Source organism: Pyrus communis, chromosome 3 (assembly GCF_963583255.1).
Source record: "Pyrus communis chromosome 3, drPyrComm1.1, whole genome shotgun sequence".
Classification (NCBI taxonomy): domain Eukaryota; kingdom Viridiplantae; phylum Streptophyta; class Magnoliopsida; order Rosales; family Rosaceae; genus Pyrus; species Pyrus communis.
This window is the reverse complement of record NC_084805.1, coordinates 25,189,230-25,250,177: the sequence shown is the minus strand read 5'-3', so window position 1 is coordinate 25,250,177 and position 60,948 is coordinate 25,189,230. Positions and strand designations below refer to the sequence as shown.

The 60,948-nt window shown below is 37.4% G+C and overlaps 4 protein-coding genes and 4 pseudogenes across 4 annotated transcripts; 5 read left to right on the top strand and 3 right to left on the bottom strand.

Moving 5' to 3' along the window:
* Positions 1-609: 609 nt before the first annotated feature.
* Positions 610-2,866, bottom strand: LOC137727368 (tyrosine decarboxylase-like; annotated as a pseudogene).
* Positions 2,867-6,410: 3,544 nt separating this feature from the next.
* Positions 6,411-9,886, bottom strand: LOC137729748 (probable mediator of RNA polymerase II transcription subunit 19b). The gene is made up of 6 exons (XM_068468767.1): positions 9,787-9,886; positions 9,301-9,331; positions 7,307-7,596; positions 6,980-7,180; positions 6,679-6,743; positions 6,411-6,561 (listed from the first exon to the last, which is right to left on the bottom strand). Exons 2-6 carry the CDS (start codon positions 9,329-9,331, stop codon positions 6,549-6,551), a joined length of 600 nt encoding a protein of 199 aa, XP_068324868.1. The 5' UTR covers positions 9,787-9,886; the 3' UTR covers positions 6,411-6,548.
* An 862-nt stretch (positions 9,887-10,748) lies between these two features.
* Positions 10,749-13,437, top strand: LOC137727702 (BAG family molecular chaperone regulator 3-like; annotated as a pseudogene).
* A 531-nt stretch (positions 13,438-13,968) lies between these two features.
* On the top strand, positions 13,969-16,157 carry LOC137730337 (pentatricopeptide repeat-containing protein At4g21065-like; annotated as a pseudogene).
* A 468-nt stretch (positions 16,158-16,625) lies between these two features.
* LOC137730354 (protein BREAST CANCER SUSCEPTIBILITY 1 homolog) lies at positions 16,626-22,117 on the top strand. Its single transcript, XM_068469417.1, is given in 14 exon segments — positions 16,626-16,887; positions 17,214-17,267; positions 17,378-17,448; positions 17,546-17,661; positions 18,210-18,692; positions 18,814-18,927; positions 19,032-20,072; positions 20,203-20,303; positions 20,467-20,653; positions 20,738-20,835; positions 20,963-21,089; positions 21,204-21,369; positions 21,510-21,628; positions 21,761-22,117. Coding segments are annotated over 14 exon segments (3,093 nt in total). The 5' UTR covers positions 16,626-16,828.
* A 264-nt stretch (positions 22,118-22,381) lies between these two features.
* LOC137730331 (uncharacterized) lies at positions 22,382-24,253 on the bottom strand. The gene is made up of 2 exons (XM_068469398.1): positions 23,848-24,253; positions 22,382-23,568 (listed from the first exon to the last, which is right to left on the bottom strand). The coding sequence occupies exons 1-2, from the start codon at positions 23,936-23,938 to the stop codon at positions 22,730-22,732; spliced, it is 930 nt and encodes a 309-aa protein (XP_068325499.1). The 5' UTR covers positions 23,939-24,253; the 3' UTR covers positions 22,382-22,729.
* Positions 23,994-27,444, top strand: LOC137728495 (F-box protein SKIP19-like). Its single transcript, XM_068467268.1, has 3 exons — positions 23,994-24,017; positions 26,222-26,523; positions 27,000-27,444. The coding sequence occupies exons 1-3, from the start codon at positions 23,994-23,996 to the stop codon at positions 27,442-27,444; spliced, it is 771 nt and encodes a 256-aa protein (XP_068323369.1).
* Positions 27,445-50,487: 23,043 nt separating this feature from the next.
* On the top strand, positions 50,488-51,628 carry LOC137728494 (ankyrin repeat-containing protein BDA1-like; annotated as a pseudogene).
* Positions 51,629-60,948: the final 9,320 nt, after the last annotated feature.

Sequence of the window (60,948 nt, the reverse complement as noted above, 5' to 3'; positions counted from 1 at the left end):
AAATGTGATTTTTCGTGAAAGTGAACAGTACCGGAAACTTTTCGTTAAAGTTCTTTTTTTTTTTAATTATAAGAAACGATATAATGGTATTTCATTGATTTTTACAAATAATTACAGAGGTTGTCAATTAGGTACAATAACTTCAATAACCAAGAAATTGATTTGAAATGAATTTGCATAGTAAAACAACCAACAGTTGGAGAGGATCTTAATCCCTCCATTGACTTCCCAATTAAAGAGTAGATGCGCAATGGTTGAAATGGTCACCCCAGGTCATCACTAATTGGCAAACATTTTTAGTGGTCACTGCAACTGGTCTTGACAAGTAATGTTTAATTCTCATAAATTGGATAATTTTATTTTTATTAATTAATATAAAACCCTAAAATTCCAGGCATGCATGGAGAATGAAACATAGACAAGTTACAACCCATTCGAACTGATCATAGTTCTCGCATATTACACATTCCAAGCCAAATATATTAGTATATGATATACTGAACATATTTTCATACCACATTATTAATTGATGCAACTTTTATACAAATAAAATGATATACTAGAGTAGTACAAAAATATGATCTCTCTAATTAATTTCCACCAATCGACTCAATACTTGGTCAAGATTTGATCTGCATGCTCTTGCACCACCTTCCAGGTCAAGGCAATGTGGTGTTCCTCAGTCAAAGTTGCACCAACTGCAAAACGTAACATGTACAAACCTCCAACCACACCATGAGTCATGTACACATGGCCGGACACATTGATGGACTCTAGCAACTTGCGATTGACCTCGTTGATAATTACACTATATTCATCACCATTAGCATCACAGCAATAATCCGGCTTGCCATTATGATCACCTTGAAGCCTTGTTGTTAATCGCGGATGGCGAAACCCTAAAACAAACCAAGGAGAAATTCCTAGGAGCCACAATCTCAAACCTTTTGTCCATCGCCACAAGCCCTTCAAAAATCTTGGCCATTTTTACGTGGCTTCTAAGAAAGTTTCTAAGGTTAGCCACCCCATAGCTTCTAAGCACAAGCCATAGCTTCATGGACCGAAACCTCCGGCTCAAGGCTATTTGCCAGTCTTTGTAGTCCACCATCTGCTTCGATTCTGTGGCCTTGTTCCTTAAATACTCAGGATACGTTGAGAGTGAACTTACCAACGTGTTGGGATTCTTAACCCAAAGGCAACAACAGTCGAGAGTGGTGAAGAACCATTTGTGCGCGTTGAGACTGAATGAATCTGCTGTTGAGAGTTGTCCCACATCGGTGAAGGACAAGGTTTGCTATATACTTATATGATATTGGGCTACTCCCTATATTGCTAATTGGTTTTATGGTGGAATCTCAATTTCATCATGGTAGTTGAGAGTTGTCCCACATCGATGAGGGACAAGGTTTGCTATGTGTTTATATGGTCTTGGGCTACTCCCTATATTGCCAATTGGTTTTATGATGGAACCTCAATTTCATCACGGTATCAAAGCAAGGTTGTCCATGTGCCAACGGCCACATGCCCTCCACGTCACCCAGTTGTTGTTCACGTGCAAGCTTGAAAATCTGCCACACGTGCGATGGCGTGTTGAGAGTTGTCCTACATCGGTGAGAGACAAGGTTTGCTATGTGCTTATATGGTCTTGGGCTACTCCCTATATTGCCAATTGGTTTTATGATAGAACCTTGGTTTTATGATAGAACCTTGGTTTAATGGTAGAACTTCAATTTCATCATGGTATCATAGCAAGGTTGTCCACGTGCCAACGGCCACACGCCCTCCACGTCACCCAGTTGTTGTCCACGTGTAGGCTTCAAAATCCACCACACGTGCGGGGGGTGTTGAGAGTTGTCCTACATCGGTGAGGGACAAGATTTGCTATGTGCTTATATGGTATTGGGCTACTTCCTATATTGCCTATTGGTGGTTTTATGGTAGAACCTCAATTTTATCATCCGCACCCTCGATGCCATCAAGGAAATGTCGAAACTTGGGACAAATGCAAGCACTACCAGCATATGCTGCGTCCACATGAACCCACATGCCATAATCTCCCGCTACGCCGCAGAGTGGCCCCAATGCATCAACAGTAGCAATCGCGGTTGTTACCACTGTGGCACATAGAGACAAGACCAGCTTCTATGTCTGAATAAGTAGTCACTTTTAGTGACTCGGGTGAGAGTGCAAATGATGTAGATCTTGTTGTCTCTATGGAACGAAATTTCTCGGGGTGAATTCCAACAATTTGGGAAGCTTTTTGAAGTGCGCTATGTGTTTGATCGGATCCATACACAACTAGCTTCCCAATGTTGTCTCTACCAATTTTGCTTAGCTTTTGATCCCTGGCAGCTACCATTGCACAAACAAGGGCCTCACAAGTAGTCCCTTGTATCACACTACCACCATTGCCGGAGAAAAGGAAAGACTTAGGAAGTTTGAGCATATGTCCAAACCAATCCATGACTATGCTTTCAAGCTCAGTTGCAGCTGGCGACGATATCCAGTTGAACCCCACAACATTGAATCCGGAGCTAAGCATTTCTCCAAGGAACCCCGCGACGCTACCACTGGAAGGGAAGTAGGCAAAGTAGTTAGGGCTTTGCCAATGTGTTATGCCAGGGACAATATGGTCCTGAACATCTTGGAGGATGGTTTCAATGGGTTAAGGGTTGTATGTATCCGGCAAGCGTTTTTTGAGGTAGCCTGGTTGGACTTGGCTTAGAACTGGGTATTTCTGTATGGATTTGTAATAATCTGCAATGAAGTCTATGACCAAGTGGCCTTGCCTCCTGAACTCCTCAGGATCTAGAGGGTTTGTGGATACGTTGGGAGAATTGTGTTCTTGTGAATTGAGGCTACCCATTTTGGAAATTGGAAGAGTTGGAGTGGATGTTGATGGGTTGAGTTGCACTTGAGAAGAGTGCGTAAGGGAAGCTTATATAGGAGTTTGGTGTGGAATTCCCATACGTGCATGCGCTCAAATGCACACGTTTGGATCTCTCTCCACTATTCGAATAGAATCCAAGTAATGACATATCACCTCTTGCAAGGTTAGAGCTCAATATGTTGATTGACAATTGATTCACTTATTTAGTAACGCTACAGACATCAAATTTGAACAATAAATATTATTTGGTTACATGTTTGTTTATAAAATTTAGGCCAAATAACACAAATAATCCTTGTAGCGTACGAGTCATTGTAGTTTCATTGGACTTTTTATTTCTAACCCCCTACTAATCCTCTTAAAATAAAATGGAGGCTTCTCCAAATTTTTTCTTAATTAAAAACCACCTAATAATTTTATTTAATAAAAAAAAAAACTTGAATTTTAATGAGAAAAAAAAAACTTAAATTGTAATGAAAACGACAAAAAGTACACAAACAAAGCTAAGTCTTAAAACTCACAGGACAATAATTCACACGCGTCATTTCCTCTTTTCTCTCTCCTGCTTCTCTTGGGATAGGATTTTCTTTGTGAGAATTCAAATGATCAATCAATTATGTTCATTTATTATATATTATGCAATTAGAAAATATAAAATTGAATATAAATAGTACTTAACGAAAACTAATTGAATGAGGTACGATGAATGAACACGATTGCTTAATCTTTGAATCCCACATAGAAAATCCCGAAAAATCCTTGTTCTTTCCTCTCCTCTCTCGCGCCTGTTCACACCGTCATTTCCACTTGACAAGTAATTTTGTTCCCAGGCACAAATTCTCATAGGGCCATAGTATAATTAAATAGATTAATAGTATTCTTACCATAATTTTATATTATATTTCTTTATCATCTTAGATGAAAGATGAGTTGGACAAACTACATTATTTAATTTCAATTTTTTTATTAATTAAAACACTTAAATAATTTTAGGTGGCAGAATAAGACTTCTTATATACCAAAATCATCATTTAATTAACAATCTTTTTATTAATTATTGATTAACATTTTGAAATTAAATGCTAATTAATTTAGATGATGTGGCTTTCCACATCAGATACCAACTAAGATGATATACAATTGTGGTACAAAAATATGGTAAGAATAACATTATTGAATTAAATAAGAAAAAAAGCAAAAAATAATGCTTATCATTTTCGTTACTCAGTACTACGGTCTAGTGATATTCAATTTCACTTGGAAGTGAGAGGTCTTAGGTTCGAATCTCATAGATGGCGAATTTGATACCAAATTAGGTTGTCCATTATATGACTTAGTCGAATTCCCCCTCCTCTTAGTGTAAAATATCGATGTATTAAAAGATAAAAAAATAAAATAAAAAATTTAAAAAAAAAAACCCTTACCATTTCCACTCACCTTTTTATTATTAGTTTTTTATTCTACGTAGTATTTAATTTGGTGTGTTATCACATTTTTTCGACGACATAATAACATGATTTATTAATCACATACTAAAAAATAACAAAATTGTTGTCAACAGACATTTAAAAACTAATAATTAAATAATACAATTATTCATCATTTAGAACAAACCTTAATTTGAAAACAGTAATTTTATAAACAGAGCTCACTTTAATTTGGAAACAACACTGTAGTTTGGGCAAACTTTTTTGTGTTTATGCCTGTCATCTGAGTTATAATACAACTTTACATCATTTAGGACAAGCTAAGTAATAATATTACAATAAAAAATGAAGAAAAACTTTTATTTTTGACTTTTAAAAACAGTGCTTGTTTACTGGGGTTGAGTTAAACTAAGAATTGATAGGATTTTAATATACTTTGAAATTCGGTTGTAGTCAATTAGGATTTTAAATAAAGATTTAAATTTTTTTTGAAATCATAGTGTAGTTAAATTAGGATTTTAAAGAATACATTCAAATCAAGAGGTAGTTGATTATGATTTTAAAAAAGTTCACACAAGTCTAGGTGTAATGAAAATTCTAAAGATTTGCTAGGATTTTATGGAAAAGGGATTTTAATGAATTTGAGAGCAACAAATATATATGACCAAGACAAAAAAAAAAAAAAAAATTCGCACCTCACCCCGAGGATTTCAAATCCAACAATTACCTTCAGTTTTATGGCTTTGCATGTTTCACTTGTGAATGCTTTGACGCCAACACCGAAGAAAGGGCTTCCAGTTCGTCTTCATCACCACTATGCATCACATTGTCTGAAATCTTTGTTTTGGAATGTTTTTTGTTAATATTTTTCTTTTCCCTTTGTATGTTTTATCTTCTGGGAAACTAAAAGTGATAAATTATACGTGCGAGGTTTGGAACTCAACAAGCGAGAATACATTTGTGTTGATTGAATTGGAGACCTTGGCCTTCAATTTTTGAAAACTTTCTGCAGAACTTGATAAACGAAATTCATCCAGTAGATATGGTCTCCAAATCGAGACTATGCCTCGAGCCCTCATGTTTTTGGTTTTTTACTGATTAAGCATATTCAAATTTCTTCCTAAACCTAATTAGTTGATGGCAAATTGAAACTTTATTATTCAATCATCAAAAATAAAAATTTCATAGGGAAATCGAATCTCTGCTACAGCATTTTGTAGGTTGAAATTTTTTCTTTAAGTTTGTGGAATCATGCGTTGGGGTACAAAGGCCCCAGGGGAGGGGAAGAGGAAAAAAATTTCATTTATGTTTTGTTATTAAAAAAAATTATCGATATAAATGAAAAGAAAGGCTATCCAGAACCATCAAAATATAACTACTTAGTATTACAGTCTAATGGTATTCACCTTCACTTGTAAGTGAGAGATCTCAGGTTCGATTCTCGTCAAAGGTAAGTTTGAACCACATTATTGCTAACTCATTGTAAAGCTAAACCCATTCATTCCTCTTAGTGTAGATAATAATATTGTTTATTCAAAAAAAAAATCCATCAAAATATATAGATATAAAGTCAAATTATTTATAAGCACATGCAATGTCCCTCCTCTTATGGGATTCATTCTCAAAACTATTTCTAGAAACAGTGTCACTATTTCTAGCAACAATGATCACCATTTCTAGACAGTGTCACTGAATGGTCTCTATTTCTAGAAACGGTGGTCAACATTAGCCATTGGATCAAAATCCGACGGCCTATGTTGTCCGGTCAACAGGATCCCGAGACATTGCCTCGGAGAGAATCCAATTCCGTAAGGACACGAGTGTTATTCATTATTTTTATTTTTTTAACAAACGATGTTATTTAAACTAAAGAGGAAGAGATGAACTTAATCTCACAATGGACTAACAATAATTTAGTTCAAATTCGTCTTGACAAAAATTGAACCTAAGACCTCTCATTTACTAGTGAAGAAAAATATCACTATACTGTAGTACTAAGTGACAGATACGTATGTTATTAGAGACTTTTGGTTCAAATTTAACGTTTGAAGTCTTTTTAATTACGAACATGAAATTAAACAAAGCAAGATCGGAAAAAATAAATTAAACAATAATGTTTTGGGTGTTGCATTTTCTGTCATTTTGTCATTTGACAATGTAAGTCTGTAACATGCGATTCATGATAAACACGCTCCACAATACTTTTGCTAGTTTAAAATCCGCAACGTGTTTCAGCGTTTGATTCTGAGGATGACAAAGTTGGAAGACAAGCCAGTCAGAATTAAGTAAATGGAAAGGGAAAAAAAAAAGTAAGCCGAAAACACGGACTCGCGAAAGGAAGGGTACAGAAGCAACTGTTACCTGGCTTTTTTATGTCCGGAGACGGGAGGATCTTCAAAACCAGCAAGCCTCCTCTTCTGGATGACCTGTAGATAGATCAAAAGAATAGGGATCAGAAATGTAGATCCAAAGGAGATGTGGATTTCAATAGATTTCCTTTTCTTTACTTTTCGTGTTAAAAAATGAATCCGGTATATCCATCAAATTCGAAATGCCAAATTAACACAGTTCGTACAAGGTTAGATGAACAACTATCTCCGGTGCTGTCATATTAGCTAAGGGTAAAAAATAGGATCATGGAATTCGGCTATCAAGTTCTTACCCTATCTTTTTGTTCCTTCAACTGCTCAGTTTTCAAGTCATGAGCGGTATTCTTGTTCATACCAGCATTGCCATTGTTGTCCTTGTGACGGTTTCTGTGTTTCTTGTGATCTCTATCCTTGTCTCTGTGCTTTTTATGCTTCCTCTCCTTTTTATCAGCCTCACTTTTTGACTTCCCCGAGGTACGGATCCCCTTCTCTGCCTGTTAAAACCATACAAAAATGGCTATAAATATCAGAATTTACACGACCAAGCAAACCCTCTACCCACCTTGAAAAGGAAAATGACCGACCAAACTACGCAAACACGTATGTAGGAAATGACTTACAGAAGGCAATTTAACAGGAGTTGTTTCCCTTAATGGAAAAGCTTCATGAAGTATATCCAAATCAAAGGGATGTATATGTCCACTTTTTTCTCTCGTACAAAGGTTGTTCTGAACGAGCTGATCTAATTCCATCCCTTCCCCTTTCCTGATTGATGTGTCTCCCACCACATTATGCAGATAATGGGTCTCTGATATTGACAAAGGCAGTGATCTCTTGCAAAAGAATTCATGATGACGACAAAGCTTATACTGATTTATGAGATCAGCAGCACCGCCAAGTTCCCGAGGCCCTGATAATCATTTGACATTTAAGAAAGCACCTAGATTGCTATGATAATTTACTTTGCAAATCGAAATCATATAATTCAGAGAACAAGAACACACCAAAAACCATATCAGTCAGAGAAAGCATATCATTTGCAGAACAAGAAAACACTAAAACCCAAAGTTTGCTATTTAAAAGTTGCCAACAAGCACACCAATCAAACTCTAGAACTGCACAGAGCTTAAACTACTACATATCAAAACATAGATGAAGAAACTAATTGCGGTTGAAGCATTTGCTCTTCTTTACAAAGTACCCAAAAATCATTCATAATGGTAAGAAAGAGAAATTCTAATGCCAGCTATTTACCAGTGATATCTGTATAAACAAGAAGGGATTTGTTATTGGCACTCCAAAATTCTCATTTTGCACTCCAAAATTTCTATATTTAGAAAGAAAAATACACTTGCGAGGACTGCAAAATGAAATTTGTGGAGTGCAAATAATAGTTCCCAAACGAGAATTCACAAATACAAAAAATTCCATCACAAAAAGATTAGTCTATGACACAGACTCAAGTACCATGGATCTGCACAGAGATGGTTTCCCACAGAACAATTAGAAAAAAATTATCTAGAAAAAAGAAAGAAAACAAGCGAAATCTTAGTGGGTATGTGTGTGCATGTTTTACACTGAAATATTAATTGTGCATGTGCGTGCGTGCACGGATGCGGGTGTGTGTGCGTGCGCGCGCATGCATGTGCAAAGGAACTAGGAAACACGAAAATTGTTAAATGCAAGTGAACAGCATTCTAAATCTCGAATATCTTTTGTAAGAGAATTATTTCTCAAATTGGGAGTCAAAATTAGAGAGACACCTATTTTATATTTGTGTCTACAAATGTATGCATCATTATATACAAATTATTGAACAGAAATTGCTGTAAGAGAATTAGCACGTAGTTTTTATATGTTTGAGCGGTGACCATCTCAGTACTCTCCCAAGTGACCATTTCAGGATCAAATGGATTGAAGAAAGCTCTGATTGCTATATCACTGCGTTTAAACTTCACGTTCTACTCTTCAGACGCGAAGCTCTGAATAGTGAATTCATATACACTGAGTGCAAACAAGTGTTCCACATAAATTAAAAAAAATACATATAATAGACAGTCTAAGGACTCTAAACCCTTCAGCATGCAGAAAATGCACCGCATAGGAGACCAATACAAGCTCTACCACAACAAGAATAAATATCACATTCATACACAAGTATATATATATATATATATATATATATATATATATATATATCGTGCACACACACAGAGAAAAGTCTTTGAACATTACGCATAAGTTTTAAATGCATATTTTGGAAACTTCAAAATTCCATAACTAAACCTTAACTCACGACGTTTCAAAGGGAGGAAATAATTGTGAAGTGAGAAATTATTATCCAAGACATCATTTTGAGAAAACATGGTTTAAAATATATCTGCGCCGATGGGTATGCCAAAGCTATAACATTTGTGCATCCAAAAGACAACATAAACACCACACGAACACAAACATAGTTTAAAAGTTAAAACTTGGAAGAAAACTTAACATCTCTGTGTGAAAAATCAGATATCATGCCTCAATAATATAACCTCTTTACAGCAATCAAACGCATAAGTAGCGGAAACAATCGATAAACTTAAAACCTCTCATCGTCTAAGCTTCTTCTTACCACTTCCAAACCTCTTGGCTTCAAGATCCATCTGTTTAGTGACACAGACACATTAAAGTTCCAGTCAACTTCCTCTATCAAGTTCCAAAATTTAACCAAAAAGAATGTAAATTCAGCAGCTATCAAGCTTTTATCCGAGGCCTATCGATCACATACACCGAACGAAACACGAAACCAATGCGTAAAACGCAAAACCCAAAAATCAAATTCTTCAAAAATCAAGCAAAACAAGGTCAATGTTTCATCCTGAAGCTAATAAATTATATCTGAAGAAATCAAGCAAAACCCAATACATATGTTACTGAGAAAAAAATAAATTAAAAAACTAATCAATCTAAAGGAACCAAAACGAAAAACCACGTCGCATGCTTATTGTGAAACAAAAAATAAATTAACAATCACAAATTACTGCTTGATTGGAGTTCAATATGTTCTTGGGTAACATTATGGCAGTCGTAAATCGAAGTTTCCAGCAGAGAGAGAGACCTGAAAACGACGCGTCGTGGAGAAACAGCAAACGGTGGAGAAATGACCGTTGGAGATTGGCGGTGCGGGGGCGCGGATCGCCGGCAATCGTTGATTAGGGACGGAGAGGGAAAGTTATATTAGGTTTGATGTTTTGACCGATGAAAACCTGTTGAGATATTGGGCCGCTGCGGTACATGGGCTTATTATTTACTTCTTGGGCTAAAAGCCCATAAGATTATATTCTTTTTGGATACAAACTTCAAGTCCGATAAATTTCAATATCCAGAAGGATTAGTTTTTGCCTACAAACTTCAAATCCGATAAATTTCAATTTTTGCTCCTAAACTCTAACATGTCTTTACGTTGGTGATATTTTCTTGTGTAACCATTTCATTATATGACAATTGTTTATTGACCAAGTAGTATATTTTATGAACACGTTTGTGTACTATATATGATGTTGAACTTTTATGTTGTAATCTTTATCTTTATTTCTATATTTTCAAATTATTTTTATTAATTTTTCTAAAAATTTAACGGTTTTCAGCCAATTGCTACATGATGGACGGACCACCCTCAAAAGTCACGAAGAAAGATTACGATTGGTCAAAGGCCTAATCTCCTTTGCTTTTATCTCACTAATTAAGTATACCAATGAAAAACGAAACCGTAGACCCCACATATTAAGAATTCCAATTACCATTGCCCACGTGTCAACGTAAACGAGAAAAGTGGACCTTGTTTTCACTTCTCTTCCTTCGACTGTCGGTCATCAAGACACGTGTCACGTTCCCATTCGTAAAAAAATCTCCCATGTATTTTCCCCTCATGGATCACGTGTCACGTATCACGACATCCTGTAAGCGTCGACAAAAAACAGCGCATTAATTCATGCCGTTGAGAGATATTTTCCAGAAAAAATCCCGCGTCGACTGAGACATTTTCCCGAATAATTTCAGTCGAATTTCCTAAACGGAAAAATGATGAAGTGGAGGTCCAATGCGAAAGGCAGAGCGGGGGATAGCAGTGATAATATGACGCAGTCCTTGACGTCGAGGGACAAGGAAGTTGCGTGGGAAATGAGGCCCGAAGGAATGCTGGTCCAGAAAAGAGGAGAGAAATCCGACGCTCCGGCTCCGAATTTGTGTCTCCGGATTTCATTCGGTGCTCTCCATTACGAGATGTCGGCCAGCGCTCAGTCCACATTAAGTAAAAATGACATTTATCTAACGTTTCGTATTTTGTGTTTTGTTTTTTGCTTTCTGTCTACGTCCCAAGAAAATGGAGGAAAATTATGAATTATTGTCGCATTCTCTCGCAACAAAACACATTACATAATTTTATTGTCGTCGAATTCCAAGTCAATCACGCAGTGTTATGCTTTGAATTTGTCAACATAGTTGTGAGTGATTGACATGTAATAACGACACCATGACACCACATTACACATAATATGGAGGGAAAGTTGATTTGATGCAATGTCGGTGGTGGAGCATTATTGTGATGGTACTTTGCCCTAATTGTCATGCTTTGAACTAGCATAACAATCGATAATTGACTTTAAAATGCCGCCACAATAGCATCCTGCTTCACAGATTATTCTGATTAGAATACGCTACTTGCAATGTTCGTGGTGGAGGGTGGTGGCGAACCGTGAGGGTATAATGGTAAATAGACGAGGGAGTTGACCGAAACCAAACTCTACAGGGGAGTTGAAGGCTCTTACGGCGAAGACAGGGCTACAGCCTGGCAAGCAGAGAGGCTGCTATTCAGAGGAAAAGAGCGCGAAAACGGCGAGTACTTGGACATGTGCGGAGTCAAAGGCCGTTCAAAAGTCGTACTGATGGAGGACCCAGCGAGCATCGAGAGGAGGGCCGTTGAGATGCGTAGGAATGCCAAGATCCAGACCGCACATCGCGCCATACTGGACGTAATCCATGGAGGTTGACAAGCTCGCGGAGCAGGTGAGCAAAACGCAAACTTCCACTTCGTCACTTGATCCCTGTTCATTTTGTTTTTGTAATGTGTGTGTTTTATGTTGGATTGTTCTTTGGTAGGACAAAAATAGTATGGAGTAAGGTCAGCCGTTGGAGGGGAGTGTGATGATTCGGTCAAAAGTGGGTGAGACAGTTGGGTTTGGAGTGTAGAATCTTGACCATCAAGTTTGGGTTTGATGGAGTCCTTAGACTCGATGATTCAGATATATGACGTACCGACTTGTGTTTTGGGCTAATTGAAAAATATTTTTATCTAAACATAATTGCTTTGTAAAGGTTTCAGAGTAGAAAACTTACATGCAACTAATGCGTTAATATAGTAGTAGTTTAACCTATTGACAGAATAACGTGATAAAATTAAAAGCCTAGAAATATTCACGATAGACTTGAAATACCATCTTATTAGTGTGTTGGTCTCACAATTTCATATAAGTTTCTCACCATTAAGTGGTGGTTTGAAAACATGATAGAGTCATTAAGTGGTGATTTGGTGAATGCCCAGTTGAAACTGTGAGTGAACCTTTGGTTGGTGCGGTTGTTGAATCATGTAATTGACTTGGTAAATATGGTTTGGAAGTTTGGATCACATTACAAGCTTTAGATCATAATTAGGGATTGTAAGCCAATTGTTTTGGTATTTAAGCTTCTTACAAGTATAAAGTTTTGATTTTGATGTGCATTTCCTAGTGATATATAATTATAAATCAGTTGAACTACTGTCCATTGTATTAGGGTATGTTTGCTTGAACCTTATAAGTTACTCATTTGTTGGAAATACCATGGTTTACATTCGTAGGATTCCATTCGTGGGATGTGAGAAAACTGATCGATTGGTTTCCCACATCCCTTAATTCGGAATCTAGAAGTTTTTCTTATATTGCATATCTCTAAGGATTCATATGCTGGATTGTCTATAGTGTTTTGGATTATCAGATACTCTGAACTTTTTAACCGTTAGATCTTTGATCAAAACATAAAAATTAAGATCTAATGACTGAAAATTCCAAATATATTATAGAGCACCATAGATGTGTTTTTCTCATGCATGCATACGTTTAACCATGAAAAATTGTTAGATAATCAACCATATGAATATTAATTAATTAATTTTCGCTTTCACAGGTCTCGGCAATTGAAAAATCCATATTAAATAATGGTGTCAAAGTACCAGAACTTCAGATAGCCACACTAATTGAGATGCTCATGAGACAAGCAATCAAACTGGACAACATTTCTGCAGAAGGAGATGCTTCTGCTCAAAAGAATTTGCACGTGATAATATATCTTCAGCGATCATGTATTCAAGGCTTTAACCGCATATGTTGGTTAGGTCAGTTGGTCAGGCAGTGTGCCACCTCGTTGTAGTAGTTTATAAAGGCTTTAATCCAAAACGGAACTCTAATTCGAAGTTGCTTTTTCCAGGGCAAGGGGGTGCAGAAATGTGTTGAAAGTCTGGATATGCTGAAGATATCAAATGCAGAGGTAAAGCCTGTTGTTGTGACAACCTAGTGGGCGACTTTCGACCCTCCTCCAACCACAGCTAAATGGGAGTTTTTCGATTAAACTTTCACGATCACCGTCACTCTTTTTCTTCATCTTCTTCGCTCATTCGTTTTATGCAATTAGCTCGAGATCGGAGCGCAGTCACGAGTGAGCTGTCTGTACTTAAATCTTCTTCTTCCATATGAACATTGCCAATAGGCGTTGGTAATGATCAGTCACATAGTTTTGATAAATGCAGTTTTGTCGCAGCACTTTGATATTCTACTTTGCCCGAGTATTGTGGACATGCAGTTCTCCATGAAGCCATGGTTTTAATTCAAGGCAATTTTTAATGAGCACGACCGAGGGAATATAATGTTTCACTTATATGACGTGATTACAAGTATAGTAATGGTCTCTTTGGACGTGAAGCTTGTTTCAAGTGACATGAATAATGAATCGGGCATGGGTACTGATTGTGAGAATGTGAATAAATGTCTTACATAAAAAGATTCTATTAAGTATAAATATGGTACCTCAAGTATTTTTGTATCAACCACGAAACTACTCTCACCCAATACGAGAATTGTCCTAATCAAGCATCCCACTTAAAGTTCTCTGAAGAATCTCTCCACGTACTGATTAGAATAAGGATGAGTTGGGTTCTACTTATCATTTGAAGCCATAGGAACCCCATTTTTTCTTACACAAACATGATCTAATGCTCCCTAAGCATTCCACACTCATCCACCCAACTTTTGCACATAAGTTCTCAACAACCTTAACCAACAACCCCAAATCTCACATCTTTTCCTTTCCGCCCTTCTCACAAACTTCCCCACAAACCCCAATTACCCACCTTCTCCAAAAATGCATTGCTCTCCTGCAATGCTGTGCATCCTCCAAGTCCAAACTGCAGCAAATCCATGCCTTCTCCATAAGGCATGGACTCCCACTCAGCAACCCAGACATGGGCAAGCACCTCATCTTCTCCATAGTCTCTCTCTCTGCCCCAATTTCCTATGCCCACCAAATAAAAAATCACAATGTGTTCACATGGAACACCATGATCAGAGGCTATGCTGAGAGTCAGAACCGAGCTCCTATCATCCAACTTTACCACCAAATGAATCAAAGTTCTGTGCACCCTGACACACACACTTACCCTTTTCTGTTGAAGGCTGTGGCTAAGTTGATGGATGTTAGAGAGGGTGAGAGGATACATTATGTTGTTATTAGAAATGGGTTTGAGTCATTGTTTGTTAAGAATGCATTGCCTCATGTGTATGCTTGTTGTGAGGACGTCTAGAGTGCACACAAGGTGTTTGAATTAATGTCTGAGAGAGACCGAACGAGGCTTGGAATTATGTGATTAGCGGGTTTGCTTTCAACGGGAGGCCGAACGAGGCTTTGACTGTTTTCAGGGATATGGGTTTGGAGGGTGTTGAGCCGGATGGGTTCGCCATGGTTAGCTTGTTGTCTGCTTGTGCAGAGATCGGGACTTTGGCTTTGGGTAGGAGGATCCATGTGTATATGTTGAAGGTGGGATTGACGGAGAATTCGCATGCTATGAATGCGCTGCTGGATCTTTATGCAAAGTGTGGAAGCATTGGAGAGGCGCAGAAGGTGTTTGAAGCGATGGACGAAAGGTGTGTGGTTTCTTGGCCTGCTTTAGTTGTTGGGTTGGCTGTTAATGGGTTTGGTGTTGAAGCACTTGAGCTTTTCAAAGAGCTGAAAGGAGAGGGATTGGTGCCTACTGAGATCACTTTTGTCGGCGTATTGTATGCCTGCAGCCATTGCGGGATGGTCGATGAAGGGTTTAATTACTTTCGAATGATGAAAGAGGAGTATGGAATTTCACCGAGAATAGAACATTATGGTTGCCTGGTTGATTTATTAGGTAGAGCAGGCTTAGTAAAAGAAGCATACGAATACATTATGAATATGCCTGTGCAGCCAAATGCTGTTATTTGGAGGACCTTATTAGGAGCGTGCACGATACACGGGCAGCTCACCCTTGGAGAGACTGCAAGAGCGCACATTCGAGAGTTAGAGCCCGTACATAGTGGGGATTATGTGCTCCTATCCAATCTCTACGCATCTGAACGCCGTTGGTTAGATGGTCAGAAGGTGAGGAGGACAATGTTTAGTGAAGGGGTGAGGAAAACTCCCGGATACAGTATTGTTGAGCTGAGGAATTGTATTTTTGAGTTCACTATGGGTGACAGATCTCATCCACAAAGTGAAGAGATATACGCAACGCTAGCAGATATCACACGATTGTTGAAACGGGAAGGGTATGTGCCTCATACAACAAATGTTCTTGCAGACATAGAGGAGGAGGAAGAAGTAAATGCTTTGTCCTATCATAGTGAAAAGATCGCAATTGCATTTATGCTCCTTAATACTGCACCAGGGATGCCGATTAGGATTTGGAAGAATTTGAGAGTTTGCGCAGATTGTCATCTTGCAATTAAACTCATATCGAAGGTTTATGACCGAGAGATTGTTGTGAGGGATCATAGTTGGTTTCACCATTTTAGAGATGGTAATTGTTCTTGAAGAGACTACTGGTAACATCTGCAGCAAGTTGTTTCATATTTCTCAACCTCGAACGATAAAGAGGTGTGGCACGAGCCGCACGGCAAGGGATGGATGAAGCTGCCACTGAAGATTTGCATTTGACATGCAAAGTTTGGCCGCTTTTTGCCTGGACTTTGCAGACATTTGCTGCCAATCTGTGGTGCGTGGGAAAACTATCAATCCTGGAAAACAAGGGATGCTTTCTAGTGTGCTTTTTGGTAGCAGTCTTTTTATGACATTAGTTTTGTACGTGTTCCAATATTTTAGTAGATAGAGTGTTGTGTTTCTACCCTGCAACTCAAGTTCGAAACTCCCCTTCCCCTTAATTAATAAGAGTAATCGCCTTTGATGATGAAGTTTATGCTAAATTGTTAATATTCTTCCTATATGGTTTTTCTTTTGCATATATAACTATTTAAAACTGATGAAATTTCTTTTGGCAATGCCTATAAAAAGAAAGTTTATGCAAGTGTTGGTTAGAGCCTTTTTCTTCAACACATTACGTTTGAAGTTTAAATTCTACTCTCTCTTTCTAGTTTAGATAAATTTCGTTTATAATAAAAAAAATTATATTAAATAATGATACAACAATTTATATAAGAAAATGGTATAGGCTCTTATGAGTAGTGTTTTTCGCACACCTTTTTCATCTCAAACACACATTTCTAGTTTCATGACCGTCAGATTGAACAATAAAAGTAAAATTGATGGTCAAGATAAAAAAGAAGAGAGGAAATAGTGCATTCCAATCCGTTAATCCAAACAAGCCCCAAAGTCGAAAATTTTGAAAAAACCGCCAAAGTGCGAAGACGAAGCGCGTAAGCTCGGGAGATTTTGGCGGCTTAATTTCAAACGCCGAAGCTTCAAAACGAAGCTTCATCTTCCCCAACATATTCGAAGAAAAACAAACATTCGCCAAAACTCTCCGTCATCGTCTTCTTCTAGATCTGCTGCTGCGTTCGACCAATCTCTCTGATCAAAGGAAACAGCAAAGGAAAATGGAGACTCCTCCGCCCCACCTCGAGAAGATGGGCAGAGAACTCAAGTGCCCCATTTGGTATCTCTCTCGCTCTATACCCAAATACTCCGATTATATGTGTTAAGATTTGTTTATTTGATGGAAAATTATGGAAAATAACCTAGATAAAGAAAACCAGTTTTGTGCCCTTCGCTTTCTTTTTGTTCTTGTTATACGTGAAATGCAAAAGACCCATCTGAATAATCCCAAATTATGGTATTAGAAATGCGGTAATTTCTAAACTATGGTAATTTTCTCGGCAGCCAAACTGACCCTTTACATGATATTGTCTAGAATTTGTATAAAGATTTGATATTTCTCTTCACTCCGCTAATGGGTTCGATTTTTCCCCATCTGTTTTGCAGTTTGAGTCTACTGAGTTCTGCGGTTTCACTCAATTGCAATCATCTCTTCTGCAAGTAACCTCCTCCTTCATTGCTACCTGAACGTAAATATTAGGTTTTATTCGGCTGCATTAATAGTTGCAATGTGCTTGAACTTATTGCCAATGTTTGCTTATTGTTTACAGCTCTTGTATTGTGAAGTCGATGAAATCGGGTTCCAATTGTCCTGTTTGTAAAATCCCCTATCGGCGTAGAGGTATGAATCATGATGCTTTTATTTTTGTGCCGAAGAGTTTGAAGGTACCATTGTTTTATGTGAAACCCATTATTCTTACCTTTAATTTTTGTTTTAGAGGTTCGCCCGGCTCCTCACATGGATAATTTGGTTAGTATTTACAAGAGCATGGAAGATGATTTGGGAATTAATATATTTGTCACTCAGAATGCACCCCGAACTAAATCATCAGGTATTATTTATGTACATGCATTTGAGAATGTTACGTTGCAGTATAAAATTTATGAGTACTATTTAAAACAACAGATATGCAATAGTTTCATTTGCAATTTGCATACAGGTTTAGTGTAATCAAAGTATCAATACCAGCATTTTAGTTACTGGGACTTCAGTTTTGTTCCTGCTGTTCATAGTGCAACTGTTAATTCCTAAAATGTAATGTGTTCAAATGTTCTAACTTTTATTTTCGTAAAATAATGGAGGAGATAGGATGCAACACAACGTTACTGTTGTGTTGAGTTGAGCCAATACATTGTGGATGCATCAGTCTGGAAATATTTTACTTTTGTCAGTAGAGTGCAAGATATTGACATCATTTGCACAATTTGATTATATCCTATCATACCTGAAGTTTCTCAATCTTCAGCATATAGCACATCAATCATATTAAGATACACTTCTAGCCTTCTAGGTGGTTTTTAGCTTTTTGGTTTTATATACACTATAGTTTGACATGTGCACTTTTTTTGTTTCCATTTGATTTGCTTTTATTTATTACTGACGGAAAACATCATGCTGAAGATGACTTTAGCCACGGCGAGCAAGATCTTCCTGAGTTTCAGGACAGAGCTCAGAAACAGAAAACCTTAAGAGGAAAAAGATCCAGGAAAGCTAAGGCCAACCTGGAAACTTCTGGTTCTATTTCAATTAAACCTTCATTTCCAAACAAGAAAAGGGTCCAGGTTCCACAGTCTCCTCTTTCAGAAACCCCAACCTGCCATGAAAAGTTAGAAGGTGATTTAATGGCTGATCGAGCGAAGCAGAGTTCAAAAACACTGAAGGAGAAGCCTGTTCTAAATGAGAAGGGAGAACTGGTTCTTTCACCTTTCTTTTGGTTGAATGACAAAGATGTAGAAAATTTGAGTCAGCATTCTTCCGGTGATCAACTTAGTGATCTTCCATCTCCAAATGTTCCCACATTCAGTGATATCAAAGACTCTGATGATGAAAATTCTGTTAGGTCCCCACCGGTAAGTGTATAACCTGTTTTATACATTTGAAATGAATGCAAGTTTATCATTTCACTCATCAGGCAATTCAAAAAATGCATATAATTTATTTAGATGATGCCATAAAGTTATCTTAATTGTTGATAATCTCATGTAGGGAGAAGTGCACGACACATCTTCTAATGCTGCAGATCTATATGATAGTGAAATGTTTGAATGGACACAAAGAGCTTGCTCTCCTGAACTCTTCCCAAGTCCTTCTGAGATGCAGGTATCAGCTCGTTTTTACTTCATATGTAATTCTCCCTTCTACAAATTCTATTATTGTCTAGTCCTCCAAATTTGCACGAAAAATCTAAAGAAATTGAAACGCAGCTTGCAGATGATGAACTCGATAGAGTTCAAGAGAAGGAACCAAAAGAAGTCTCACAAAACAAGAAATCAGATGAACTTTCTGCTAAAAGTGCAAGGTCTAAAAGAAACAAAAAAAGTAGTGGAAATATGGATTTTATGCCAGAGCTTCCCACTGCTGGAACTAAAGATGTTAGTCACGAAGTTGTTAGTAATAAATCCGACAAGCGAGGTAGGAAGGCAAGGAATCTCACGAAAAGAAAATGTGCTACAAGCCATACAGATCCAGGAACAGATATTAATGTCACTTCAAAGGGATCTAAGGTATTTTATGAAGAACAAGCATGTGAGAATAATGGTGGTTCTTTAGCTAAGACTCACAAAAGGAGTAAGAAGGAACATTCATCTGTTGTAACCAAGCCCACATCTGAAAATGTTCATGTCCTCTCTACCAGAGCTGATAGTCGAATTAATGGTGATGAAAATAGGGTAACTGAATCACCTACTTCAATAGGAAAAAATGCTGGCAGTGATGAACCATCCAGTAAGAAGGCTGGAAATATCTATGAGGAGGTCAGTGACAAGAACAAGATTGACCGGCCAGTAAGGTCAAAAATACAAAAGATGGTCTCCATGAAAAAGACAATGCTTGAGGATGTATCAGAAATACACAAGCAAGCAAATAAGGTTACTCCTACTGAGTTGTCTCCTACAAATCTTCCCACAGATGATAACCAGAAAGCCTCTGAATCCAGAAATAAATCCAGAAAACTTGCTAGAAAAGCCAAGTCAGGTGATCAAGAACTGAAAAGTAAGAAAAAGCTGAAAGCTTCTTCTGATGGCAACTCAAAGGATGATACTTCTGTTGAGATTGGAGAAGGTCATGGGGATGTTAACGAAAATGGAAATGAAACCACTGAGAAGAGCAAGGACAATCGTGATGTTTTAACTGATCAATCACCAGTGCAGAAGCTTCTTTCATTTACCAATGTGGTTTTGAAGAGATGTGAGGCTGTTCCTAGTAAAATCCAGTGTGCTTTCTGTCTTTCATCAGAAGAATCAGAGGTCTTCCTCACTCCCTTCCCTTTATATCCTTTTGGATGACTCATAATTTAGAAACCCTACTCATCTGCACATAAAATTTACCTTTACAATTCAAAGCTGACATTTGTTACCATCGAAATTCTAATTACAGGCTTCTGGAGAGATAGTCCACTATTGTAATGGCAAGCCTGTTGCTGCGGATCACGATGGAGGACTCAAGGTTATACATGTACACAGGACCTGCGCCGAATGGTACAAAGAAAAAAAAGATATTCTACAAAATTAGCCAAAAACATGATTATGTTTATAATTAATCTTGTGTTTAACTGAATAAATTTCAGGACTGAAACAAATTTTTTTACACAAGCTTTTCTGTAGATACTCACATCTTATAAATGCTCAAAAATATGTGCAGGGCTCCTAATATCTATTTTGAAGATGATATGGCTATTAATCTTGAAGCTGAATTAACTAGGAGTCGTAAAATTAAATGTTCTTGCTGCGCAATCAAAGGAGCTGCTCTTGGGTGCTGCAAGAAGAGTTGTCGTAGGAGCTTTCATGTTACCTGTGCAAAGCTGATGCCTCAATGTCGCTGGGATACTGTATGTATAACAAAAAGAAGTGCTATTTCCATGTAATGTTTTCATTTTCCATGCTGTATTCTAATTCCCATTGTGTTGATTCAGGATAACTTTGTTATGTTATGCCCCATTCATGCCTCCTCCAAGTTGCCAAATGAAAGCCCTGGATCTCAAGCAAGGAGGAAAAAGAGCAATCCTAGAAAGTATGTACAACTTTTCCTCGAATATCTAAAGTTTACCACATGCAAACTCAGATTTTCTAAGATTCTCATTTGTGCCTCTTTCTTTCTCTATTATAGACAACCTAATATTTTCTTTTTGTCAATATAGACAACCTAATATTGAATGTCCTAAAGTTGTTGCTAAACAAGACAGCAATATCCCCCCAGATCAGAAGTTTTGTGGATCATCCAAGAAATTGATTCTTTGTTGTTCATCTCTCACAAATGCAGAGAGGGTAAAAGAGCTGCTTAGAATGCTTTTCTTTGTTCTTTTTTTTTCATTTTTTTTCCCTTTTCAAAATCGAAATGTTCTAAATTATTTCACTAATCCTTGCTGGTTTGAACTGCAGGAGTCTGTCTCTGGATTTGAAAGTTTATCTGGACTTACGGTTTTGAAGAATTGGGATTCTAGTGTTACACATATTATTGCATCGACAGATGAAAATGGAGCATGCAGAAGAACCCTCAAGGTTTTGATGGGTATCTTGGAGGGGAAGTGGGTTCTGAGTGTGGAGTGTGAGTATTACTGTTTCTGTTTTAAATGTTCTCCCTCAAGTACTTGGACTTTAAAATTGTAATGGAGTACAGAAGCCGAAATGAGATATTGATATACATGTTCACATTACTGATAATTCGTTGTCCGTCTGTTTGTGCAGGGATTAATGCTTGCACAGAAGCAATGAAACTAGTTGATGAGGAGCCTTATGAAATCAACGTTGACATTTATGGAATCAGGGATGGTCCTCGACTTGGTAGACTAAGGCTGAAGGACAAGGTTAGCTTATCCTCGACTTTAACTATCATCACGAAAACTTTAAATTTTCATGGATTCACCATATGCATTGTTAATCTTGTTCAGTACATAAATAGGTTACACTTAATTTTAACAAACTGTTTTTGGATGCAGCAACCAAAGCTTTTTGAGGGGTTCAAGTTTTACTTCATGGGAAACTTCAGACCTTCATACAAGGGGTATTTACAAGACCTTGTAATAGCTGCTGGAGGAACGATTTTGCAAAGAAAACCTGTTCCAGAGGGCCCAAGAGCCTTGTCAGTCGGTTCCCCCAAATGTCAAACCTTCATAATTTACAGCCTCGAGCTACCTGACCAATATCATTGCAGCAAGAAGAGTACAATTTTCAACACTAGGCAGGCTGATGCAAAGGCTTTGGCCACCTCCGCTGGAGCCAAGGTAGCAAGCAACACATGGGTATTGAACTCCATTGCTGCCTGCAAGTTACAAAATCTCTCTGATTCCAAATAGTATACATACTGCAGAAGTCGTGTACATGTTTATAACTTCTCCAGATCCAGTTTCTTATTTCAAAACCGTAAACATAAATGATTACGTAATTCTTCGTTGCTTCCAATCAATTGTGGTTTTTAATCCTTTCAATGTACAACTCCAAGTTTTGGGAATTTCTTGTATCAAATCTGTGCTGAGCAGTTATTGTGTGATGCAGCTGCTGACTAGTTACCGAAGCTCTGCTTCACAAAAGAATGCGAGAATTAAAATTAATAAGCGATTCCACACAGATTCAAATATACATCACTTCATTATCAACTATTGTTATCCAGGATGAACAACGAAATGAGAAGAAAACTCAAAATTATACAACTCTTCGGGCCATGGTAGATGCAACCTAGAAACCTGAACTAGTCAATTGCACATGAACAACAAATATGCAACATCACTAAATCACTTCTACTTCTGACACATTACAACTGCTTCCCTCGTTTATTATATAAACTCGAAAAATTTTAGTTGTTTTCGTGTCTTGGCAACCGAAAGACAGACTGACAAAACCGCAAAAGTAGAGAGACCAGGCATTTCTGGTTTCTAGTCACCCTTTGTTCTCATGCAACAGGAGGTGAATTAGGTAGTGTCGATCTCAGTGTTGTTTTTTGCACTTTCACCTTTCTTCGACCCATGCTTCGAAATCTTCATACTGAAGCTCTCAAACAGATGCTCCAATGCTGAGATCTCCTCTTCGATATCTGCTGCTTGTTCATTGCTTGTGACAATCTTTTGCTTGAGTGCGCATATTCGTTCTAGGCCTCCTTGAACTTCCACCCCCATCTCCTCCATGGTCGAGTGCATCCCATTGTTTTCCTTTTGTGCGTCTTTGATCTTTCTCTTTAAGGATCTACACCCATCAAGGGACTTAAGAAGTTGCTCTGAAAGTGCCTTGTTTCGCTCCTGGAGTGCTGCATTCCCATGAATCTCTACACCACCACCGGCACACCTCTTCTCCTTGTGCTCTGCTGCACAAGCTTGTACTTTTGCCAACAACATCTCGTTTTGCGCTCGAAGATCGTTGATATGTTCCTCCATCCCAGTCAATTCTTGAACCTTTCTCGCAAGCTCCGATGCAATAATCTCCTTCTCCTTTCCCAAGCCTGAACACATTATTTCTAGGCTCTTTCGCGCTGCCAAGCTCGCGCTAAGTTGTCTTCTCAACCTTTCTTTCTCATCAATTACTGGCTCCGGAGGCCTTTTGTCCCTCGGAACATTTGGCCTAAGATCTGTATTGCATCGCCGGAGCTCTGCTCTCCTCTTAACGGTTTGAGATTTCTGAATCCGGGTTTTAACATCATCAATTATTGTCATCATTCCCGCCACCCTTTGCATCTTCCTGTCATCATTGTCTTTTGTGCAGGCCTCGTTTTGCTCTTGGATTAGCTTTAATAATAACTTCACATTGGTGGCAATGCCTAACCAAAGAAGAAAAAGATTACACAGAAATCAGTACATATTGCATCCTTTTTCCAAAAATTTTATTGTGATTTTTTCACAAAAGAATGAGATAGGAAAAATTGTTGTCTTAATTCAGAAATTAGAAAAACACACAATACATGTCATTTTGCAGTGATTTAGTTTTCATGATTAGAAAATACAAGCATTGAAAAATTAAGATTTCTTCAGCAACAATCTTCTACATAAACATACTTACATATAATTATATATATAATGTATATGTATGTATAGATTACCATCAAAACTATGATCTTCTAGGCGTTCTTTAGAAGCTGTGGAAGAAGCTGGCAACACTGCAGGAGATGAAAATGCTCGAATCGGGTTCATATTCAACCAGATAAACACGATAAAAACCGATCCTTCGATCCTCAGGGGGAACGGAATGGAGCTACAGACTATACAAGATGTAAGTATGAATCTATATGATACAATGGAGGATATATCAAAGATCAAACAGAAGAAGTGATTAATTAATTAATCAAAAGGTTGTTTAGTGTTTGTTTTGATTAAAATTATGCCCTTATAATTTACTAACAACATAAAATATTTCGAGAGATCCAAAAAGAGAGACTGCTTTTGCACTCTCTCTCCTCTCTAGCTGTTGGAAAACAAAACCTTCCTTCTTCTGTTTGTTTGACGTTCCTCAAAAGCTGTCTGTAATATTATTATTCGATGCGAGTCGTTGGTTTTGGCTCGTTGGGAGAATTGTTGGTTCTTGGTTGTAAATCATGCGGAATTATCGGTGACGGTTTGACATTTTCTTTGGCTATTGGATGCTTTGACTTCTTATCACACAAAAAATGGGTGGAGTAGTTCCCACTTCCCATGCAGTCAAGTTAATTAGTCTTCCTTTTGTTATTGTTTGCACCTTCATAAATGAGAATCAGCTCCCTCCCTCTCTCTCTCTCTCTCTCTCTCTCTCTAGCTAATTTGCATGCAGAAAAAACTAAAAACTAGAAAAATAAACAGAACCCAACCAGATTGTAATTAACATTACAGTCTTGAGTGATACTTTTTTCTACTTAAAAGTAATATGTGTTAGTTTTAAATCGCATGAATAACGAGTTTGATACCTAATTATAACTGACGTATTTTGTGGTTTAGCGAGAAATGAGGAGAATATGAAGTATAATAATAATAATAATAATAATAATAATAATTCCTTAAAAAAAATAATAATAATAAAAAAAGAGTCCACCCAAAAGCATGTTACCTTATCTCCACCCTAGTCGTGCCTTGTTGACCAATAATGGAATCATATCTCCCAATCACATCCCATACATGTGAAGTTGAACACCATTAACGCCACAATTTGTATTCTAACTCTTCTTTTGGCAAAACAGATCCACAGAACAGTGTACCTAATCACAAATACACAAAAAGTATACTTATAAGATATCTATTCGTTTAAATAAAGTTAGGGTCCGGCGCAAATGCAAGTCAGAGCCTCATATTACTTAACCGTAACCCTAACTTTGAGTTTGACCAACACTAGGGAATTTTCTTCAATACTACGTAGTATTGAATGATACGGGAATGAATGATTGAAATTGAAAAAAAAAAATCTAAACATTTGAATAAATCAAATCTAACAGCTAAAATACTTGTAATACTTAGCATATTTTGAAGCTTTCCAGGAAAAAAATAAATGTTAAAGTTTGGATTTTTTAGACAGAAGCTGTGATGCAAAACAAAAACAAAACAAGGGAATTTTGGCTAGAATTTCAGTGAGCAAACATTGCTGCTGCACTGTTATTTCATTCATAGAAACATCGTCTTTGGACAAAAATTCTGATCTGCAAGAATTGCAGAGGTACACTACCTCGGAGGCAACAGCTGAATTTGTTAATCTCAGCCCTTCACTTATCCTAGCCTTACACTTGTTCTAAGTGACTAGAATTCTACATGCTACACTTGTCCAAAAACTAGCAGTTATAACTCAAACAAAACTAGCCGTTGTAAAACTTAAACCCTTTTCTGGTCTTGTCTTCGAAACCCTAAGGCTGCCAAAACAACTTACATTCAACAATAAAACAGTATTTAAAAATTTGTTTTCACATACTACGCAAATCCGGTAATTTTTTCACTAGAATTCCACTATTTTGAAACTTTTTAAGCTAATATAAAAGTTTAGATAACAAAATTAAACTCAGAAAAAAGTTGAAGGTCCATTGCACAATTAATAAAAAAAAAAACGAGATCCTGATTAATTTACCAAAGTTTTGAATATTAGTCCTTCCGAATATAAGACCGTTGGTGACATTTTGTCGTCTACCTTCTGGAACTGCTTTTCGACACTATCTGCTATGAAGATATGAAATTAGGAGTATGATTCTCTCTCTTTTATTATCATTCTCTTCTATCCCCTCCTCTTACATTCTTCTTTTTGTTTTATTGTCTATATAAAAAATTCAAAACAAGATGTATACGTGTCGTAATCTTTCATAATCACAACCGTTTAAATAGAATGGGATGGAAATGAAGAAAGATTAGAAGAGGAGAGAATCTTACTCCATGAAAACTTTACTAGCAACCAAAACAGCAGAAAAACCTGATGGGCAAGAGAAGGAACAAGAAAATCCTCCGCCTTAATTTTAAATCCAAATCCAGAACCCCGGAGGCAAAACGCGGAACTGGTTGGAACTTCCACAGGACGTCACCGTTTTGATACTGTCTCGACTGGGAGCTATCGAGATTTGGAGAGCGTTCAGAGGGGCTTGGCGCAACATCTGCAAGAACCAGCCTCTCATGTGGCGCACCATCGACATGCACAATGACGGTGATCTCGATGAGATGCCGTACAACTTGGAGAAGATGTGCCACCTTGCCGTTGATCGCAGCTGCGGTACTCCGGTCTATATCAATGTCGAACACTTCGGCACCGATGATCTCCTTAAGTATATCACTGATAGGTATTTTATTAATATTCGTTGCTTGTTAAATGTTGGGTTGGTGAGATATATGTTTTTTATTTTTTATTTTTTATTTTTTATATTTTTGGGGTCGAATGTGAGATATATGTTTTGCTATGGTAATTTCCCAAGTTTTTGAAAGGCGTATTTACTGAGTTGTTCAACCTGGATCCATAATTTACTTGCATTAATCCAAATATAAATAAATAATAAAGACTTTTACACGTAGACTGGAATTGCTTTTGGAAAAAGCATTTTATATTTTGTTTGGCAGAAAATCATAAAATTGCATTTGAGTTTGAGTAATGCTATTCATACCCTGTTTTTATATCACATTTTTATACCATTTTAGGTGATATCTGAATCTAGTACAAAAATGTTGAAATTTCCTTTCGACTAAATATGTCGATGTAGAATTTTTGGGTGTACTGTTTTTGTGCGTCTAAGTAACTAACTAATCTAAAAAATTTCAATAGTTGGCGTGGCATCAGATGCTTGCGACTCGTGTGTTGCCGGGACTTATCAGATGAGGGATTGAGTAAAGTGGCTCCAAATCTTCCTCTGTTAGAGGAGCTTTTGAAATCATTCAAAATGAATGCCCGGTGGTACAGATTCAGAGATGATGAGTTGAATAAGCTTGAGGATATTCCTTATCACATAACAGATTGCGATTCGGTTGCTATCGCTCGAGCGATGCATGGTTTGCACCACCTCCAACTTTTCGGGAATCAACTGACTAATGAGGGATTGAAAGAAATTGTTGATTGTTGTCAACATCTTGAGTCGCTGGATTTGCGCCATTGTTTGAATCTAGATCTGAGCGCAGATTTGGGAAAAAGATGTGTTGAATGTAAGAATAAACAAGTATTCAATATAGTCAAGAGGAACACAAGGATTGATCAAGTAAATCACAAATCTTGAACTGTGTAAACAAGAAGCAAATAAGATACAAAACATGTTGACTGAAGCATACCTGCAGACATGTTTGTGGATGTAGAGGCCATACACAACCTTCTTCTCTCAGCAAAGCACAATACTCTCCAACCTATAGGCTATTGGAACAATATGAGCGATACCTTTGTGAGGGTAGGGATTGTGATTTTATACTACAAGTTCCGGACTGCCTATAACAATCCTACAAGGAATATGAAACTAAATCCTTGTATAATCATGAGTACTAAACTCATGTCCCAAAACAGAGCTCTAATCCAAAACCAAATAGGATTCACTCTTATAAACATATTGAGACTTCTTTATGTTAATCCACAATAACTAAACCGTGTGAAAACATACTCACATTCCTACATTCTCCCACTTGGGTATGATTCAAAAAAGGTAAAGTATTAACATAAAATTATCACATAAGTCTCACAACAATGTTTCTCAAGTAAAGCACAGAACTAAAAACATGTGTCTAGGCAATGAACTCATAATCTCCTCTACAATACAATGTGCAGAATCAACTTATAAATCACAAAGTCTAACACATGTTCACAAAAAAGTGACTCTGCATACGAGCAAACCAAAAGTTTACTCCCACTCATATTGCCCAAAATACAACATAAGTTCTTTAGTCATTCACCAAAAGAACAACTGATTATAATTCTCACAATAGCTTTGTCAAAAACAAAAATTGACTCAAGAGCTTTTATTGAATTATCACAATGTTTCCTACGAACAATTAATCACAAATTTATTTGGACTAATTGAACCAAAAGAAAACCTCAACTAACTTCTAAAATTCAAACAAATCTAACTAGATGAACCAAAATACCTAGCCTCCAGAAAACATTGCTGCAGCACACTTCTTCATGAAAAAGCATCCTAAAGCTATCTTCCAGAAGCTCGACAATATCAGCTACTCCCACTTATCAAAAGCATCGACAACTCCCACATGAGAAACATGTGCTTTAAAAATCCCATTAGGCAAGGCTTTTGTCAATGGATCAGCAATCATCTTATCTGTGGACAAATGTTCCACAACAATGGCACCTTCTTTTACTTTCTCTCTAACTTTAAGAAACTTCACATCCATTAGCCTAGAAGCCGAAGTCCTTTTATTGTTCTTTGAGAAAACACAGCTGCATTGTTATCACAAAACATTCTCAATGGTTTCTGAACTGAATCAACAACCTTCAATTCACTAATGAAGTTTTTAAGCCACAACGCTTGCTTCATACCTTCAAAGCATGCTATGAATTATGCTTCCATGGTGGAAGTAGAGATTATGGATTGTTTAGCACTTTTCCAAGAGACAGCACCTCCATTCAACATAAAAATATATCCCCAGTTGATTTCCTTTCATCCATGTCCCCAGCTAAGTCCAAATATGTGTATCGAACTGCTTCTAGTGTATTCTCTCTTCCATATACCAACAAGTAATCTTTTGTTCTCTGTAGGTACCTCAAAACATTCTTTGCAGCCACCCAATGTGCCTTACCTGGATTTGATTGAATTCTCCCAAGTAAGCCAACTATAAATGCTAGTCGGGCCTCGTGCAAATATTAGCATACATTAGACTACCTACTAGAGAGGCATATGGTTTCATCTTCATCTTTTCTTTCTCTAACTCATTCTTTGGACTTTGTTGTCGAGAGAATTTGTCACCTTTATTCACAGGAACATCAGCACAATTGCAATGCTTCATATTGAACGTAGTCAAGACTCTCTTAATATACCCCTTTTGTGAAAGTCCTAGAAGCTTCCTTTTTCTATCTCTGACTATCTCTATGCCAAGTACATAGTGAGCTTCCACCATATCTTTCATTTCAAAATTGGCACTGAGCATTTTCTTGGTTTCGTGTAACAACTACAAATTCGAACTTGTTATCAATATGTCATCAACATATAGCACCAGAGAAAGAAATTTGGTACCCTTGAACTTGTAATATATTCAATCATCTAGCTTTTTCTCTTTGAATCCATGTGTTGTCACCACTCTATCAAAATTGAGATCATTGCCTACTAGCCTGTTTAAGTCCATAAATAGATTTATTCAGTTTGCAAACTATGTTATCCTTCCCCCTTTTAACAAATCCAGTTGGTTGTCGCATGTAAATGTCTTCCTCTAATTCTCCATTGAGAAAAGCTGTTTTGACATCCATTTGATGTAATTCCAAGTCAAAGTAGGCTATTAAAGCCATGATTACTCTCATAGAATCTTTTAAAGAGACTGGAGAGAAAGTGTCACAGAAATCAATTCCTTATCTTTGTGCAAATCCCTTTGCCACCAACCTAGCCTTGTATCTTTCTATTCTGCCTTCGACATCTCTCTTGGTCTTATAGACCCATTTACAACCTATTGGTTTGATGCTTGAATCGGAATTTACCAATGTCCAAACATTGTTTTTAGATATAGATTTCAGTTCTTCCTCTATGGCTTTTTGTCCATAAGGCTGCTTGAGGACTTAACATTGCTTGTGGAAACGTTAATGGATCATCAATTTTCCCAAAGTCATATTCAGTTTCTTAAAGATACACATAATCGTTGGAAATCGTAGGTTTTCTAGTTCTCGTTGACTGTCTTAATGGTTGTTGCACAGGTTGATCACTCTGTGGTTGAACTTCTTTATCTACAGTCTCTATAGGATCATCAATATGTGGCTGCAAGTTATTTTCAGTCATTGGAGTGTCCTCTTCTTCAATTATGGTTGAAGGGGTTGGTGTAAATCAGAATTTGAATGTAATCACTTGAAGAAGTGGCAATGGCAGTTTGGTTTATCTCTTCAAATTCAAATTCCTTAACTGCTAAACTAGATACATCTTGATCTTCTAAGAATACTGCATTATGAGTTTCTTGAATTCTTAAATGTGCTTGCGGACAATAGAATTTAAAACCTTTGGACTTTTCTGAATATCCAATAAAATAGCAAGTTTGTTCTTGAATCCAACTTCTTCTCACTAGGATTGTAGAACCTGCCCTCAGACTTGCATCCTCATACATGAAAGTGTCCAAAGCTCGACTTTCTGCCAGTCTATGCTTCAAATGGTGTACCTTTGATAGCTTTAGTTGGTACTCGGTTCAAAATGTAATTGGCTGTCTTGAGTGTTTCACCCCAGAGAAAACTAGGCAATCTTGACCTTGATATCATGCCTCTAACCATCCCAATAAGAGTTCTATTCCTTCTCTGGGATACACCATTCTGTTGTGGTGTCCCAGGTGTGGTGTACTGTGCTATAATGCCTTGTTGCTGAAGATAGAGTGCAAAAGGCCCATTCTATTGTCCACCCTTAGTGTACCTGCCAAAATACTCTCCTCCTCTATTGAATCTCACAATCTTAATCTGCCCATTTAGTTGTTTCTCAACTTCGGTCTTAAAGATTATGAAACAATTAAGTACTGCTGATTTTTCACTAATGAGAAAAGTATAACCATATCTAGAGAAGTCATCAATAACACAAAATAGCTATTTCCACATATGATTTTAACAGGAAAAGGACCACAAACATCAGTATGGATAATTTCCAAGAGATTTTGACTTCTTTTAGCCTCAAAGTTTCTTGTGTTAGTTAATTTTCCCTTCATGCAGTCAACACATTCCTTTGCATTTTTAAAATCGAGTGCAGGAATCAAATTTGACTTGGTTAATTGCAAAACTCTATCCTTTGAGATATGTCGCAACCTTTTATGCCATAAGTCATAAGAAAACTCAGTGTCATGCATTCTTTTGACATTAGTATTTAGAACAAAACTCTGTTTTTCTTCAACAATGTAATCTATTTCCATAACTCCTCATGTAAAACAGCAGTCCAATCTTTCTTATTTTTCTAGAAAAAATTCACACAGTTATCATCACAAATAAATCCAAAACCTTGTTTTACTAATTTTGATGCAGAAACCAAATTTCTTATCATGGCTGGGACATACAAAACATCATTTAGTTGAAGAACAAAACTGGACTTCATTTTTAATTTCACAATTCCAATAGCCTCAACTGCAACTCTTAACCCTTATTCCACAAAAACATTATAAGAATCCTTACTAGTTAGTTTTTATTTTTGAAAACCATGCAATGTGTTGGTTATATGAACTGAAGATCCAGTATCAAACCACAAAGAGTTAGCAGGAATTTCAATCAAATTTGACTCTACACACACATAGACATCAGTTCTGTCTTTACTCCTCAGCCAGTCCTTAAATCTTTCACAATCCTTTCTATAATGACCCTTGAGTTTGCAATGATGACATTTGATTTTAGAAACATCTTTAGGCTTAACATTAAGATTGTGAGATTTAGAGGATTTAGTATTTTTAGCAGTTCTTCTAGGTTTAACAGAATTATTAGGGGATTTAAATGTCATACCTGAAGCATTAGTGGTCTCCTTATTCCCAAGATGCACAAGATTCACAGCTTCAATCTCTTTGCCCTTCTCTTGTCTTTGCCGAGATTCCTCTTGCACACACTGAGCAATTAATTCATCCACAGTCCAAGTCTTATCTTGAGTATTGTAAGATACCTTTAACTGACTATACTTTGCTGGAAGTGCCTGTAGAATCATGAAGACAAGTTGCTTTTCTCCAATAGAGACATCCATTGAATTGAGTTTCTCAGCTGCATCAGTCATTCTCATGATATGATCTCTTATGGAAATGTTTCCATCGATCTTGTAGGTTGTCAAGATGGACATGTATTGACTAATCTCTGCCTTTTCAGATTCCTTGAATTTGCTCTCAATTGCTTTGAGGTAGTCCACTACAAGATCAAGTCTCTTTATCCCTCCCCTCACCGTGTCAGTCATTGCACTCTAAATAACAGATAAAGCAATTTTGTTGGCTCTCATCCATTTCTCATATTCTACTTTCTCGGATTTAGTGCTCTTATCTGTTAACATTAGTGGCTTGGGATTGTCTAATGCAATGTCAAACTCATTGAGAGTGAGAGTCAGTAAGAGACCTATTTATCGTCTTCATTTCTTGTAATTACTATCTCCAGTGAGAATTGGCACAGTTGTAAGATTGAGAGTCTTGAGTGAAACTGCAGACATGTTCAAAACGAAATCTCAATAGAAGAACCAAAAGTTCTTGATTTCAATTTACTTTCACTTAATTCACAACTCTGATGAATCAATTTCGTCATATATATGAATTTTTTCATAGTCATGAAAAAGCATATACAAATTAAACAACTCATTTGTGAATCTCAGCCACTAAACAGATCACAATTTCAATTGAAACATCAAACAAAAACCAAAAGAAATAGCATGTGGGTCAATAAAATGCAAATATTTCATAAGCATTGTACGACATCATGGTTTGAAAACCCAGAACATATCTCTATATATATGACTATTAATACAAGGGAGATCAGGAAAACAGAAAATACCTTAAGTTGCAGACATCATTAACAACGCAACAGAAGCAATAGGTACTAGAAATATATTATAATATTTTGATGAGATTTGATTTTATCAGATCACTACATGGGTCTTCTAGAGACAAACAAGATGAAGATGTCTGCAGATACGTTTGAAGGATCACGGGTTGTTTCCCTCTTTTGAATCGATAATGGTCATAAAACTTTTAAAGATAGTTTAAAAAACCCAGTTGTCTTTTGGGCAGCCAAGAGTCGTTTAATTAAAAATTATCCACACAAAACGACGTCGCATAGATTATTTTTTTTGTACTTATTAACTTAGTCTGCAGTTGGTTCTTGCGGATTCAAAAAAACTTATTCAAGATTGAATTTAAAGGAAAAACCACTGGCTCTGATACCACATGTAAGAGTAAACAAGTATTCATTATAATCACCAGGAACACAAAGATTGATCAAGTAAGTCACAAATCTTGAACTGTGTAAACAAGAAGCAAATAAGATACAAAACATGTTGATCGAAGCATACCTGCAGACATGTTTGTGGATGTAGAGGCCATATGTAAACTGCACACAACCTTCTTCTCTCTGCAAAACGCAATACTCTCCAACTTATAGGCTATTGGAACAATATGAGTGATACCTTTGTGAGAGCAGGGATTGTGATTTTATACTACAAGTTCCGGACTGCCTATAACAATCCTACAAGGAATATAAAACTAAATCCTTGTATAATCATGAGTACTAAACTTATGTCCCAAAACAGAGCTCTAATCCAAAACCAAATAGGATTCACTCTTATAAACATATTGAGACTTCTTTATGTTAATTCACAATAACTAAACCGTGTGAAAACATACTCACATTCCTACATTGAACGCATTAAAAATTTGCTGCTCCCAAACGATTCCATTGATGACTATGAATATCTTGCTACATCATATTCTTATGGACCACATGGTTATGATATGGGAGCGTATGGGTTTTCCGATGATTACGAGGATGATGACTATGATTGCTATGATGATTATCGATGCTTCGCAGATGAAAATGGTTTCTATGATGATTTTACTAAAATTCGACTGACTGACTGCAAGTTAAATTAGGAGACCGTCCATCTGCTGAAATCGAAGGTCTATTTATACAATTACTAGCCTCTCCGCATGTGCGAGAGGCATTTTTGTATCACAGGTACTGTGCGCTCCAAAGATGTGTTATTTTTGATATTCTTATATTTCTTAACTGATTACTGAAAATGAATAGGATCTCATTATTATGCATAGGAGAACGACTTATATAAAAATAACTAACACACCACATTTTAAGTGGTGTGTAGCGCCCGTGATTAAAAAGTCCTCTCACATGTGCGTGAGCCCTGCGGAGAGGCTAATGAACATGAACGCTACGTGATGGCACACATATTCTTATATAAGTTGTTCTCCTAGGCATAATAAGATGACTACGCTACGTGATAACACGTATGCGTACTCGCTCACATGCTTATTTCTTATTGGAACTTAGGCAAACATTTGACGTGATTGTTGACAATTAGAATATTAACTAAGCATTGATTAACGTGCTTATTTCCTATTTATGACACATAAAATAATTTGCATATTTAATTTAAAAATTAGTCTATCTAACATTATTCTTCCGCACAAATATGAAGAAAACTCTTAAAACATTTGCTATTAAAAACTAACGTGTCAATCTGTGGTAATTAAATCCCTAATTACAATTGGTATATAGAGTACAATGCCCAGGTTCTTGTTATACTTGACCCTCTCTTATCTTAATCACACTCGTCATCGTGTCAGAGTCTAGTAATCTGCACACCATGGTCACCTCGGACCTTATTCGACAACGACATCGAAGAAGAAGTGGTCGTATCCTATCACCAAGGGCTGGTAGTAAACAAATTTTTGGTTAGAAAGAAATCAAACTTCAAACCCAGTCCACCCTATTGTTTGTTAAAAAAAAAAAACATAAAAAATGTGAACTAAAAATAGAAAAACGAACTGGTTATCAGGAAAATCCTTAAACTGCCCAAGAAAAGAATGTAATAAAAAAAAAAAGAAATTCAAATTACCAGAAAATAGAAATGAGATGTTCTACAAAATCATAATTTCATCATTCTTTCTTCAACTCAAGCAATTGGAACTGCACAGCCTAGCCCATACCGCAATTCCATGAATCATGAGCTCCAGGACCAGAAAATCCTCCCTCTCTAATGTTGAACATTCTATACCTAACCCGAATAGGCACACCCATAATTATGTACTCACTCACTCCTCTATCTGCGTCAACTCTCCTATTCGCACAACCATATGAACAGATGATCCACCACCCGCTCGAACGACGCCAATGCACTCACACTCTTCCCCATTGTATTTGCTCCGAATCACATCAGTCCAACCAGTTGTCCCATGTATTTCATCACATCCCTGACGTAGATCATGTGCCGGTAATCTATGTTCATCCCATGTTGTTGTATCGTATGCAGACTCGCGTCCCTTCAATCCCAAGCATCCTCTGCACTTCCAGAATATCATTTCTTGCCAATTGGAAAACTATTCGCAACCAAACTCAGAAATTAGGAGCCTTCGAGAATATAACAAACAAACTAAAAACTTAACTTTGAGAATATTAGTTTAAGTGGTACCTGAATCAGAAGCACAAAGCCAAGAAAATAAAGAGGCCTATACCAAAATTAGAAGCATACAGCCAAATTGGTAAATATTAGTTTATAGATTTACAAAATATAAAGAGACCCAATTCCAGAACCAGAATCACATAGCCAAGAAACTAAAAAGAAAAAAAAACTCAATGGAGTGTGTGAAGAAATAAGTCAACCTAGATACATAACCACATCAAGTAATCCAAAAAACCCAAAAGTCACACAAATTAGTCAAATTCTTTTTGGCTGAAAAGAAGAACAAACAATGGGAAAATTGGTGCTGGTGTAGCAAATAAGCATACAGGCCTTCCCCACAACCCCATCTCCCAAAGTCACACACTTGATGAACTTTGAAGAGCTTCAAGCCGTTGGAAACTAAGAAAATACTTAGAGAGCCAAAATCTACATAGAAAACGAAAAGAAAAGATGGGTTGTGGTTGCGTTGTTGGGATATGCACAAACGAATGATCTGGTAAAACTACAGGCTGCAGGATAAGATTCAAAACATATTAAACCAAAAACCAGTATATAATTTGTACCAGTGTGAGATGATTCTTGGCAACTAAATATAATCCATCGAAACTGAAATTCACTTTGGAGAAAGAGTAAGTCGTACCAATGTAAGATGATTCTAACCGACGGGAGAGATCTGATGAAATTCAGAAGAAACTTCGTAAAACCACTCGGAGGAGATGAGTTTGTGCAGAAAATGAAAGTGAGTTTGTTTACTTTTTGCATATATTGTGGAGGTTAAGTGATGATTTGAGATCTTTAGAACGTGCGGTAATTGGCAACTACTGTTCTGAGTGGAAGTGTGGAGAGTTTCGGTTCCATCTGGAGTGGTTTTCTTTTATTTTTTTAATATTATTTTTGTGTTTTTTTTATGGTGAAAAGATTAGAGTGCAATGCAGTAGTTATAAGAAGATCAATCTAAGGGGTGACAATGAATTTTAAAGTGTGGATGTTTTCATCCGGTAGTCTAGAATGTTCATGGTTAAGATAGGCACATATGCAGAGCATTCCGCTTTTTGTAGATAATTTATGAATGTGGAGATATTATCGTTTTGACCCTATTTCTATGAACAATTATACGTTAGCTTTGTGTGTGAAGTGAGGACATTCTTGGCATTTCGGAATGTTTCACCATTTTGTCCTTCTCACTTTATATATATAGATAAGTTGCAAGGGAAACGAAAACAAGAAAACTTCAGAGAGCTGAAACTTTTTGTAGTGAATGCTTTACATATCATACGACTGAAATGTTCTACTTCAATCATGGAAAGGTGACTACATATAGATTGAGTTTTCAATCGAGTGGTTGGCTATTTTTCAATCTGTTTACTTTTCATGATACAAAGAACTAGCTTATTTGGTTACAATACAGATGGAGAATGATATGTTTCTGAATGATTTCGTTAAAGACTATGAATTTTCTGCTGCTGCAGCTGAAGATATTGCTTTTATAATTACGACTGCTAGTATTGTCAGCCTAAATTATTACTGTGACTATGCCCTCCAGCTTTCTTCACAATTATGATCCACGGGATGGTTCACTTGCTGGAAGAGGCATTGCTTGCTGGTCCTGTCAACTATCGCTGGATGTATTCAATAGAAAGGTATATATCTTCATCATTTGTTTATTCATTATTAACCCACGATTACTAATTTGTATCGTATGTTGTATTTTGGCAAGCTTCTCGGGGAGTTGAAAAAAAGTGTACGCAACAGGGCTAAACCCGAATGATCAATTATAGAGGCTTGGGTTCAGTATGAGTTGCTTACATTTTGTGAAATGTATTTGAAAGATGTGGAGATGACTTTCAATCGTCCTCAGCGCAATAATGACGGGGCTGTGAGAAAGGAGAAACTTTCTGTTTTTGCCCAATTTGCACGACCCTTTGGAGATCCTGTACGAGGTGAGTCGTTTTCCAAAAATGACACGAAGGTAGCGCATTGGTTCATATTGAACAATTGTGACGAGATAATGACATACCTAGATAAGCATGAAGAGATGATGAAGCGAGAACATCCATCACATTTGTATGCCAAGAAACACTGAGAATTGTTTCCATAGTGGTTTCTCAAATATTTAAGTTATAAGTGTTTTGTCTTTAACATATATATTGTAGTATTTAATTTTCTCAAACTAATAGTTGTATGTTTTTGTATAAAGTTAGGTGAATAAATTGAAAGCATCGAATTTCCCCACTTACAGTGAAGAGTTATATAACTTGGCATTCAGCCCGATTCATGCTGAATTGTTCTCGGGTTGCCATGTTAACGGCATCAAGTTTTTGGGGGCTACACAAGATGACAAGTTATGTATGCAAAACAGTAGTGTCCATGTCCCAAGTGGAGGCAAAAGTACAGACATTGATTTCTATGGTAAACTAACAAGTGTCATGCAATTGCTTTACAAATACTGATGCCAAGTGATCATGTTTAAGTGTTGATGCTTTGATACAAACCCAAATAGGTAAGGAAGTGTTAACGACCATGGCTTACTATATGTGAACACTAACAAAACTTGGTATGATGAGGACCCTTACATTTTGGCAAACATGGCAAAACAAATTATGTATCTAGATGACCATAAAGCCAGGAAATGTTGGAAAGTTGTTCAGAAGATGGATCAGAGGAATGTGTATGATATATCCACTATTCTAAAAATCTTCGTCTAGGCGTTTGAAAATTAAGAAAAGGCGCCTAGACCTGCTGAGGCACCCGCCTAACCTGCCTAGACCCGCCTAGGTTGCGACTCACTTAGACAGAAAATAGATAACTTTCATTTTGCATTTTATTTTTTCAATAAATTGTAAGGGACTTGTTGAATACTTAAATGAATACACATTTTATGCATGTTCCCCATATTTTCATCATGTTCCAATACTTCCTAATATATATGTCATTCTATTTTGTAGTTTATAATGAAATTATATATATTATAAGTATAAACAGACACTTATTTACACGAAATATAATAGATTTACTTAAATCCGCCTAGTCCGCCTATGCGCCCACCTAGCCACTTAGGCACTAGGCCCTAGCTCGCCACCCGACTAGTGCTAGCGTCTTTTAGAACCTTGGCTATACCAAAACAAGACCCTACTGACGACAACGTCAACAACGTCGCTGATCAATGTTTAGAATCTTATCTTCAATGGAAAATCATGCGGAAATATTTCGAGATACAAATCTTATCCAAGAACCGTTTTAGATACAAGGAGTGGCTTCAATCAAAATACCGATTTAGTCAATTACAATTGACATCTATAATCTTCCGCGATACGATGATGCAATAGGCCCGAATGACGACGGTGACGTACCTATGGAAAATGAGGATTGGGAGACCGAAAGTGATGATAGCGATGATAGTGAAAGTTATTATAGTTTAGATGATGAATAATGCAATTTATTTGTGACTTGCTCTGTAAAACATATTAAATAAATTTTTTTGTAATTTATTTATCTTATATTATAAATAAATTATTTTTATTTGAATAAATATAAATTTAAAAAAATTTGACCCAGGTAAATTAAATTTTCAGCTTATTGCGCGACAAACATGAAATTATTCGTTGCGCAAATGCTATTTGTGCGACGATTAAATTCCTTTTCGTCACGCAAGGAGGTGAAAATTTTGACTTTCTGGCATACACGAAAATAATTTCATGAAAATTTGAATTTTTTGCACGACGAATATCTTCTATTCGTCACGTAAGAACCTCGGGATTTAACTGAAATCGTAAACATTTTCCCCTCACCTCTTCCTCTCTATAAACTCTCTCCCTTCGACAACCCTCTCTCCTCCTAAATCTCTGTCACCGTCCCTCTTGGCCTCTCGCCCCTTCGCACTCTCTCTCCCCCCACTGTCTCGTACCCACACCCACAATCCGATCCACCCATCTCCGCTGCTAACAAGGTAAAGATTTCAATTTTTTTTAATTTATTAGATTTCCGTTTGGGGAACTTGGGGTTCCAGTTTATAGAGCATTAGATTAGAGAATTAAGGGATCATATTTAGGGGGATTAGGGTTTAGGAGCTGGGGGTTTGATTTTTGGGGATTAGGGTTTACAATTTTTCAGATTATAGGGGATTGGGTGGTGCGGTTTGTTTAGGATTTTTGCAAATTTCAGTTTTAAATTATTTGTTTTAAATTGTAAACCCTTATCCCTCTGAAAACCCTAATAGCAAGGAATTGGTGTCACAAATGAATATTGGAACTTCTAAATTTGATCACTGAATGACGTCTAATTTTCATTGTTTCTTAAAGGTACGATGACTGTATTTATACATAAGAAGGGAACTTTGGGCTCCCTCCCTGTTAATTTGATGTGATTTTTCTAATAAAAATGTGGCCACCAGAAAGGAAAAGAGGGCTGGATTCTGACTTTTTCGATTCCTTTTTACGATATCTTTTGTTGCCAAGAAAATACTTGTCTTTCCTTTGTGTGTCTGGAGAAAATCTTTAGTTTTCGTTTCTGTTTCTTCTGGAAACTGTTTGGCTCAATACTTTCTTATTGGTTCGTTTGTTGGCTAGTATTTTAGGGTTTTTCATGAATTGAGACTTGATTTTGTTTTTATAACAAAACTACAGTGTATATGACTTAACCAATTACGTAATACAAGAAGTTTTCTATTTCTCAATTCATACTTTGCGTTGTAATTTTTAATTTTGCTTGAAAAAAAGGGCAAAACCTAGCTGAGTTCTCCTCACTTCAATCAAATTCACAGCCTATGGGTTTTATTTGCATTCAACTTGACAAAGTGTAGCAATGCATAGAGCGTGGAATTGTTTGAATGGAGAATAGACTTTAAAAGAGTGTAAGCTAGTTCTTCTATGATCAGTTAACTAGATCCCTTAATTTTTCTGGTGCATAAATCAGTATGAAGAAAGACGGGTTCAATATGGTGCTACAAATCTTTTTGGGATATATTCTTCCCCAACCCACCACCCTCTTTTTATTTGCTTTTCCGTTTTCGTATAAAACACACACACGCACACACGGTCCACTACTGCTTCTGCTTCTGCTTATTCTAGGCTCATATACATATCATTTGGGGATCAATCTTCAAGTAATTGTAGAAATGCATGACTATCTTTAGTTTGGAGGGTTACTTAAGCGTATGGTGCATGAGTGCAGCTATTAAGAAACTACTTTATATCTTAGGGATTTAAGTAATGACAACTTTTCATCATATATAATTAATATTGCCGTTTTGCAGATAAATATATACGACATTGGGTTGGAGAATTTGAGACATAATATTTAAGGAAACATGAGTAAACCTCTTAACTACGTGAAGTACAATGCTCTTAGTTTTTTCAGAGTAATTTAACATTGGAATAGCGTTCCATGCATGGACGATTTGTATGCATAAAATATGGATATTAGAATTGTGATGGAAGGATGAACAACACAGATATGGTTTGTTAATTTACATAAAAAAGTTGATCTACAATTATGTTGTGAATACGGTATATCAGATATAAACACCAATTATTTGTATCTTCAATCTCTTCTTTGCCGTATTTCAAAATGGCCGAGTTTTTCTAGTTTAACCATTTGAGATTAGGTATACTGTACGAAGTACATATCTTGTGCTTTTGAATGATTTTTATCTTTCTTCCATGATAAATATATTTTAATGTTACCTAAAATAATGATCTAATTAGCCTTTGTTTGCCGTTTTAATTACAAAATATGTGTGTGTTATATGCATTGAATTTTTGTTCTAATTGTGCAGATGTCACAGCTTATTAGAAGTCGTAAGGCAGTGATGACTGCACCTCGTTTGATTCCCCTACCTCCTACTTTAGCCGCCACTGCTCCAGTAGAAATGGACCCCAGGCTAGTTAATCCGGTTGGTCCTCGGGTTTCCCAGGCGACGGTGTCATCAACCTCTTCAATGGTGCTACCTGTTAGCGCCAAGCGTGGTCATTGTCGCCCCCGCACACCTGACACAACATCGACATCCACTACTGATGCCTCGAGATCACAACAAGGTAAAGTTAAATAACTCCTTTTATTGCCTTGTGAATCTAGCCATTCATATATTAAGTGCAATCAAAATTCTTACATACTGCAACTATGCGTTAGGTCCAAATTTGGCTTATTCGACTGTTGTGATTGTTGTTGGATATCATATATTATTCATTACAATGTCCAGGGTTTGGGAATTCTTATAACTTTAGGGGAGGTTCTGCCAAAATTTTGGTATAATTTATAGTGTTTGTTTGATTGTTTATTATTATTTTCAACAACAAAAAAAAAAAAAAAAAAAAAAAAAAAACCCGAAGGTTACCCGGGTGACCAACGGACATATTACGATCGGATACGACTGCTGCACCAACGCAGGAGCAACAGAGCGCATTGGCCCACGATATTGGTCACGTCGTCCGGACCTATTGCCCTATGCAATGGAAGTCTTAGAAGGCGATGCCAAACGAGGTAAGGACGAATGTGCGCGCTTATTTGTCGATAAGTGTCCTGCCTTTTTATTACTTTTCCTTTAAATTTTATATATTTATATTACTTAATGTATATAATTAATTGGTTACAATGTAGACGAACTACAATTTCAACGACATCAATGACGATATGTTGGCGTATGTCAACAGGCTATTCGCTGAACGGTACAAGCAGTGGAAGAGCGACTTGCACCAATATTTTTAGATAGTTGATGATCCGAATGTCGCTCTTGAGGAGGGCTGCCCGAAGGAGTTTGAGGACTGGGAAGATAATTGGGTGTGGCTATGCAGTCATTTTCAGGAGCCCGATTATGTGGTACGTTTTGTATGTTAAGTCTAAAAGTATTGTACATTTCTTACTAATGTTTATTAATTCTGTTATGTTTCATTCAAATTAGAACTAATATGCTTAATTTTTGTATAACGGAAGAAGGCAAAAGCCAATAAGAACAATCGAGAGAAGAAGACTCTTCTCCACCATTCGGGTTCGAGGCTCTTCTCATATAGTATGGAGGCGCGGCGGCATGTAATAATAAAGCTTTTTCATATTCAATTTTTGATATGTAAGTAATATTAATATTATTTTTTTGTACTAACATTTTTCTTATCTTGTTCTATTCAAGGGGTTTAAAATTCTCGGAGATCGATGTCTTTAGAGACGTTTATGTTCTACCCGGGGATGAGTTGGTCGAGTCCCTTCATGTAAGTATTCTTCAATTATAATTACAATCTTATGCATTAAAGTATCATGGTTATTATTTGAATGTTATTATTAATATTTCATGTTATATTACACAGGCGACGATGATGGAGAAGAGGCAGTTGGTTCTTCAGAAGTCTGCCTCCCAGCTTCTTCCTGAGACTTTGCTCAATTATGTGGATCACCCGAGGATGCGGGGTTTCAGATCCTTATAGACACCTTAGATCAGACTCTCGGGCGAAGGTTAGGGACGTATTGTAGGGGGATGAGGAATGTCCGGCAGCTGAAACCTAGAGCCTTTTCATCCTCGCAGTCGAAGGGTGAGGTAACAGAGATGGCCGACCTTAGGACTAAGCTCGCCTAGTATAAGAGCTAGATGTCACTGATCATACAGGTCTTTAGTCAGTCCGGCATTCATCTCCCGAATATTCGTCCCCAGTCGATGTCCGAGACCCTCTAACCCGAGCATGCCTAGAACTCCGCCCCTTCGATCTCTAAGCTCGTCCTCAACCCAGAGACCTTATTGCCCCAAGATTTTTAGCCGCCACCTGCGAATGACAACCCCGTAGATTATTCCACATTCTTTTCAGTTTTTCACTCCCTTACTTTTTAAACATTTTCCTTGTACATACATTTTATATTTATTTTAAATTAATTATTTTTCTCTTCATTGCATTTTTTTTAATTGCAATTTTATTACAAAATTAAAACCAGAACATAAAAATATATTTTTCTTTTTGCACGACGAATACCTTCATCTCACATAATGTTTTGTGACTAATCTGCATTCGTCGCGCAAGAATAGTTTGTCGTCGTGCAAAGTTTTAGAGATGAAGATTAGTAATCCCATGTATGTATCTTGCCATTTTGTGCGACGAATACATTCGTTCCCAAAAATTTTGTGCGACGAAGGCCAAACCGTTGCGCCTTTTTCTTTACGACCAATGCTTTTGTTCGTCGTGCAAAGTCTTTCTTTACGACCTTTGATCGACGGATTCTGCATGACGAAGTTTTCGATGTGCAAACATTTGTGCGATAGAAATAAGCTTTGCACGACCAATTTATCTTCGTTGCGCTGGTAAAAGGAATTTGCAAATAAATCAAAGAAGATAGATCTAGCCCAGCCCTCGAGAAATTAGAGCTTATAAGGCTCACTTGAGAATTCTTTTTAGATGACTGAAAAAGCTTTTAGAGAAAATGTTTTGAGTTTCATAAGCACCTAAAGTGCCCTCTGCAAGAATCACTAGTTATGTGTTTCTCTCAAGAAGCATTAGTTATGTGTTTCTCTCATGAAGCAAATTAAATGCTTTTCTAGAATTTATTTGCATTTTTAACAAGTATTTGTTTCAAAAATATTTCCATCAAAAGCGTTTTCAATCATTTTAAAAGCACTTTTAAATGAGTAATTTTAAGCCAAAGCAAGATGCCATCAAACAAGAAGTAGACTACAACAAAGAGAGAAACTCATATTTAAAAAGGGAATCGAAAGCAAGATATTTCTAATTTTAGTGCATTTGTTCTTGCATTTGAGGTCTCATATTTAATCTGTGAAAGTAATTCAGTTCTCTTCCATTTCATTTGAACCACAAACAATACCTTATGTCCACATTTTATTGCACCAAATGACCAACATAAAAGAGAAAAACTCATGATGAATAATTGGTTGGAATCCACAAACTGGTTTTCTATGGCTTGGGTGTCGAAGAATACAAAAAAATCTTACGTAAAAAAATAGACAACTTTTAACAACACTGAACTCTTTTGTAATAAAACTCTCGCTATTGCACTATACAAATAATAAGACTCCAATTGGAACGAAATCGTCTTTGAAATTAGTACTAAATTGTGGCCTATTTCTTTAAAATCATTGATATTAGACGAACGCTCAGTGTTACCTAACATCCTACCTAACATCCTGAAGGACCACAAGTGCATCAAAATTGTAATACATCTCCCCCAAGATATGTGCATGTGCAGCCATTACAACGATTGGGCAAAATGAAAATGGAACGTGACACAATCCCGTTTTAGTATGAACAAGATGAACCAATTGGTCATCTTTCTTGCTTCCCACGTGATCCTCAACCCTAAATATAACTACTTGTATATACTAGGGGAGTAAACTATAGTCTATTTGGGGAAACTGTCACAGTTTTCATCCTCCCTAGTTCCCAACCTTCCACGAAAACTACTATAAAAATGTACTCAACTAGCATTCCACGAGATGATGAGGTTTCCTATTTAAGCAACTCTCCTGTTACTTGGATTAAAAATTTTGGTACGCCGGGGACTTCTAAGTCTTTAGAGTAAGATTTCAGAGAGATGACCAACGACACGCTACTAATCAACACCGATTGTTCTTAACTTAAGGTATGGACTTTTACACAAAATGATACAAGGTTCTTATAGTAGTGGAGTAACTCATTACATATTGTATTTTATTTTGGGCTTTTAGCCAAAATGGTTTTTGCGATGACACTTCATTTGGTCCCCTGAGATTTAAAATCGATAAAAGTAATCCCTGAGATTGTCCACCGACAACCGTTTTGGTCATTTCATGAAACATCTCCGTTAAATTGAGGGTATTTTTGTCAAATCAACCCCTCCACTTAAACTGATGGTTTCTCAATTTAACGGAGATTTTTTTTTTCACAAAATGACCAAAGTGATTGACGATGGACAATCTCAATGACCAATCCTATTAATTTTAAATCTCAAGTCTAAAATGAGGAGTTATAACAATTTCGGAGCCATTTTAGCTAAAAAAATCTTTATTTTGTTAGGTTTTCGACGTGATATGGTCTTTTATTGCACAGGAACAGCACAGGAAGCATTCATGGAGGAATTACATAGGACAGTTGGACCAGGCAGATCAGTCTCCTTCAAAACCCAGCAATATCAATCAACTAACACAGTGAGTTTATTAGCTAGAAAAAATAAATAATCAAGTAAATAAGGACTTTATTTAAACTTAATTAACCTTTTTTTGTTGCTAATTATATGGTATGCAATGTACGTGAAGATTCCACACAGCGCAATTCATGCCATGAAGTTTCTCTGTCGGTCGTGGAGTCCATCTGCCTCTAACTTTCAGCGGATGTTTACATCAACTGTGAGAAGCTATGCGGATTTAATAAATTTATAGTATCAACGAAAAATCCTTCGCTAATATGATTTTCACATTTTTCATTTTCTCCTTGCATTCGTCTCTTGATTTTCGTTTGATTTATTTAATCTGAAGAAAAGAGAGAGGAGCACAGGGAAAGAAAATGAAAGTGCAAACATCACTTCTAGGTGTAACGTGAAGTTGGCTACTTTAGTCTACCTTACCAAGATGATTGCTTAATTTGCAGGACGTGTCTCCGTCACATGACAACTGGAGTTCAACGAAACAAGACGAAAAGCTGGACGATGAGTTTAGCTCAGGGGAACTCGAAGATCCAAAACTGGAGATACAAGAAGTTGTAAATGAGTTTCCACTTCAGAGTAGAAGCAGTATGTCCAGCAGGGAATCTTGGTGGGGAAGCAAATCCTTAACTAGCTTACTCAGACAGCACAGACTGAAGAAGAAAGAAGATATCCGGATTCACACAGCTAGCGTTCACGCGGCGCTCTCTGTCACACGCTTGGCTGCTGCGATTGCCAGCGTTGCAGCTGCCAAGAGCGGCATAGAATCAGTAGAAGTCGGTGAAGATGGCAACCCCATCATCAAAAGCGACATTGTTGCTTCTGCGGCATATCTGGTTGCTGCAGTATGTGCCGAAGCTGCAGAGTCGTTGGGTGCGCACAACACTCATGTTTCTTCTGCCATCAACTCAGGCTTGGCTATCCAAACAACCGGCGACATGATCACACTCACAGCTGATGCTGCAACATGTAATTCCCAATCCATTGAATGTTTCCTTCGCCAGAATCTGCATAAAAAGTAAAAACATAGGTTTAACTTGACGAAATGATCCCTTGACAGGTTTAAGAGGAGCGGCAGCACTCAAAGCAAGAGCCACCGCGGAATCCTATTTTCTCAAAACCCGAAATCTGCTGGAAGTAAAAAGCGAGCTATCATTTGTCACTCCTTCTGGTAAGAAAATACGGACTCATTTTTCACCCACGTTGCTGTTATAAGAACAAAGTGAAGATAAATTCTTGTTTGCGGAAGCAGGAAGCACAAGATACGGGTGGGCGTCCATATACTCGAAGCACAGTCAGCTCATGCTGAGCATCCAGAACAAGCATCTGGGATTCTTAGCAACAAGAAAGGAGTGTAAGATCAAAGACTTCTGATTTCATTTTCGTTTTCTTTTCCGTGAAATTATAGTTCTCTTATGATTTTTCCAGATAAGATTTTCCGTGTGAAGGAGGAAGACCAGGGAGCTCAGGATCCCGGCAACTTTTCTATCTGCCTAAGGAGCAACAATGGAGATATCAAGCTCTTGTTTAAAGATGAAAATCAAACTTTGGTTTGGACATCAAGCATTTCTTATCTCTTACAGGTGCATAGTTGACGTTCAGCAAACCTGTAAAGGCTATAGTTTCTAATATTCAAACTCATCGCTTAATAACGACGGTGTTTCTTGCACTATGTCATTTGCATTTCTCTTAAGACCGTTCCATCAAACGAGACATTCTCCACAAAAATCAGATGATGATACAAGCTGAAAAGGGAAACAATAACAAGGAACTGAACTGCAACAATGGAGTTGTTTTGAGTCTCCGACACAAAGCGAGATGTCTTGTCAAATAACACGACAATTTATCCGTTCTCTAGATTAAAAGCTGCCAGAAGCACCAAAAAGGCCATGTTTTTTGTTTTCTCAAACTTCCTAGTAGAGAAAAAGACGTACACATTGGCATGATTGCACAATTCTTACAAGAACTTCAGAAAGGCCATGTATTTTGTTTATCTTTGTGCATCGGATTCCAAGAATTGTAGAACCTGGCTAGTTTGGTATTGCCGTGTTTTTTGAAGAAAAAAAAAACTATGTACTGTGAGAATAAACAGCTATAAAATAAAGTTGTTGATTGTTTGGTAAATTTTTTTTTGTAAATGTGCTTTTAACAAGGGTTGGATGGTCTAATACAAGGAAACTAATAGAGTTATAAGCTCTTTAACCAGAGAAATTTTTCAGTCTGTCGAAAACACGATCCGATATACCGAATGTAATAATACAATTGGTTAGAAAAATTGCTCATTCCCTGAACAGTTTATTTAAACCAAGCTACAATATTACATTACATATAGATACGTACTATTTCTTCTTATTCTTCTTCTTCATTCCGACCTTTTAATCATCCATTTACAATCCTTAATAAATGTGTGATAAAACTTGTGATGAACATACTTTGGATATAACGTAATTGTTTCATCTTCATCATTGATAATTGTAATACCATCATCTGCTATAACCAATCTAATAACACCACGTAAACCACTTATCTTGAATTTATACTTGGCACCTGAATGATCATCATGGAACCATCAATTCCAATCGTCATCACAAATATCAACACATCTGGCAGTACCCTGAAACTTACAAGTCAGAAAAACACGCATCTTCCAGTCTCCTGAATCATCAATATCTTTGTTGATATAAAGACCTTCATTATTGAAAGCTGATCCCATTTCTTTACCATACATCTTGACTGAAACCGTATCACTGAAGGGAAATACAGTGAAAAGAGCACTTGGTGTGTAAGTTGAAGAGGTGGGGGGGAATGAAAAAATAGCGCTCTGCTAGGGTTTTGCGGCTGCCACTATGACGGCTGCGCCAAATCTCCACTCTGGTCCTCGTTTGCCTATTGTTCCTAGGATTTTTTTAGGCAGCGATCCCGATGTTGCCACTGAGAAACCCGTTGCTTCCAAGCAATCGTTTGCCCAGTTGCTCAAACAACCTGTGGTTTCTTTATCTCAACTCCCCATTCCATGTGAAAAGGGTGGTTATGTATCAGTAAAGATTTCTGAAGATGTTTTTTCCAAGGGCTTGGATCGTTGCAAACAATCTTTGATTGGTCGTGTGCTTTTACCTAAGGGTTCTACACCAATTCAAATGGTTCATCTTAGAAATAAGCTTGAGACCATATGGGGTTTTAAGGCTTGGCGTTTAATCCCTTTGGGGAAAGGTTTTTTCTCTCTGCGTTTTGATCACGTCGAGGACATGAGACGAGTTTGGGCAGTTGGTACACTCAATCTTAATCCTGGATTATTTAGAATTTCCCAATGGTCCGCAAATTTCTCACCCTCCAAACAGAAGTCAACCATACGCAAGTTTGGATTCGTCTATAAGATTTGGGATTGGAATATTGGGAACCTCAAACCCTAATGGAAATCGCTCGGGGAGTTGGAGTACCAATCCAATTGGACAGGGCGACAGCTTCTGTGAATTTTGGTTTGTATGCTAGAATATTAGTGGATATTGACCTTTCTAAAAAGCCTCCCACTTCACTTATGGTTGAACGTGATAGTGGAGAGGTTTTATTTGTGGAAATAATATATGAAAAACTTCCTGCTTTTTGCTCTGTTTGTGGAAATATTGGGCATCTGCCTGCTACTTGTCGTGTTGCTGAAAGGGATATTAAGCGTGGGCATGCGGTTGAGAAGGAAGGTGCAAGATCACGAATAGTGAAGTGCAATGAGAACAATCAGGATAACATTCGAGTTGAAACTGATATCCGCAATCAACCGGAACGTGAGGTTCGTGTTAATAATGTGTCCAACTCGAGTGTGGGAGGTTTGGATGATGGTGATGTTTCGCCCATACATGTTGTCGATAGTTTAGAAAATAATGGGACAACCTCTGCATACGTTTCAGAAACTCCAGGTTCTCATGATCATATGGTTAGTCAATTGGCTAAGGGTGGTTTGGTTAGTAAGAACTCCCTCTCTAGTGCGAGACGTTTGGATGATGCTTCTCCCTCATATTTTGTGGAAGGTTTAGTTGCTGATAATGATACAACTTGTGACCATGTTTCTGATACTCCGATGGGTACTCCCCATATAGGTATTCAGTTAAACTCTTCTCTTGTGCTCTCTGAGAGATGTAATGCTAATAACTCTGTTCAAGTTGTTTCTCAAGTTCAAGAGGCTAGTTCTCCTTCTTTATCTCCTCAAGTTCGCTCTGAAATTCAAAGGGTTAATGATTGGTACAATATGGTGGAGGAAGATGCTCTTCAAAATAATGTTTCTGAGGATGACATGACTTTGATTCTCTCAAAATCTCAGAAGACAAGATTACGGAAAAAACAACGGGAATCTGGTTATCATACCTACGAGCGTGAGACTATTCAAACTCGTGCTAGGGTTGCTGCTATGGCTCCCCGTGATCCATGAAGACCATTTATTGGAATATTCGGGGCTTAGCAAATCGCCCCACTAGACGAGCTTTACGGAGCCTTGTCAGAAAACATTTTCCTGATTTTATTTGTTTGGCAAATCAGATTTCTCATATTTTTAGAGGGGGTAATCAAGTTGCTGATTGTTTGGCTAATTATGGTGTTGATCACCCCGGTGTCCATTGGTGGGATTCTTGCCCTCCTTGTGCTACAACTGTTTATTCTCATAACCTTTCCAAGCTTCCTTGTTATAGGTTTTGCTAAAAGAGGTTTTCAATTGTTGTTATGAATTCTTTAATGGTCTGGGTTTGGCCTCATGTCTCCCCTGACATATTGTATTTTTCTTGTTTATCAATAAATTCTCCTCAAAGTCTCTTCCCATGATAGCAATACTAGAGTGAGACGGACTTTGTGGCCAAATTTATTAAAAAAAAGAAGAAAAAAATTCTTACAAGAAGCTTAACATAATCTGCCAGGATGGATTCGAGGCTATCTGAGGCTTCTAAAACAGGAGATATCCAGCTCTTGCACCAGTTGATGGCAGAGAATCCACTTCTGCTCCATAACCTTGCCCTAACTCTTGCCGGACATGTCGAATTTGTTCAGGAGATCCTGAAGTTGAAACCAACTTTTGTGCATGAAATGAACCAGGATGGGTTCAGCCCCATGCACATCGCGGCAGCCAACGGGTATTTGGAGGTTGTCAGGGAGCTGCTGATAGTTGACCCGAGACTCTGTCGGATGAAAGGAAGGGACTCCTCTTCATTATGCTGCTGCCAGAGGGAGGGGTGATGTTGTCAAAGAGATGGTTTTGGCTTGCCTGGAAAGTCTCGAAGACGTGACTCTGTATGATGAGACTTCGTTGCACCTTGCTGTTAATAACTGCCAGTCTGAAGCAGTTAAAACTTTGGTTGAATCGGTCATGGAACTGAGGAAGGACAACGTTTTGAATATGAAGGAAAAAAATGGCAATTCAGTTCTTCACGTAGCAACCTGGAAGAAACAACACCAGGTAGTGGAATGGTTAGTTGGCAATGGAAAAACTCCAAGTGCATTGGAAGTAAACATTGTAAACCAGAGTGGTCTAACACCTCTTGATCTGCTACTAATCTTCCCGAGTGAAGCCGGCGATAGGGAAATTGAAGAGATCCTTCGTGGTGCCAGAGCTTCGAGAGCACAAAACATACACTATACTCCCTCTCATGGTCCCATGGAAACAAATACCCTTCAGCTGCAGCAGCCAAACAACCCGATGGAATACTTCAAGTTCAAAATGGGCAGAGACTCTCCCAGCGATGCACGCACGGCGCTGCTAGTTGTTGCTGTACTAGTGGCCACCACCACCTTTCAAGCCGGACTCAGCCCTCCGGGTGGCTTTGTGACTTTCAACTCGATGGGATTTTTTGTTTCACTTCACATGATCTGTGTCCTCAGCACCAATTTCCCTATGCAGTTGGAGCTTCTAATGTGTATTCTCGCGATGTACAGCACGTACAACACTGCAGTTATCAGCATTGCACCGGCGAACCCGATGGTGTGTCTCTCTGTTAATTTGTGGTTTGCAAACTTTGCTTTCACTTGTTGTCCTACTTTGCCGGCTTTTCAGGATCAGGCTTAGAGAACTGCATTAAGTGGTTCATTTATATTTGTACATAATAAGTCTATTTCCGGGATCAAATCATCGTTGCCGCATTCATCATAGAAGCTTCAGCTTCGTATCCTAGTCAGTCGTTGGTATCTTAGGCCCCGTTTGGGGTTGCAGTGCTTTAGAAAAGAAAAAAAAAAAAGAAACCGTATCACTTGAACGGTTGAACAAGGAAAGCAAGCGAACCATGATGGGGCTTAGTAAAGTGCTTGCAGCCCTTTTAATTATAGCCTTTTTCTCCCTTGCTGAGGAGGCTTAGTAAAGTATGGAATCTAAAGTGGTAGTATGAGGAGTATCCCAACTACTATATAAGCATTTGCAATGACCTTCTTTCCATTAATGTGGGATTCATTCTCAATAGCCCCCTCATGCAGGCCAGATTTTAAGCCAAACACGTGAACAACACAAATCGAGTGACGTGGAGCACGTGTGACAGTTAAGCTTCACACATGGGACAACCTGTTTTGATACCATGAAGAAAGTTGAGGTGGGACTTTGTCTTGGTTTGGTCCATCACCGAGGTGGACTTTGTCCTCACATTCTCACACGCCCTCACGTGTGGTGAATTTTCAAGCCTAACAATTGGATAACACAACTCGAATGACATGTAGCATGTATGACCATAAGGATTCACTCGTGGGACAGCCTACTCTAATATCATGAAGAAAGTTGGGGTTCCACTTCCACCATAAAACTAATTGGAAATATAGAGAATGACCAACTACTTTATAAGCACATGCATAGTTTATCCTCGCATCAATGTAAGATTTAACAAAATCAGACTAACTTCTTATAAAAAGGAACCTTATATGCATAATTTGTTTGGAATTTGTGCGTTTTTGATAAAAAGGAACCTCATCTGCGCAATTTTATATGATACTGTTTCGTTTTCATGTTTTAATAATTTTGATTGTGGTCGAACTTGGAATATTTTACTGGAAGGCCGGGGAAGTATAATGAACGTTGAGCTAGGTTAGCTATCAAGCTCTCATAATTATAACAGTACGAGCGAACCAAGAACATGCAGAAACTCTCTTCATGACTCAAGAACTGAACATTAGAAACCCTAGGAGGCTCTCTGTATTTCAGATTTTGAGAACAAGAATATATGATTGATTGAGATTACAGACTATAGGACACAACATCTATTAATAGATGTGGAACACCCTTTGAGTTAAGGGTGTGACTCTTCAAACTATTAAAGACCATACAAGCGACCAAAAAGTGCAGGAGACAAGTCCAAACCCTAAAAGAAACCAGATATCCAAAGGGTGTATTTGGGCGAGTGACTTTCAAACTTTAAAAGAATAAGAATATATGATTGATTGTTAACTATTAAAATGCTTATAATAGTTCTCTTAGTACTAGTTTGGTACTGAGGTGCTTTTATAAAAAATGGCTATAAAAAAAAGCTGAATTAAAAAAAGTGTTTGATAAACCCTTAAAAACAACTTATTTTCACAGTTTTAGATGAAAAAAAACTGAAAACATGAAGCAACAAAAATGAACTTATTCTCACAGCACATCCGAAGCAGTTTTTTTTCAAAACACAATAATACCAAACCAGCCCTTAATATGATACATTTTCAAATTTTGATAACTATTTGAAAGTCACTCGCCCAAGTACACCCTTTGGATATCTGGTTTCTTTTAGGGTTTGGACTTGGCTCTGCACTTTTTGGTCGCTTGTATGGTCTTTAATAGTTTGAAGAGTCACACCCTCAACTCAAAGGGTATTCCACATCTATTAATGGATGTTGTGTCCTATAGTGATCTGTAATCTTAATCAATCATATATTCTTATTCTCACAAGTCAGAAACACAGAGAGCCTCCTAGGGTTTCTAGTGTTCAGTTCTTGAGTCATGAAGAGAGAGTTTCTGCATGTTCTTGGTTCGCTCGTACTGTTATAATTATCAGAGCTTGAAATGCTTGCCTTCATTCAAATTTTCATATTTTTCTTACCCCTGTCTATGTATGAATATGCAACTATGTTATATATTATTTGCATGATTTATTTCATGAATTTCCGATATGATTTTTATAGCAATTTACACCTAATTTTTAACAAACTTTCCCTTCAGCCTCTCTCTCTCGACAAGAAAAACGAACCTTGTCTGTGCAACGAAAACGAAATCCATTTGAACCTAATGGAGGAGGTCTCATATCTTGATAGCTAACCTAGCTCAATGTCCATTATACTTCCCCGGCCTTCCAGTAAAATATTCCAAGTTCGACCACAATCAAAATTATTAAAACATGAAAACGAAACCGTATCGTATAAAATTGAGCAGATAAGGTTCCTTTTTATAATAAAAAAAAAGGTACAAAATCCAAACAAATTATGCATATAAGGTTCCTCTTTATCAGAAATTGTTTGATTCTGTTGAAAATGAATCTTACATTGATGACAGGATAGACCATGCATGTGCTTATAAAGTAGTCGCTCATTCTCCATATTTCCAATTAGCATAACTAGTGCTTATTAGGATAAACACATAACTAGTACTTCTTGCAGAAAGCACTTCAGGTACTTATGGAATTCAAAACATTTTTTCTAAAAACTTTTTCAATCATTTTAAAAGTATTCTCAAGTAAGCCTTATAAGCTCTAATTTCTCGAGGGCTGGGCTAGATCTATCTTCTTGGATTTATTTGCACATTCCTCTTATGCCCCTATTGTAATGTTAATATGTGATTATTTATTAACATTCCAAAAATTCAATTGTGCACTCCAAATTTTTATATTTATAAAAAAATTATTCTGGTATGAAAAGTACACAAATTAAAATTTTAAAGTGTTTGCCACTTAGTGCTACGGTTACTGGTATTCTTCTTCACTTGTAAATGAGACGTCTTAGGTTCAATTCTCACCAAAGGCGAATTTGAATCACATTATTGCTAACCCATTGTGAGGCTAAACCCACCTCCTTCCCTCTTAGTGTAGATAATATCATTTGTCCAAAAATATTTAAAATGCTTGTACTAGTTCCCTTAATATGGTACATTTTCTAATTCCTCTTATCTAATCCATCCTTTCATCATTTTAGGTAAATGCGTTAAAATTTGAAAGTCACTCGCCCAAATACATGTACCCTTTGGATATCTGGTTTCTTTTAGGGTTTGGACTTGGCTCTGCACTTTTTGGTCGCTTGTATGGTCTTTAATAGTTTGAAGAGTCACACCCTTAACTCAAAGTTTATTCCACATCTATTAATAGATGTTGTGTCCTATAGTCTGTAATCTCAATCAATCATATATTCTTTTTCTCACAAGTCAGAAATACAGAGAGCCTCCTAGGGTTTCTAGTGTTCAGTTCTTGAGTCATGAAGAGAGAGTTTCTGCATGTTCTTGGTTCGCTCGTACTGTTATAATTATCAGAGCTTGAATGCTTGCCTTCACTCAAATTTTCAGATTTTTCTTACCCCTGTCTATGTATGAATATGCAACTATTTTATATATTATTTGCATGATTTATTTCATGAATTTCCGATATGATTTTTATAGCAATTTACACCTAATATTTAACAAACTTTCCCTTCAGCATCTCTCTCTCGACAAGAAAAACGAACCTTGTCTGTGCAACGAAAACGAAATAGATTTGAACCGAATGGAAGTCTATCTCATATCTTGATAGCTAACCTAGTTCAATGTCCATTATATACCTCCCCGGCCTTCCAGCAAAATATTCCAAGTTCGACCACAATCAAAATTATTAAAACATGAAAACGAAACCGTATCGTATAAAATTGCGCAGATAAGGTTCCTTTTTATCAAAAATGTACAAATTCCAAACAAATTATGCAGATAAGGTTCCTCTTTATCAGAAATTGTCTGATTCTGTTGAAAATGAATCTTACATTGATGAGAGCATAGACCATGCATGTGCTTATAAAGTAGTTGCTCATTTTCCATATTTCCAACTAGTTTATGGTGTAAGTGGAACCCTAACTTTCTTCATTATATTATAGTAGGTTGTCCCACGAGTGAAGCCTTATGGCCATACGTGCTCCATGTCACTCGAGTTGTGTTATCTACGTGTTAGACTTGAAAATTCACCACACGTGAGAGGGCATGTGAGAATGTGAGGACAAAGTCCCACCTGGTTGAGGGACCAAACCATGCAAGGACAAAGTCCACCTCAACTTTCTTCATGGTATCAAAGCAAGTTGTCCCATTTGTGAAGTTTAACAGTCACACATGCTCCATGTCACTCGATTTGTGTTGTTCACGTGTTTGGCTTAAAATCAGCTAGCCCTATGTGAGGGGGATGTTGAGAATGAATCCCACATTGATGGGAAGAAGAACCTTGCATGTGCTTATAGTAGTTGGGATACTCCTCATACTACCACTTCAAATTCCATACTTTACTAAGCCTCACCAACAAGGGAGAAATAGGCTATAAAGGGATGCAAGCACTTTCATTTCATTCATGGATCTATCTTTTCTATTCTTCAAAGAAAGAGAGGAAGAAGCTAGCTAGGGCTCGTTCGTTCGCTCCCTCTGCAAGTTCATCATCAAGATGGTTCGCTTGCTTTCCTTGTTCAACTGTTCAAGTGATACGGTTTCAGTCGAGATGTGTGGTAAAGATATGGGATCAGCTTTCACTAATGAAGGTCTTTATATCGACAAAGATATTGATGATTCAGGAGACTCGAAGAAGCGTGTTTTTCTGACTTGTAAGTTTCAGGGTACTGCTAGATGTGTTGATATTTGTGATGACGATTGGAATTTATGGTTCCATGATGATCATTCAGGTGCCAAGTATAAATTCAAGATAAGTCATTTACGTGGTGTTATTAGATTGGTTATAGCAGACGATGGTATTACACTTATCAATGATGAAGATGAAGCAATTACGTTATATCCAAATTATGTTCATCACAAGTTTTATCATACATATATTAAGGATGGTAAATGGATGATTAAAAAGTCGGAATGAAGAAGAAGAGGAAATAGTACGTATCTATATGTAATGTAATATTGTAGCTTGGTTTAAATAAAGTGTTTAGGGTGTGAAGTGTGAACCCCCTCCTCCCTTTCTGATGCTTGTTGTCTTAATTAAAGGGCTTATAACTCTATTAGTTTCCTTGCTTTAATTTCCTTGTCTGTATTGGCCGGCTTAGCTTCGGCTTTTCTTATCATGTGGGTCTTTTCTTGGACTTACAATTGTATTTTTGCTATGGCTTGGTGTTTGGGCCCAAAATAATATTGTTGGGCCGAGCAGCAGGTTGTGCTCGGCCCAGGGTTGTCAAATGCTATGGGCCGAGTGATAAATCCCGGGCCAGTTGGCAGGGTCGGTCGAGTCCTATCCTAAGAAGTAGCCCAGATAAACAGAAAGGGCCGAGGAAGTCCTGGTGCGACCAGGATTCCCGGCCGGCAGAGAATAAAGCCTAAAAAAAAGGGAAATTCAAAGTCCTAGTGGGAGTAGGTTTGTTCGAGGTAGAGTTGAAACGGGACAAGGACTCCCAATCCAGATAAGGATGCAATTCGGTTTCAAGGAATGAGGTGCTATAAATACAAGAAATCATGCAACAAAAAATGACCTTCAATTCAGCATACAATTGCCCTGCGCAAAATCTCTCAAATACCTTGAGATTTTTTCCTTGTCTTTTTCTGCCAACACACCTTCAGTTTGGATAAACAGCACTGTGGATGCACCCCCCCCCCCCCCCGAGCACCTTCAGTTTGGATAAACAGCACTGCTGCCGCAGAATCAGCCGACCGAGAAGCACCTTCAGTTTGGATAAACAGCACTGCGTCGAGGCCGACTAGTTACCTATCTAAGTCTCGACCGAGAAGGGTTTTCGAACCCTTGTTGGTAGAGGTCACCTTGCTAGCCTTCTCGGTGTAGTCAGGTGTCACGAATTGCGTTACTCGGCGTACTGGACGCCGAGTGATTTTATGATTGGATACTCGCAAGTAAGTTTCAGAGTTCGGCATTCCGACGGCAGAACCACATTTACCATGAAGACATACATCTCATTTGAGTATCTGTGTCCATATAGTTTGGTCTCGATTCGACGTGCTTATACTCTTACGCATATAATCACAGTGACCGAATCGGGCTCCGACGATTTGTGAACTTCGCAGAATTAGTAGCCTTGTCTTCAGGCTATAGAACCCAGAGACCGAGAGTGTTCCTTCCTCGGTCGCAATCGCAAGATAGAGAAGTCAACAACGCATTCAACCGAATGACGTAGTTAGCTTATTAGTTACTCGGCTTGCGCGCCACATAGGTTTTGTAATTTTTAGAGTCAACACTTGGTTAATAAACTATCTTTAGAATACATAAATAAATTTGTTTTATTTACCCATAATTCGTTGAAAACGCTCCACAAACAAATGTAAGGAAAACTATCGTTTTGATTGATAATAGAATGAAAATATAACCGAAAGACAATATTAAAAGTTGTTTAAATAGTTTCATGAAACCCTAACAACCAAAGGAAATAAAAATAAAAATCTTCTTTTAACATTGTTGCAGTACGTAACTTTGTTTTTAGATTTTTAACAAAATTGATGTATTGTTACTTAAACAAATATCAGTTTCAGAAATCTTGCTTCTCTCTCTTAAACATTCCCAAACTTTGTGGAATCAATTAAATTAAATTTTTAAACATGGTTAGGCCACCAACACGTATCGCATTCTTAGGAAGGTCGTAATGCTCGCTCACCATTTTTGTAAGGCCATCTCCAACCGAAGGGTCCAGAGGGCCGAAAATAGCCCGAAAACCGTCTCCAACTGAGGGCTAGGCCACAGGGCTCGTGGGCCCCATAGAATCTGAAAGGGTCAAAGGGTTGGCCGCATGCAGCCAGCCCGGGGCTAACCAGAAATTCAAAAAATCCTGTATGTTATAACTGACAGGAATGCTTAAACAAAAATTTGAATCCAATGGCTAGCTGACTAGCCGCTGTATTCAATTTGTTATTTGTTTTTTTGGTTTTTTGGGCCAATTTTTTTTTTTTTTTAAATTCTTACCGATTTAAGTTGTTGGATTTGAATTTAAGTTGTTGTAGTTTTTAAATTTAAATAATAAATTATGTTTAGCCCTTTGGGCCTCGGTTAAAGAGGATTTTTTGTGACAGGTCTAAAGCGAGCCCTTTGGCGTTTGGCCCTCAGTTGGAGACAGAGACAAATATGGCCTTGTACTGTTTATTAAAATATTAATATCTTAGAGGACCAGAGGACTAAAACAAGCCCTCTGGCCAGCCCTCGGTTAGAGATGGCCTAAGGGTGATGACTAAATTCGGACTCCCAAATTAGGAGGAGTCCCTCTTTCCCTTTCCCTAGCATTTCTCCTAGCGCTTTTCTCATGGAGTGCTACATGGTTGTTTTTCGTTAGTATTCGTCAATAAGTGCTTTGGTGAGGTTATTTGTGAGTCTCTCTTAGCAAGTATCTTAATTTTGTGTTGTGTGTTGTCGACTCCCCCTGGGTCTACTTCATTGTTTATAGTAGCTTAGTTAATGGCGTTGAGCACAAACTCAAGTTGATATGGAGACTAGTTCATTTGGTGTCAGTTCCTCTTCGAAATCGCTGCACCATTGCTCATTGTCAAAGAATGTCATTCATTCAATATGTATACTATGCGGTTATCTTTCTCTTGACTAAATAGATGGAAAATGTATATAATCCTTGAATTCCATCGTTTACTAAACTACAAGAACTAAAATTGAGACAACTAAAACCACAAAGACCAAAGGCAAACTTCAACTAATTTACATAGACTTAAATTGGGATTTGAGCCATTTGGCCGCAGAAATTTTGCTCAACCATCGATTCCAACAAATCAGAAAATACTGAAGCCGAAACAAAAAAAAAGCCCATGTCTAGCCTCTATAACGCCCAATATAAGAGGGTAGATGGACTCATACCCCATAAACTTGGGGTAGACTTCCACATAAGGGATCATACATTCGCCATGGAATCAATTTAACGAGGATCATACAGTCAAAACAAACTAAAGATATAAAGTGATACGGTTTTAAAACCTTGTACAATATAGTATGAGAAAATTGAAACATCGTGGTCTACTTCAAGAATCGTCTAAAACATGAAAGACGTCAAATTAATGTGTGTAGGAATTTCCATATGTCTTCATTCAATTAGTGTTTATGTTAATAAAACATTTATTTTCATTATATTCTATCGTTTTCGTGAAAGATGTAAAATAAATAACTTGTAATTCAAGTGATTGATGGTGTTTATTTGAAGTCGATGTTCAGCGCATAACCATTTCCAATATTTCACTTGCATTTAACCTAAAAGAAGAATCAACCAATCTATTTTTTATTTTTTATTTTTTATTTTTTATTTTGAAAAATCAACCAATCTAGTTGATCCAACTCAACTAATCCAAAAGTTTAGTCCAAGAACTATTGATTATGTAAAAATTAAACTTTTTTTTCGACCTAAAACAAATTAAACGTTGATAGCACAGGGTGCAGCGTGCAGGCCATAACACAGAGAATAGGCCTATGAATTCAAAAAACCATAAATGATAATTCTTAAAATAATTATACTTTCTTTGCAAAATGAATAGTGTTTAACTGACATAAGAACATAGTTTAAGGGAAAAGGATCCTAGCCGGATTCTTTTCCCGAGTATCCGAGAGATCTCGTGATTATGTTCTTTTATTGTATATCGTGCAGTTAGAAATTATTTAAATTTAAATTTAAAATTAAATATAAATAACACTTAACGAAAACTGACCTCACGATTTACAATCCACGGACATGATCACGAAATCTCCTAGTTTAATAACCCTAACCCTACGCTGAGACTGGGACTGGGGAGCCTAGAGGGACTGGGGTTCGTCGGGAGCATTCAATCGGTGCTCTTGCATGTCACAAGTTACGGGGCATGCTCACCTCACGTGACCCTCTTGTCTTCCCGACCCTTTTTCGAAACGGCCAACCACAACCAGTCAGTCGAGCGTGCGACGCCGTGTCAGGGCAGCAAGAGGCTGAGCCACCAGTGGGGGATTGCCATTTCTTCTCTCGGACCGGTGGGACACGCCAGGGACTCGGGAGTCTCTGATCTTACGCTCTTCTTACGCAAACCTCATCACTGTCTTGACCCGGATTCGTACGGCAATGATCTGACATGACACTCCATGTTACTTTCAGGCTTTCAGCCAATCACCAGGTTCCGCGTAAGTATCCTGTCGTTGACGTTTGGGATGCTTTGTTTCGAAGAATATATCTATCAATTCCGATTCTTGCTCTTCTGTTAATACTTTTTCGATCGGATATGGATCCCCGAGTCTATATGTCTATATAGATCTTGTTCAT

Coding starts and splice junctions, on each gene's coding strand:
- LOC137730331 (XM_068469398.1), bottom strand. CDS start 23,938: ATGAACCCGATTCGAGCATTTTCATCTCCTGCAGTGTTGCCAGCTTCT. Junction 23,569..23,847: donor AGAAGATCATAGTTTTGATG/GTAATCTATACA, acceptor TTCTTTGGTTAG/GCATTGCCACCAATGTGAAG.
- LOC137729748 (XM_068468767.1), bottom strand. CDS start 9,331: ATGGATCTTGAAGCCAAGAGGTTTGGAAGTG. Junction 7,597..9,300: donor AGCCAAGAGGTTTGGAAGTG/GTAAGAAGAAGC, acceptor AATGATTATCAG/GGCCTCGGGAACTTGGCGGT. Junction 7,181..7,306: donor CTCCTGTTAAATTGCCTTCT/GTAAGTCATTTC, acceptor TGGTTTTAACAG/GCAGAGAAGGGGATCCGTAC.
- LOC137728495 (XM_068467268.1), top strand. CDS start 23,994: ATGGAGCTACAGACTATACAAGAT. Junction 24,018..26,221: donor AGCTACAGACTATACAAGAT/GTAAGTATGAAT, acceptor ATCCAAATCCAG/AACCCCGGAGGCAAAACGCG. Junction 26,524..26,999: donor CTTAAGTATATCACTGATAG/GTATTTTATTAA, acceptor AAATTTCAATAG/TTGGCGTGGCATCAGATGCT.